The 69,120-nt window shown below is 37.7% G+C and overlaps 5 protein-coding genes and 2 pseudogenes across 7 annotated transcripts; 4 read left to right on the top strand and 3 right to left on the bottom strand.

Moving 5' to 3' along the window:
• The first annotated feature begins 4,863 nt into the window (after positions 1-4,863).
• Positions 4,864-6,565, top strand: LOC110737452 (40S ribosomal protein S23-2). The gene is made up of 2 exons (XM_021917812.1): positions 4,864-4,974; positions 5,859-6,565. The coding sequence occupies exons 1-2, from the start codon at positions 4,864-4,866 to the stop codon at positions 5,997-5,999; spliced, it is 252 nt and encodes an 83-aa protein (XP_021773504.1). The 3' UTR covers positions 6,000-6,565.
• A 2,589-nt stretch (positions 6,566-9,154) lies between these two features.
• LOC110737451 lies at positions 9,155-15,246 on the top strand (annotated as a pseudogene).
• Positions 15,247-16,237: 991 nt separating this feature from the next.
• LOC110737450 lies at positions 16,238-17,886 on the bottom strand (annotated as a pseudogene).
• A 4,698-nt stretch (positions 17,887-22,584) lies between these two features.
• Positions 22,585-23,775, top strand: LOC110737449. Its single transcript, XM_021917811.1, has one exon. The coding sequence runs from the start codon at positions 22,585-22,587 to the stop codon at positions 23,773-23,775; it is 1,191 nt and encodes a 396-aa protein (XP_021773503.1).
• A 929-nt stretch (positions 23,776-24,704) lies between these two features.
• Positions 24,705-25,634, top strand: LOC110737448 (putative nuclease HARBI1). The gene has a single exon (XM_021917810.1). The coding sequence runs from the start codon at positions 24,705-24,707 to the stop codon at positions 25,632-25,634; it is 930 nt and encodes a 309-aa protein (XP_021773502.1).
• A 1,918-nt stretch (positions 25,635-27,552) lies between these two features.
• Positions 27,553-31,660, bottom strand: LOC110737376 (mitochondrial inner membrane protease ATP23-like). Of its 2 annotated transcripts, XM_021917730.1 has the most exons (3): positions 31,263-31,660; positions 29,278-29,774; positions 27,553-28,417 (listed from the first exon to the last, which is right to left on the bottom strand). In XM_021917730.1, the coding sequence occupies exon 3, from the start codon at positions 28,377-28,379 to the stop codon at positions 27,786-27,788; it is 594 nt and encodes a 197-aa protein (XP_021773422.1). In that variant the 5' UTR covers positions 28,380-28,417; positions 29,278-29,774; positions 31,263-31,660; the 3' UTR covers positions 27,553-27,785. The 2 variants fall into 2 exon arrangements, with proteins under 2 accessions (XP_021773422.1, XP_021773423.1); XM_021917731.1 differs by lacking the exon at positions 29,278-29,774.
• A 33,258-nt stretch (positions 31,661-64,918) lies between these two features.
• Positions 64,919-67,943, bottom strand: LOC110737375 (protein transport protein yos1-like). 2 transcript variants are annotated; one of them, XM_021917728.1, is made up of 3 exons: positions 67,847-67,943; positions 67,679-67,718; positions 64,919-65,468 (listed from the first exon to the last, which is right to left on the bottom strand). In XM_021917728.1, the coding sequence occupies exon 3, from the start codon at positions 65,463-65,465 to the stop codon at positions 65,235-65,237; it is 231 nt and encodes a 76-aa protein (XP_021773420.1). In that variant the 5' UTR covers positions 65,466-65,468; positions 67,679-67,718; positions 67,847-67,943; the 3' UTR covers positions 64,919-65,234. The 2 variants fall into 2 exon arrangements, with proteins under 2 accessions (XP_021773420.1, XP_021773421.1); XM_021917729.1 differs by having other exon boundaries at positions 67,828-67,882.
• Between the last annotated feature and the right edge of the window lie 1,177 nt (positions 67,944-69,120).

Below are 69,120 nucleotides of genomic sequence, written 5' to 3'. Positions count from 1 at the left end.
GTAGCAGTAGCAGTAGCAGTAGCAGTAGCAGTAGCAGTAGCAGTAGCAGTAGTAGTAGTAGTAGTAGGAGAGTAGTAGTAGTAGGAGAGTAGCAGTAGCAGTAGCAGTAGTAGCAGCAGTAGCAGCAGTAGTAGTAGTAGCAGTAGTAGTAGTAGTAGTAGTAGTAGTAGTAGTAGTAGCAGTAGCAGTAGCAGTAGCAGTAGCAGTAGCAGTAGTAGTAGCAGGTTCAAATTCTGATATGCGAGAAGCTGTTCAAAAGAACAAGGCCTAAGCTAATTGTATTTTTAATTGTATTTTTAACTCGTAGCTAGAATTTTGAAAATTGCAATCAAGTCTCTATCTACAACCATTAGTGTTGCTCTAACAGTCAACTCTATGAGAAAATTCTCCTTGGGAAGGTTTTTTTTTTTGTTCCCTCTATATGGTTTCTTCCTCAGAGGATTTTCCTAAACTCCATTGCTAGGTTTTTTTCACCTTTTTTTGAAGGTTTCCTTCTTTCTTCTCCCTATTCTCTATATCTCTACCATTTCTTTCATCTTGGTTTCAATTGTGAATCTTTGTCGGGGCTTCCACTGGTGTTATTACCGGTGGTAAGCACCAAAAACCTTTTAGTTGCTTTCAGTAAATAGATCTCATCCTTGAGATGATGATTTTTCTCGTGATTTTATTTTCTTTTTATGTTTATACGGTGAGAATTGAAGACTTAGGGTTTCATAATCTCTACAGGAATCCGAAGAACCACATGAGTATTTTCACTTAAACGACTACGCATCAGTGGATTTCAAGCCAAATCAGTGTGAACTCATAGATTGTATTGCTTCAGATGAAGTTTTTTTATTATGGAGATTATTGATAAAATCTACGATGTATTTAATTTTAAGGTGTATGCTTGTGTTGAAATTATTGATTTCTTAGGAATTATATGTAAGTGTCGTTTGGCTATACTTTATTAATGAAATTCCTTTTCTTCTTGTCAAAAAAAAAAAAAAAAAAAAAAAAAAAAACCCCTAGATATTAACACTGTCAAATATGCTATTTAAAGAGATAATTAAATAATGTAAGAATTATATATGTTAAGAGCATACTCAACAAATACTAACTTCATTTTCCTAAGACTTTCCCACTTTCCCTTTTATCTGTTTTTTTTTAAATTATGCGAAGTACTTACATTTAATTTATTCCATTTATGACAATTTTTTTATTCATTTTATTGTCCACAATCCCACTTTATGGGGCCCAATTATATTTTATTAATATTTTTTTGGAAAAATTAGAAAAAATAATCCCAACTTTCATCAATTTTGGTACAATAATCCCAACTTTGGATTATTCTGGAATAATCCGAACTTTAGGGGGTCTTTATTTTCTTCAGTCCTAATGACCGGTTACCTGTTGAGAAGGTTACTTTTTTTTTTATGTTTTTTAAAAGCCACGTGTCAACACATGATTTGTCCAAAATTAAAAAAAATTAAAACAAACTTTGAAAATTAAAATAAAAAAAAAAAACATAAAACTCACCCCTTCCTCCTTAACCGCCACCCAAACCACCCCCTCCCACCAGCCCCTCCCCAGCCCCCACCCCGAAAACACCCCTTACCCCAGCCGGAAAACCTCCCCCACCTCGAAAACACCTCCCACCCCAGCCGAAACACCTCCCCCTTCCTTCCCCCACCCACGAAACCCTCCCCCACCCGGAAACCCCTCCCCCCTCCCTTCCCCTCCCCCTCCCTTCCCCCACCTACGAAACCCTCCCCCACCCGGAAACCCCTCCCCCCTCCCTTCCCCTCCCCCACCCCGTAAAAACTCCCCCTCCCCTTCCCCCACCCTTGAAAACGCCAGAAACGGCAAGGGGGCTTAATTTCCGGCCGTTTTCGAGGGTGGGGGAAGGGGAGGGGGGAGTTTTTACGGGGTGGGGGAAGGAGGGGAGGGTTTTACGCGGTTGGGGAAGGAGGGGTTACGCGGTTGGGGAAGGAGGGGTTTCGTGGGTGGGGGAAGGGAGTGGGAGGTGTTTCGGCGGGTGTGGAGTGGTGGTCGGGGGGTGGGGGGAGTTTTCCGGCTGGGTGGGGGTAATTTCGGGGTGGGGGCTGGGGGAGGGGCTGGTGGAGGGGTGGTTTAGGTGGGGGAACTGGTGGTTTGGGATGGGGGGATTTTTTTTTTTTTTTTTCTGATTTCTGATTTTTAATTTATTTAATTTATTTTTTTTTGGACCAATGACAAGCTGACACATGTCATGGTGACCTCTTATTAAAGGTTGTTGACTCTCGTTGACCGGTTTGGGAGTGAAGAAAATGAAGAACCCCTAAAGTTCGGATTATTCCAGAATAATCCAAAGTTGGGATTATTGTACCAAAATTGATGAAAGTTGGGATTATTCACTACAACAAAATAAAGCAAATAAAGGTAACTGTGAAAAACCATTGCCTAATATAAAAAAAAAAGTGTTGCCTTATAGCAAAGGCAACAAATATGAGGCGTAGTATATGCCCCCGTTGTCTATTCATAAGACAACACATTTTTATTCAAAGGCAACAATTTTGAAAACCAAGGTAAAATGATACATAAGGCAACACTTTTACAAAGACAACAAATGAAAAATATTGCCATCTAAGGAGACAATTCAAAAATGTTTCTAAATGTTGCCACTCCCAAGCATTTAATAGGTTGTAGGGCTCGAACTTGTGACCTCAAAGTCACAAGGTGACTTCATCATCAACTCCACCAAACTTATATATACACACACACACACACACACACACACACACACACACACACTCTCACCATAAAAGCAGCTAACATCTTAAATTATGTTGTCTTTTTAATATAAATGTTGCCGTAGATGGAAACATAGATATTAATGTTACATTTTCAAGCTATAGTTTTGTTATTGTTATCTTTTCATGCAACAATTATTATGTTTGTTGTTTTAGACTAGAAAAAGGTAAACTTTAAGCGACTGTAGCCTTATATAGTCTAGAGCAACACTTTTTTATCTGTTACTTTAGTTCAAGGTAACAAATAAATATTGTTGCTTTAGATTACTAAGAGTATCATTTCTATAAGTGTTGCAATCTTAAATGTTGCCTATTCTCATTTTTTTTGTAGTGATTTTTTCTAATTTTTCCTATTTTTTTTTCTCTGTCTCTCTCATTTATAATACAAAAAAGTACCTACATTATAGTTCTCATTTCAAATTTTCTTTGGTTTGTGTGGTTATAGACTTACGGTGATTAAGGAAGACTCGGCAAAATGGAGGTAGTATAATAATGTTGGCTTCTTCCTTTTTGTAATGTTTGAAATTATCATTTTATTTTAATACAATTTTTATTATTTAAAAGTTGATGTGTACTTTTGTAACGATTAAGATTAAAATTGTAGTAGACATAGAATGATTAAAAATAAAATTTGTGATAATATTAGATTATAATATAATTGAGAAATAAATAGCAAAAAAAGCTTAAAAAATAAGATATTTGTAAAAATTAGCCAATGATATATTAATTTAACAGGCGAGAATGTTCTAACCCCGTTGGGTTGACACAAACCCAACAATTTGAAAATGTAAGGAATTAAAAAGATCTGCATTGAGTTAAATAAAGTTTTCATTGCAGATTTCTCCTTATTTATCTGCTCATCACATTGCATCTCTCTATTTTTTCTCACCATTTAACACTCACAAACAATTTTGTCCAAAATTTGTGTTATCTCATTTATGCATATAGAAACAGTTGTAATTCTAAACTACAATAACAATTAATTCCCCAAATAAGATTTTTATCACACAATATATACTCCCTTGTACATAAAATATTAATAAATTAACATTGTCTCGATCTTTCTAACTAGTGAGTAGGGGTGTACAAAAACTGGACCGGACCTGAAACCGGACCTGAACCGACCTGATCCGGACCGGACCTGACCCGGACCTGTTGATTCAGGTCCGGTCCCGGTCCTTAAAAATCAAGGTTCCCGGTTCCGATCCGGACCCGGTCTAAACCCGGGGTTTTCAGGTCCGGACCTGAAACCCGGAAAAATTGTATTTTTTAAAAAAAAAAAAAAAAAAAAAAAATCAAAAATCAAAATAACGCTGCTGCTTGAGTGACGCTTGAATTCTCTTTCATTTCATTCTAACCCTAACAAACAGGCTGTCTCCCCCTCTCCCTCACGCAGTCACGCTCACTGTCTCCAGTCTCAGCCCAACGCGGCAACGCCCACCGCCGACACCTCCTGCCTTCCTCACTCTCTCAGGCGAAGCCCAGGCGCCCACCGACCACCGCAGGAGACAGCTACTGCGCGATTTTCCATTTCTCCGGTAAGTTATTTTTTTTTTTTTAATGTAAATCTAAATTATCTAATTATGTTTGGGTATTTTGTATTCGAAATAATGAATTAAGTGTTAGAATTTATATGTTTATTCATGTTTCAATTGCTTATAATGATTATTTGATGTTTGCATGTTGAATTTCTTTTTTTTACTTCAATGTTTTCGAATTTATGTTTTTTCTTTTTTGGTTTATTTTCGAATTTCTTTCGAATTTATGTTTTTTTTTTTGGTTTTTTTAGTTTAAAGTTTAGGGTTTTAGGGTTTAATGTTTAGAATTGATAACAAGTATGGTTTATCTTCGAATTTATGTTTTTTTTTTTGGTTTTTTTTAGTTTAAAGTTTAGGGTTTAATAAAATCAGAAGAGCAGAGAAAGTAGTGATTAGATTGTAAACATCTAGTAGTCTAGTGTTTATCTAGTACTTTGCATTGACCTTTGGCATGGCTTCAAATTGAATAGTTGATTTTATGCATTCGGATGCATAAATTCTATGTTATTAGTCATTATATAAGCGTTGTTGCATAAACTTATCATTGCAGAAAAATGCCCAACTCTGCTATCAGAAAGTGTGCTCGTGTGCAGTTGATTAAGAATGGAAAAAAGATTGCTGCTTTCGTGCCCAATGATGGTTGTTTGAACTTCATTGAGGAAAATGTAAGTCCGTTCTATTAATGTCTGCAAGCATATATGCACTTACTGTTTCATAAATTGCTTGGTTGTGAATTTGCTGGTATTTTGTGCCTTTCGACACAAACTTAGTGATACACTAGCAGTTTGTTAACTGTCATTTGTTAACCGTGTTAGAAATAATGTTGTTTGTTAAAGTTTAAACAACTCCAATTATTTGTTAACCTTTGTAGAAACTCTTAAAGTCTAAACAACTCCAGTTATTTGTTAACCATTGTAGAAATAATGTCAATTCTGTTGTGGATTTTTGGAGAAATACTGGCATCTGATTACTGAAGGTTTAACATTAGTAACAATGCTTTTCTTATACTCATATCATAAACTCTTGATAACAGTTTATCCAGAAACATATAAAACATGATAGTGCGCACTCTTTCTGTGCTGGTTTATCTGATTCTTCTGTCAGTACTCCTGCACCCACTCCTGTTCAGTACATGTGCAGCTTTATTTTTGTGGTTTAAGACTATCATAACAGTATTGCGGTGGAGAGTATATAGCTTGAGCAATTAAGATCAGTCATACACTGTTGGTTTTTTATCCTTTCATGAGCAAATCATCTGGAAAAAGCTGTTCTAAGATAATGCTAATTCATACTTCTTATCAAAGAACGATAAACTGTTCCCTTTTACTAAAGAAGTTACCTGATTGGTAAAAGAAGTCAAGGTCTTCTGTTATATGTATGTAGTTTAATGTTGTGTTTGGGTGTAGATTCATGCTGAAAATGTGGATCATGCAGAAGTTTGTGGAATTTTGTCTAATATTTGTTACCTGATTATATTGTATTTGACTTTGAAATTGATATTATCTAGCTTTGTTTTTCCTTCCATACTAAGAAAATGTGGTTTGTGCAGGATGAGGTGTTGATTGCTGGATTTGGTCGTAAAGGACATGCTGTGGGAGATATTCCTGGAGTCCGATTTAAGGTTGTCAAGGTTGCTGGTGTCTCTCTTCTAGCTCTGTTCAAGGAAAAGAAGGAAAAACCCAGGTCCTAGGTTAAGGTTGTTGGTTTTGTCTTAAATTTTGCCTACTGAAATGAAACTTGTACCGTCTTGAAATGAATACTGAGCATCCTTAAAAAGAGACACCCTCCCTACTTTGTTTTGTGCTCTATCCGTGTCTATTCAAGATGATTTTCTATACTCTTAGTTATTTGCTTATATTTCCAATTGGTTTATTTACTTCTCTTAACGATGTCATGAAAATTTCCGGAATTTATGTTAACAAGATCAGCTTTTTAATGATCTTGCATTTAAAAAAAAAGGTCTTTGGATCTCCTAAAAACTGCTTTAAAACACAACAATTAACCATTCATTCATTCTCAAAGATGATGCTTAACTAGGCATTTGTATTCAGGTATGCTTCATGGAGTGTTATGAAAGCAACTGCACTTATATTATTAATATATATTAGCTCACTTGATTGAATTTTTTGGTGAACATTTCTTGCAGAATATTCCTCAGAAGTTCATGGAGTGTTTCAAGGAGAAACTCTCCCCGTGGTGTACACTTATAGCGCCAAGTAAACACAAATGGAAAATCAGACTCTCGAGTACATATGATGAAAGGCCATTGGTGTTTACAGATGGATGGAAACAGTTTGTTCGTGACAATGGAGTGGAAACAAAAGTACTTCATATCGAATAGGCGGGATCTTAAACCTGGAGAAAAGAAAAGGGCTTCCAAGATGGCAGAGTGTTATAGGCGCAGCATGAAGGATAATAAGAGAGTGTTTCCTGTGTTTCAGAGAGCCAAAAGTACTTCATATCGAATTTATGTTTTTTTTTTTTGGTATTTTTGGTGTTTGAGAATTGGGACTTTATACTTTTATAGACTTTATGTAGTTTTGTACTTTTGTGATTAATAATTTTGGTTTGTATGTAATTATTTAATTATGCAACAGGTCTAAAAATCACAAAACAGGTCCATACGCAGGTCCATATGCAGGTCCAACAAGTTTTTTATAAAAAAAAATAAAAAAAACGAAAAAATCACAAAACAGGTCCATTCAGGTCCAAACCTGGACCGGACCTGATTTTTCAGGTCTAGCCCGGAACCGGACCTGTTAATTCAGGTCCGGTCCCCGGTCCTCATAATTACCCAATTCAGGTCCCCGGTCCAAACAGGTCCGGTCCAGGTCCGGTCCGGTTTTGGACCGGTGTACACCCCTACTAGTGAGTGACCCCTGGGCATTGCCCCGTGTTGCTACTGTTGTATACGTACAATCGATAATTTTTTTAAATGTTTTTCAAAACTGCAATTGTCATTGTCAAACCAAAATCGAGTTATTTTTTGAATATAGTTTTTTTATTTTTTAATTGAACCTTGTGGTTTACAGTTATATGAATTTTTTTCCATACAAATAACATAGTTGATATTGGCTTAGATGGTTATATAGTCATATGTGTTATAAGAGGTTGAGGGTTCAAACCTCCTAATCCTTATGTTTTTATATGGACTAATGTTAGTTGCTCGGGTGATGTGGGGTATTATTATGAGATGTTGGGAAGATGATGTGGTGAAACAAAATAGGAACTACGTGGCACATCGACGTTTTTAGGAACGCCTTTTAGTGTAGATTATTGTAAAAAATCATAAGCACATGAACCCACACATTTAACTCTCACTTGCTTCCTAATTTTTCCTTTTTTTCCATTTTTCTTTCTTCTGCTTCTCACATTATTCACTTTTTTTTTTTCTCTAACTCCTTTTTATCTCGAAAAATTATGGAGCACAGCCAACTCGCTATTAACCCGCAACTCGCATATAATCCAATCAACCCATCAATATGGGTAGAGGTGCCAATTCGAATAACCGAATGAAGTTCGGGCCGGGTCTGTTTGGGTCAAATTATTCTTTTTACTCGGATCGGGTCGGGTCATGGCCTATCGAGTCCAAGTCGAATATGGGTCGAGTCAACTTTAGATCGGTTCATGTTTGGTTTGGATAAATTCAGATCGGGTTCAAAACGGGTTTAATAGGGTTAAGTTCGGGTCGGATGAATTTGGGTCGGATGATTTCGGTTTGGTCAATTTCAATTAGATTAAGGTTAATCCTTTGATTTATTAATTGGTCAATTTCGATTCAATTCCTTTTTGTGTTTGGCTGGATTTTAATTGAGTTAACCCAATTCATATCCAAATTAGGTTATTTTTAAACTAGAGCTATTATTGAGTTTTTACTTTATTATTGGGTTATTATCAAGTCATTCATGTATCATTTTTTTTATCGAGTTAAAAGAAGAGGTTTTAATGTTCAAGTATTACAAATTAATTGTAGCAAATTTTTGATGAGACAAATATAAAGCTTAGAAAGTAATGTTATATAATTGGTATGTACATGAAGTAAACTTGTTACTCCGAATTATTTCTTTGTAATAATCAGTAAATATAGTAGTATAAAAACTTAAATAAAAAGGTCAATAATTAACTATGGTCGGGTTAAATTCGAATCGGGTAAAAATCAAATCGAGTTAAAATCGGGTCGGGTAAATATTAGTTTGGGTCAAAACAAATCGGATTTGATCGATTATTTGCCAGGTCAATTTCGGATTGGGTTAAGCTCATATTGGGTCAAATCGATTTGGTTTGAGTTTAGGTCAGGTCAAATTGGATTTGGGTTGAGTTCAGGCCGGATCACATTGGATTTGGGTTGACTTTAGATCGGATCAAATCGGTGCCGAATTAAGTTTGATATGGTCAAATTCGAATTCGGGTTGAGTTTAGTTCGGTTACATATCGGATTTGGGTCTTGAATTTCTTGAACGAAATCGGATCGATTACTATTTGAAACAAACTGTTTTTAGGTCGGTTCAGTTTTGACACCTCTCAATATGGGTGCCTAGTTGTGGACAAAGATGGCCATTACATTAAACAAAAAAAAAAAAAAAAAAAAGTTACCTATCGGCGATATCGCAATCAAAACAAACTCCAAATATATTCCATTAATAACCGTCACTCCCCACGTCTCCCATGCTTTCGTCACTTTTCTCCCCTCAGACACTTTTTCTCTTTCCACGTCAGCAACAAATCCTTTAATTCTATAACAAACGTTGACTTAAGTCACCCTTCTTCTTCCCAAATACAAAGCACACAAAATTAAAACCAAAAAAAAATAAAAATGGTGAATGAAATTATCAAAAGCTTAACCGCCAAGCAAAAAAGGACACCATTGTAAATTCACAATCAAAAATTTGAGCTTCCGACCCTTCTAGAATTCCTCTCTTATATATAAACTCAACAGTTGAATTTCCCATTTTCATCACTTACATTTTCAATTTTCTCAAAACCAAAAAAAAAAAAAAAAAAAAAAAAAAAAAAAAAGTTTGTCTAAGAAAAACAAAAATGGAAGGTGGTTATGGAAGAGGACGTGGTCGTGGTCGTGGTCGTGGTGGAAGAGGAGATGGCGGTGGTGCTCAGGGTGGTGGCTGTCGTGGTAGTGGTGGAAGAGGTGCTGGCTATGGTGGAACTGACGGAGGTGCTGGTAGTCATGGTGGAATAGGCAGAGGTGCTACTCATGGCGGAAGAGGCGGGTTTGGTCGTGGTGGTGGTGGTGGTAATCAACATTACCAGCAGCCTCAGCAACCGCGGCCACAGCTCCAGCACCACCAGCCTCAGCAACCGCGGCCACAGTTCCAGCAGCAGCAGCCTCAGCAACAGCGGCCACAGTTCCAGCAACCGCGGCCACAGCTTCAGCAGTGGCCGCAGCAGCCGCCGCATTACCAGCAGCAGCAGAGGCAGCAGTATTACCAGCAGCCACCGCCGCAGCAGCAGCGGGCGAGTGGTGGTAGTATGGGGCCTGGTAGGAGGTATTCTGGCGAGGGTTCTTCTTCTTCTAACAAGCAACTAGCGTATGATGGTAATGATTTTGCTGCTAAATTGCGAAAATGTGCTGAGTTTGCTCCTGATGCTGGTACTGGTTCTGGTTCTGGTATATTTTTTTAAACATTGTTATATTTCACAGAAGTTTTAATAATAATGTTATAATGTCGTCGTTATTTGCGTTATTTACCATATAATATTCATAAATTGTCTGGAATTTTTGTTTGATTGATTTTCTGCTTTTGTTATGGTGATGTTTGGGTTGAATTTTAGTTAGTTCCATTATTATCTTATACGAATTTGAATTTTGATCATCTGGATGATTTTTAACAATATTCATGTGTGATTTTGTGAATTTTATATGGATTATTTGTGAATAATATTCATCGTACATGTTCTGTTGATATTATATGATTTGCATTCAACATATAATAATAAAAAATTAATAATGTTATAATTTCATCGTTATTCATTATTTACCTTATAATGCTGATAAATTGTCTGGAAATTTCGTTGGATTGATTTTCTGCTTTTGTTTGGTGATGTTTGGGTTGAATTTTAGTTGTGCCATTATTACCTTATACGAATTTGAATGTTGATCATCTGGGTGATTTTTAACGGTATTGATATGTGATTTGTGAATAGTAGTATATTGTCAAACGCGGGTCTGGGCCGCACCCGCAAACCAAGAGAGAGAGTCCACTTCACAAGTCCAAGGAGGTTCCATCCCAAAACCATATGGCAATAGGAGGAGTAGCCTCTTAGCCTTATAGGTTTATTCTTCAACATATATGGATTATTTGTTTTGAAATTCATTGTATATGTTTTTCTGATTGCATTTAGCTTCTTAGATCCGATCCTCTGTTTCTCAAACTCTTACGTTGTGTTTTATGCATAATTATTGATACTAGGTGTAAAAATGTATGATTAGCCTAGCCTCATCGGCTTAATTTAGCTTTAAATGTTGGGGTTGTATGTGGCTAGACTCTCCTCTTTTTTGTGAGACGTTTAACAAGCCTGTTTCGTGAGGTAACATAGTTTAAGGGTTTTTGGAAATGGGATTTATATTATTTTAATAGTCAGTTATGGTTTTATGTATGATGATTAAATTGGCTGAAAAGTAGTAATTACACTAATCTACAGAGCTGTTGTTCTTGAAGGTATGACTTATTTGTTCTTCTTCGATTGCAATATATAAGTTGTGATGTAATTGTTGTGAGAATTCAAGAAATGAAGACAGTTGGTTTATGTAATGTAGCTGTTAATGTTCTGAATCAAAGAGCATGTGCCTTACAGTCCATTATTTTTTTTCTTGATTTGTTTTGCTTCATAATGAAGTGTGTTAATACGTTTTTCATTCTCAATCAATCATATTGCTTCAGGGAAGAAGTCGTCAGAGTCGAAAGGAGCTTCTGATCGTGGAGATAAAGTGCCTATCAAACAACCTGAAAATGGTAGCTCACAAAAGGAAAGCAATGTGAAACTTCTCGCCAATCATTTTGAAGTCAAATTTGATTCAAATATTGTGATTCAACACTATGATATTGATGTCAAGCCTGAAGTCACATCTAACAGTGCCTCCCCTGTGCAGATACCAAAGGCTATTCTGAGTTTGATTATCGAAAATTTCTTTAAAACAGAAAAACCAGATCTCATAGAAAAGTATGGTTTTGATGGCAAGAAGAACGTATACAGTACAGCTGCAGCTACATCGCTAGTTGGAAATTATACAGTGGAGCTTTCTCATGAGGATGGAGGGAGGGGCAGCAAATACAAGCTCAGTATCAAGCTTGTGAATGAGCTGCAGCTATTTAGATTGAATTTATCATGGTGGAAATCAACCGCAGCTTCCCCGTGAAGTATTGCAAGGGTTGGATGTTGTCATGAAGGAGAATTCCAGGAGGAAAATGATCAGCATTGGCAAAAGCTTTTACGAAAAAGAAACAAAGGACCCTCTGGCTCTTGGGCGTGGACTTGTACCATCAGATGGGTTTCAGCAGAGTCTGAAGCTAACAAAAAAAGGCTTAGCATTATGCTTCGATTACTCAGTTATGGCATTTCATGAATCAATTGACGTACTAGAATATCTTTCGAGGCACTTTCTTGACTTGAAGTTTGATAGTGTTAACGGCCCTAACACATTCCATATAAATAGGAAGGAAATTGAGGAGGCATTGAAAAGTCTTAAAGTTAGAGTGACCCATCGTTCTGATAAATCAATATATGTTGTAGATGGGTTGACAGACAAAAGTGCCCGTGAAACTACCTTCACTGTTGGAACTCCTGGCGGTCAGGAACCTACAAGATCTGTAAGTGTTCTTGAATATTTTCGGGAAAAGTATGATAAAGATTATAGGGTAAAGCATAAAGGTAAGGCAGTCATAGAGCATGAGAACTTACCCTGCCTAATATTTGGGAAAGGCAAAAGAGTAAATTATGTTCCCATAGAGCTCTGTGAATTGGTTGAAGGCCAGAGGTTTAAGGATAATTTGTCCAAACTTGACAAACAAGCTGATAATAACTTGAAGAAAATGTCAGTTTTATCTCCTGGGGAAAGGAAAAGTAAAATCGACACCATGGTAGAACAAAAGCATGTTCTTGAGTATGTTGCTATAATCCTTGTTTAATGCAGTTACTCATATATGGTTTTTGTTTCACATTTTTCATAGTCTGTTATGCACACATTAAAGCTTGAATATATTGAAATGCATGTTATATAAAATATTGATCACATTGAGAAATGAAACATGTACCTGGAGCTTTTTAGTTTCGCTATGACTTTTGGCACTATTTATTACTAACATGTAAAATGAAAATATAAACAACAAATGTTATCTAGATAAATGTTGTTTTATTAGTCTTAATGGGAAACTTTTCTATGACGGAGAGAATATTTATTTACACAATATTACCTTCCATTTGCAATGAACTTTAAAATGAGAGCGAGAGCAAGAACAACAAAAAGAAATGGTAGGAGTATTATACATGATTATTTACTTTGCTGATTCCTATTTGCTGTTGTCGTTTATTCTGTGTGCTTTTCTTGATTGGTTGACACACTTGTTTACAGGTTTTTTAGTGAAAAATTATTAGAATTATAGGTAACAACCATCTATAAGGTTTTATTCTTCTTATTTCTGTAATATTTTATCAACAGTTTTTTTTTTTTTCTTCTGAAATACTTTAATGGTTGAAGGTATCAAGCATGTGTCTAGGACACTGTGTCCTGTCTCCTGTGAGTGTCAAACACTAAATTTAGAAATGCAACTGGTGAGAAGTTTAGAACCTACATTCTAATACGAATATGGACATTATGTGATGAAATGCTTAATTTTAATCATGTTTGTTTGCAATGATAAGAGGTTATGCTAGTCATATGAGGCACCCACATACAGGTTATGTGCACTACTGTCTGAATTTTATATATTGCTCCCTCTATCTCAGAAAGTTGGCTCTGCTACGAAAAGGTATTCAAAAATCGAAAAGAGCATTTGTTGGGCTGTTTTTATATTGCATTATTTAATAACCGATGTACCTGTTGTCTTGCCATTGCTACTTTATTCCAATGCAGAAAAATTATTTTGTGTAGTCAAATTTATTGTATCATTTTTATGAATGCTATTTTTGTCTTTTTGACATGATTCTCTGCATTTTTATAGGGGTGAAATTAGAATAAATTTTGGAATTGATGTCACAAAAAGCATGACAACAGTCTGACTTTCGGGTGATGGAGCCACCAAGATTGAAGTTGAGAAATCCGGATGGCCATGTAAGTGCTATACATGTGGCCAAAAGGAAATGCCAGTGGAATCTTGTTAACAATTTAGTCGTTGAAGGCACATCCCTTAAGTACTGGGCTGTTGTGGTATTATTCAACCATCGGAATGTTCTGGAAGAAAAATCGGTAAAGGACTTTGTTGAGAAACTTATTGAACGTTGCAAGGCACTAGGGTTGCATATGAAAAATCCTCTGTGTACTATACGGGCTAGCATGAATGAATTGGAAAGCGCAGACTCAGTAACTCGTGTTCTGGAAATGGTTCAGCGTGAGGCACGCAAAATTGATCCAAGTAACCTGCAGCTTGTATTATGTGTGATGGCGCGTAAGCATGATGGTTATAGGATCATTAAGTGGGTTTCTGAGACAAAGATAGGAGTTCTTACCCAGTGTTGCCTTTTTGAGATGGCAAAAAGAGGGCAGGACCAGTACCTGGCTAATCTTGGCATAAAGATAAATGCTAAGCTGGGGGGTAGCACTGTTGAGCTTAATGATCAACCTTCTTTATTTGGTGAAGCTGCAGACCATGTGATGCTTATTGGTGCTGATGTCAATCACCCAGCTCCCTCGGATTTCTTGAGTAAATCAGTAGCTGCTGTTGCTTCAATGAATTGGCCAGCTGCAAACAAATATATTCCCAGAATAAGCTATCAGGAACATCGTCTGGAGGAAATTGAAAGGTTTGGATCTATATGTCTAGAGCTGATAAAATGTTATGAAAACATAAATACAGTCAAACCAACGAAGCTTGTGATATTTCGTGATGGTGTCAGTGAAGGGCAGTTTGATATGGTACTCAATAAAGAGCTTCAGGATCTGAAGGATGAATTGCAGAAAATAGATATAGATTACCACCCTACCATAACACTTATTGTTGCTCGGAAAAGGCACCTGACACGCTTATTTCCAGCAGAGACCCAAAGTGATGAAAAAAATAACATACGTCCTGGCACAGTGGTGGATACAGGTATTGTTCATCCATCACAGTTTGATTTCTATCTCTGCAGTCACTATGGGAGCATGGGTACCAGCAAACCAACTCACTACCATGTCCTGTGGGATGAGCACAAATTTTCTCCTGAGAAGTTGCAGCAGTTCATATATCACCTGTGCTTCACCTTTGCTAAGTGTTCTAAGCCTGTTTCACTGGTTCCTCCAATCTACTATGCTGATCTGTTAGCCTTCAGAGGACGAGAGTATTATGTAGCGCAGCGTAAGTCAGGAGAATCACCGTCTGTTGAAAATCCAGCGCACTCTCTCATAAAAAACTTCATGTATTTCATCTGACCAGGCTTTGCTTTTCCTATGTTGCACTTCCACTCCATGGATTGGTCAAGGAAGTCTCGCACAGCTCATGCTTCTAAGGGTGTTGGCCTCATGCACCTTTAGGTTTTGTGCGTGAATCTAATACTTTTTAGCTTTGGTGTGTTTGATAATAAGGATAGATGTCCAAGTATCTGTTAAAACTTTATAATGTGTGTTTGAACCAAAATTGATGTCTATTTTGGGTAGCCTATATTTGTGTTAAGGCTCTTGTAGCCAAGAACAAGGTGATGCTTTAATAGTATGTTATCTGGTATTTGTGTTTATAATGTGCGTTATTATGGATAATCGCAGGGTGTTTTTGTTACCGTGAAGGACTAGCTTGCTGCTATGTCTCTGCACTTATATTAAATAATGTCACAAAATTAGTTTTCGAGTTTGGTTATAATATAAATATAATGTCATTTAACTTCGGACATAATTGCAGAAATGCTTGAAGCATGATGAACAGCTAATAAGCTTTCTTTGTTTATTTATGGACTCGCAATATGTTTGGACAACAGGTAATGGATGGAGAGAAAGGGTGGGAAATTACTTTCTTTGTTTGGATAAACATCAGCATTTCCTTCAAAATTGGAGGGAAAATAAAGTTGGCCTTTCTCCTCTTTCTCTCCTGTTATTCTCCCTTCTACCTTGTTATCCAAACAAAGCAGGTACCAAAAGCAAATGTTTCATGGGTAGTAGTTTAATACTCACTTGGGTGGAAGCAAGAAGCACACATAGTTTATGTACAATGTGTTTGCTCGCTACGTCTTTTTTTAGGCCTAGACAAAATACTGGCTCGTTGAGTCATTGTGAATTAGTTTTGGATGACGGCAGTCTGAACTCTATAGCCAATTTGACAACCCAGGGGAAGAAACCATTTTGCTTAACCTCTCTCTCCTTGTTTCAACGTTAATAGTATTAACACCGCTCGATTTAAGGGCACTTGCAGGCTTGCAGCTATGTCTTCTTAGCAGATTATTAGTGATTTCTAGGGTATATTCGACTCATCCCAGCTTTTGCATTCAGTTTTGCCCACAACAAGAAATAGAAACCACCCTTATTATATTTTTTTGAAAGAATAGGAACCACCCTTATTGTTCTAAACAATTAACAATAAGCTGGACAAAAACAAGTAAAGCTTGACAAAATACGGATAATAAGTTCATTTAAGCAAAATTAAATCAGTTAAACCAAGTCCTTTCATTCTCATGTGTCTCCAATTGTTGAGAAAGAGGGTTTCCATTGTCTCAATAAGTTTGAAAAAAAGATTTTTATAATTTCAAGGGTATTTTCATCAACAGAACTAGCGTAATAGCAGCACAAAATCATTTTTTTTGTCAAATGGTGGACATAATTGTATTTCCAAAATCTGCTCTATGTTCAAATTCCATCTCCAACAAATAAACAGTTTTTACAGACATTAAAACATACATGAACATAGGTCATTTACCATTATATGCCAAAAACTTTTTAAAAAAAAAAAAATTAATCTACAATTCTACATAGATGCATCTACAGGTTTCTAATGCAGTCAAGCCTTAGCATCTTCAGCCACTGTTTCCACGGGTTCTTCCTTTGCTTTATCCATTGTGACAGCTTCCACAGATTCATCTTTCCCCGCTTCTTCACTTTCTTTTGGTTCTTCTATAAGTTACACAAAAATGTCAATTACCATATCAAAAGATCATTACTAACTTAACAAAAAAGCACCTTCTTACTCTATATATAAGCATATATACAAAGTTCAAATAAACAGAATGCAAAACAAAGTCATGCATACAATTCACCAGAATTCCACATATTGCAGAAAAACACCACAAATTGATCAATTAAAATTGATAAGATGAACGAGAAAATGTTCAAGTCATCTTTTAATGCTAACCTTCTTCGTCCATTGTATCATCCATATCAAAATCATCATCCCCACCCATGCCTAATTTCTGCACAATATCGATTTTTATTAGCAATCATAGACTTATAACTCCACAAGTTGGAATTACATGGACTAACTGATTCATGCAAAATATAACTTGTCTGACAGAATACAAGTCAATAGAGCATTCGAAAAGCTACTTGAAAAAAACAGTAAATTAGCACACAAGGAAAATTTTTTATACGAGTGAGTTCAAAGCAGTGGAAAATATCAACAGCAACAACAACAATTTCAAATACACCACATAAGAAAGGAAATGTAATAACATAAACAGGCATAAATTTTATTGTCAACTGTCACCTAGAAAGCAGCACTTAAAATTCATGATGCAGAAATTCTCTATATTACTAATCAAATGTAACAGCATTATAACATTCTGAGCCATGTTCAGATATTATCTAATATTTCACTCCATAAGACTTCAAATACAAATAACAGCAACAACTGAAACACTTTAAACACATGATAACTTACCGAGAAATCCATGTCACCGAAGTCAAAACTCTTCTTTGTTGCAAAGAAACAAAATGTTTCCATGAGTACAAGAATTAAAGATTTACCAAGTAATACAATTAGCTTAGAGTAAATAACAAAGCTTACCATTCTCCTCATCTTCATCAACCCATTTATCCCAGTCAACCTTGAGGAAAACTGGTGGCTTCCCTTCTTCTTTTAACAGCCTGCTCCACCATTTCTTCTCTACTTTTTGAATAACATACACAATTTGCCTCACCCCAATGTTATACTTACTCTCCTGAAATCGAAATTTACAAGCCGGAGTCAGCTACACCAGTATTCCACTGTTAGTATAGCACAAACCTCGCTAAAAAACATACTTATATACCTCTACATTGATTTTATCCAATAACTCAATGTCAACCTCATAGGGGTTGCCATCTATCATAGCTGAAAGAAGAATTTTCCATCAGGATCGAGCTTCAGCTTTACATCCTTGGCATCGGGTAACTCAACAGTTATATAGATCTTGTCAGACGTCTGAGCCCACTTAACAGTTGGGTGTCGACTACAAACATTATGAAACATATCAGTATCTTTAGAGCTTGTTAAAGATTGACATTATTAGTGCCAGTGATTAAGAACATCATTTTCATCAGATGCAGTAGAATGACCTATAACAGCTAGAATTCAGAGTAAAGAATACTACAAAGAAACATAGGCTACTATTGTGAAAATAACATAAATTTTGGCCCCCATTAAATTGCTAAAGGAACTGGCTATAAAGTATAAACTATCCTACTCCAACCTTTGGAGTTAGGAGTATGTCACTCACCAACAAAAATTAGAAAACGATTCGACTCAGGCCCTGCTTATTTCTTTCATTGCACCAGTGTACATCAAGAGAGTGATATGGTAGTCATTCAGGGGAAAACAGTGGTGACTTGAAGACACGGTAATTACTAGACTGGCTATAAATGGTACAGATACAATCTGCATTGATGAAGGCCACAGAGCCATACAATATCTTCAGGTGTTTTAATAGGAAAATAAATTAACAAAAAATACATTTTTTTCAGATTTGAATTACTAGCTGAAAGACATTTTTGTTAGAACACAACTTTACATATACTGTGTCAAAAGCTATAACATTCAATATTTTTCAGCCACTAACATAATCATATAAACAATAATCACCAACAGCAAAAAGGGTCACATAATGTACTATTTCAAGGAGAATGGGATTGGCAAAATTCATACTCCGTAATTCATATTCAACTTACATAATATATCAATGAACTATGAATCAATAAAACTACATGCATAGTGTGCAAATTATTGCACAGATGGTCTCTTTCATCCATAGAACATACTGTGTATATTGTTAACACCTACAAAACTAAAGTGTATAAGGAGCTTTAAGAAATTTATCCCATAATAATTTTACACTAATTTGTACCACCTAACATCTAGCCTTTTACTTTTAAGAAAAAGAAAAAGGCATGCCAACATATAAAAAAACTACCATAAGAGTAAGATGTGTATTACTAATACAATTAAGTGATAATAAACACAAAGAGTAGACCAAGATTTTACAAATGAGATGTATAGGAAAACTGATAGTTGGATCTTTTCCATATATACTTTTTTTAATTTAAAAATTCTTACTTTTGAAGATAACCCAAGGTGATTAGAATGAGCCTAATATACTCAACACTTCATTTTAAAATTGAGCATGAGTAGACCAACGGATATAAGATCTATACTAATTCAAGGTCTAGTATAAGGTATCCAATTTTTAATTCTTGTCACCTTATCTATTCAATCACACAACCAACACTCCAACACTATAGCAATCATATGAAAGTGTACCAACCTAACCAACCAAATAAAAGTTATATCTTTAATGGTTCGCTTGGTAAATAATTATAAATGATGGTAATGGATATAAATGTATACGTAATTTTGGAAACAAAATCTCATAAAAGATCAGAATAAACTTTAACATGGTAATGAACTTACAAAAGTACAAACAAACATTACCAATTGCATAAGTTTTTTTTTTTTTTTGAAAAAACCAATTACATCAGTTTGTTTATGTTTAGGGTTTGTTTGTGTGTTAGGTTTTATCAAAAAGGTAATAATCTTTTGCCCTATTGTCAATTCTTTGGTAAAGATTTATTCGGGATCGCAACGATTGGCAAGTTTTCAAACGCGTTCAAGCGAATTAGATGAAAACCATCCTTACGGCTACAACAAATCGTTAGACCGTCTCTTCGAGAAGGTTGTATATTCCAGCGATGTGTGCAAGTGATGTACCACAGTGTAAGATTTTTTCAACGATCGTAGCTTTGATGAAGGAAACCCTAATTTGATTCAATTTTATGTATTTGTTAATGTAGCTTTCATTTGTTGATGCCGAATGACTTTTTATTAATAAATTAGTTTTGTGTCCCGTGCGATACCCAGGTTGTTTATTGAAAATAAATTTTTAATCTTTATGTCAAATTTTTAAACATATCATTGATACAAAATTAGTTAGGAATTGATGTGCTTTTAATGACGATTTGCTATATTTTATAAAAAAAAAAAATTAACAAAATTATAATTCAATTTGTACCTCTAAATTATTGGTATTTTATTGAAAATAAAACTCTAAACTAACAATTTTATTCTAAAATTATATCTAAACTCTAAATTAAATTAACTTTTTAATTGTCTATTTAAATCCATCCAACGTGGCACGATACTTGGCGAAAAGTTGAAACGTTAAGTGTCGATGCCTCGTTAACCGGCTAAAAGTTTAGCTTTATATATTAGTTATATGATTGATTTGTTTTTAAAAAAAATACATAAATTTTAATCCCAATATAAAAAAATAAGCCTTATTTGGTGGGTGGGAATGGGAATAAAAAGGGGTTTGGGAATGGGATTATTTATGGGTGAATAGAAAATAAATGAATGAGAATGGAAATAGGGGGAAAATGACATTTTTGCCATTAATAATAATCTTTGTAAGGATATTTTTTGTAAAATTGTTATTTATTCCCTATATATTTCCACCCACTATCCAAACATGGTATTAGCATATTTTCATGTATTTCCCATCAATTAATTCTGAATCCCATTCCAACCTTTTAATCCCCAAACTCTCATTCCCACAATCCAAACGTCCCGTAAATTCCAATATTTAGAACAGGAAATTCAGTAAGTCGATTTTTTTTCAAAAATTTCTGAATAAATATAAATTCTTAAGTCACAAAGCTCACAATTGCTTTAACATAACCATTTTCACCATTATTACTTCACTAAGGTTACATTTGTTTTGAAAGAAAATAGTTTCGGTTTTTTAACAAAATTATACAAAAATTTCTATTCTCTAAAGAAGGAATGCCATTCCTCTGCCTCCTAATATGCTTTACACTCCTTAAGCTTTCCTCTATAATTTTTCTTGTAAACTAAACAAAGAAATTTTCATTAAAAACACTTGTTTAGAGTCTAACAGCATTTCTAATATGCAATAAATGGGGTTTTTTTGTTTACTTTTCTTCCTAGAAAATAATCATCAAAATAGAAAAATCAGCAAGTTTATATAAGTTCCATAAGAAATACTCAAATAATATACCAATCATAACCCAAATTTCATACTAATAATTAACAAAAAAAAAAAAAACAACAACAACAATAACAAGAAGAAATTCATGCATATTCACCATGAATAAAGATATATAATGAAAATTAGAAATAAGAAAGGCAATTAACTACCTCATTGTTGCAGAAACAGAGACTTGAAAAGACAGAAAACACAATGTCAAGAAAATTCAGAGGAGAAACAAAGTGAGAGAAATGATTCAACAACAAAGGAAGATGAGAAGTGAAAGGGGTTTAATTATGAAAAGTGGCGTGTTCTAGAAAATACTTGGTTTTCTGCTTAGTTGTAGAGAGAATGCTGGAATGTTCCGGAAAAACCTTTTCAAATACCATGCTTTTTTTTTTTTTTTTTTTGGTGGGGTGTTTCAAAAGTTGGTTGTAGACTAATAGTTGAGCTTGGGCCACTTGAAAGTCGTTTGAGTGAGGGGTCAAATGGTCAATCGTCTATAAATTTTTTTCCCTTTAAGACCATCAATCACTTAAAGTATAAAAATTTATATCACCCTTATCTCTCTACCACTTTCTCACTCCTCCACATCATCTATACCACAATACAATATACTTTCTCCAAAAATCACCCCACCCATGGTATAAAAAAAAGTTTACCAGCATAGTTTCTCTCTCCTATGTGTATGAATTATACACTTAATTAAATTATAATTATATTTTGTTTTATGTTGAAAATAACTAATTACTACTCCCTCCGTCCCCTTTTGATAGTCCCTTATGGACATTTTTCACGGGAATTAATAAACACAAAAAAGAATAGCTAAAATACATTGAAAAAGTAAATTGACATTGAGTATGAAAAAAAGTTGAGAGAGAAAGTAATAAAAGTGCATGGGAAAACAAAATTTACATGAGAAAATTAAATTTGCACAAATATTGTTGTAAATTAGAGGAAATTTTGATAAAAAAAAAATTAATATTAATAGTTATTAGAAAAGCAAACGGGGTAAACATTTTGGGACTAAAATTTGTCCATAAGGGACTATCAGAGCTATCCCAATGGTGATAAAATTCTTGCTTCAAAGTTTTTTTTTATCTTTTTTTTTAAAAAAAAAAGAGACGAAATTATATTACATAGGGGTGATTAAGGAGCATCCCTGAGAACCATAATTCAAAAGGGTGTACAGGGTGACCTGCACTAACCAGAGGAAACAAAAGGAAGAAAGCATAGCAAGAGACCAGGCTGCGTAAGGGAATCAATAGTGTATCCCAATGGTAAAAGTTCACCAAAAACATCACAAACTTCTGAGAAAATATTCTCAACATGAGGAAGTTTGTGAAAAACTTCATGTGGGCCCCACAAGGAAAAAGTTAGACTTTATTACTTTATTCCTTTTTTTTAAAAAGCTTTAAATATAGTCACCCAAGTAATGACATTTGGCAAGGTCTTTAAATCAACCAATCACATTTTTTGGGCAGAATTTCTTACCGTTATTTGTTTGTGACGGCTATTTTTTAAATTTTCAGTTAACAGAAAAATAAAATAATTACACCAACGGTCACAAAATATTTTGCTCTATAAAATGACACCCATTTTGATATATTTTAACTCACCTCAAAAAATCATATTTTTCTCTCTAAATCCATCTAAAATTAGCAAGAGTTTAGTGGTTTTGTTTGCTAAAAATGGATCCTAATAATCCCAATTTTTCACAATATTTAAATGATTTTGATCCTTATCTTGTCAATCATCCACAAATTTCTCAACTTCTTGAGAGATTTGGAGGAAATATATCTATTTTTCCTACACAACAACCACCTCCTTCCTCTCAAAATTATGAGCAATCTCCACAAGTTTATCAAGGAAGCAACAGTCAAGTGAGTGAAGATGAAGAGGACATTGTTCCGGATACACCTCAATCCCCTCCGGAACCCATATTGTCGCATCAACTCCATGTAAGGCCAAATCAGCCACTTCCAATTGCAACAAACAATCGTGATTGGTCTATAAGAGAAGATGAAGCTTTAATTGCGGCCTACTTTCAGCATTGCACAGATTCGACTATAGGTAAAGATATTAAATTTACCGATCTTTGGAGAAGTATTCATGAGTCGTATGCTGCGACCCAAAGGGCTCGACCATTCGAGTTACCGGAGAGAAATATGAACATGTTGGAGAGTCATTGGAAACGGATGGTTGGAGACCTACTCACTTGGGCTAGTGCATTAGATGAAGCTTCTGGATTATCCAAAAGTGGATATAACGATGAAGATATCATCAAAAACGCTCATGAATTTTTTCGAAGGTCATGCAAAAAAGGGCCTAGGAACTTCAAGTTTCAGAATGCTTGGGAAATGGTGAACAAATATCCAAAGTGGAGAAAGTTCACGAGGTGGGCTATGGATAAGGAAGAACGAAAGAAAGTTGATGCTGAGCACAAAGCGGAAACTGAGCTTCAAAATAGCATTGATAGTGGTAAGAGAAGCAGAGGAGATGAAAGTAGTAGCTACAAATCTGCAGGTATAGCACGCCCAGATGGTGTAAAGAAAGCAAAGGCAAAAAGAAAGGGCAAAGGGATCGCAACAGAAGAAACTGTTATTAGTATGGGGGAACAGATCAAGGCTCACACCGATCAACGAGGTTCAGAGTTAACTCTTAAACAACAAAAATTTGAGTTTGAAAAGCAAAAGGAAATGAGGAAACAACGACAATTAGAGTTAGAGGAGAAACATATTCAGCTACAAGAAGAGAAGATGCGGTCTGATAAGCTGAAGCATAAATTTGACATGTTACAAATGTTCTTATCTAAGACATCGCTCACCCCAAAGGAAGAGATGATTAAACAAAAACTACTAGATGAACTTTTTGAAGAGTAATTAAGTGTGATAACTCTACATTTAGTCTTTGTGTTTTAATTGTTTGTTGTCATTTTCAAATTAGGTCTTTAATTTAAGGGTTATGTAATGTTAAGTGTTTAGTCAAGTTTTAATTTTCAAATTGTTTAATGTGTAGTATTTATTTAATGTATACATTGGCCCAACGTACTAGTTTCTTGTATCAGTGAAATATTATAGTCACCTTATCACAGTCATATATGTGTCATTGAAATATCAAGTCACTGAATGACAATTAATTGACTGTCATGGCATGGGGTTGTCCATTCATTTATGACAATTAAGTGTTATTGAATTGTCAATCACAGTGATTACTGTAAAGGCATTGTCGAGTCATATATCTAGCACATGACTGTATGACCTTGAATGTGTTTGTTGCTTCTTTTGGTTCTATATAAAGACTATATGCTTCAGTTATTATCATGCATAACCCTAACCTCCACAAAAATTAATTTAAATAGAAAGAATGTTGTTTGGAAATAGCTCAACAAGCTCAAGTTCTTCTTTAGAAGACCAAAATGAAGAAATAAACTCACTTATTGACGACTTTTTCGTTAATCACTTACCAACTATATTGTCACCACCTCCACCACCTCAAACACAACTTGATACTGAAGAAGATAATGTTGTTGTTCGTATGGATAGGAAACGAGAAGAAGGGCATAACCAATTAGTCAATGACTACTTCGCAGACCCTCCAATTTACAATGGAAATAAGTTTCGGCGCAGGTTTAGAATGAAGAGACCTCTGTTTTGTAAGATTGTGAATACGATGATGGAAAATGATCAATTTTTCGTCAGAAGACGAGATGCTGCGGGGCGATTAGGGTTATGGACTCCAAAAGTGCACTGCAGCAATGAGAATGTTGGCGTATGGGGTTGCTCCAAATGCCATTGATGAATACCTAAGAATGGGTGAAACAACTGCACGGAAATGTCTTGCAAAGTTCTGTGAGGGTGTTATCAAACAATATGAAGCTGAGTATTTACGAAGCCTGACTGATGAAGACCTACGAAAGATCTTGTATAGAAATGAACACCGTGGATTTCCAGGCATGATTGGGAGTATTGATTGCATGCATTGGGAGTGGAAAAAGTGCCCTAATGCATGGAAAGGTCAATACTGCGGACGAAACAAAAACGCAACCCTCATTTTGGAAGCAGTTGCAGATGAAGATCTATGGATTTGGCATTCCTTTTTCGGTATTCCAGGTTCGTGTAATGATCTTAATGTTCTATATCGTTCCTCTGTTTTTAATGATGTTTTGCAAGGCCGGGCACCTCCTGTTAAGTTTACCGTGAATGGCCATGAGTACAACTTGGCGTACTACCTAACTGATGGTATTTATCCTAATTGGGCTACTTTCGTCCAAGGATTTACCCATCCTCAAACTCCTAAGAAAAAACTTTTTGCTGATCGGAAAGCTGGTGCGCGAAAGAATGTTGAACGTGCATTTGGAGTTCTGCAAGCAAGGTTTGCGATTATACGACAACCAGCACTCGCTTACGATGAAGATATATTAGCTGACATTATAAAGACTTGTATAATAATTCATAATATGATAGTCCAGGATGAGCGAGATACATATAAAAACGCAGATGTAATAAGAAGATACTACGAAAAAGATGTAGCTTCTAAAAATCCACGTCGTAGACACCAAGCTAGTACAAGTGCCACTGTCAATGATGATGAACCCTTCCAGTTCCAGACCGGACGTCCGATCAACATTAACAACTACTTAGAGAAAAGGGACGCTCTACGTGATAGACGAACTCATCAGTCTCTTAAAGATGATTTGATAGAGCACATTTGGCAAAAGTTTGGCGACAATAATCCTTGAAATCGTTTAGCATTTCTGTGATTGTACCAATGTTCTTCTCTAATGTACCGTTGTATTGGTTTAACATTATGTGTTTATTTTAATTTCATTATGTGTTCATTTCATAATTTATTTGCAAATTATTCGGTGTTAAAATATTTGAAAAAATTGTAAAACACCTATTAAAAGTAAAATATTAAATCTTGTCATTACAAATAAATAACTAACTCGTTATTGTATAATTATCACTTAATTACGTAATAATAAAAATAACCACAATTTAGTTATTGACATTTTCATGTACAAAAAAATTACTTTACTAAAAGTTAAAAATAAAATAAGAGAGAGAAATGTGGTGGGGTAGTAGGAAAAGTAAGAGAGAGATTGGTGGGGAAATTTTTGATTTATTCATTAGTGGGATTAAAAAAATTCCCTCACAAAAAATCTGATGTGGAGGAGAGGGAACGGTAGAGAGAGAGTGGTGAGGATTTTTTTTTCTTCACCATTGTGTGTGCTCTCAAAAGGGGACAGAGGGAGTATTTATAAAGTTAATTAAATAAAAACAAGCAATTTATGTAGAAAAAAGTGAATTTCAAAAATATATAAACTATATCAATATGGGTGTCTATGTGTATGTCTTGAAATATTACGAACAATGGTAATTTTTTCATAATTTTTAACTTAATAATTTTTTCTAAAAATGCAATTGAAAAAAAAATAAAATAAAAGATGTATGACAGTCAGGCCACATGGCATGACCTGGTTGGTTCATATTTCACGTGGAACGAAGCAAAAGGTTACCATGGGATGGTATATACCATTTGATGGTATAGTTTTATGCCACCGGGTAATAAAAATTTACAACTTTTGGATGAATATTATCGAGTGTTGATGCTCTAACCAAAGCAAAATACCAATAGTCCTAACAATATCGATTGATTTCATCATAATGGTAAAAAAAAAAAAAAAAAAAAAAGGTACTAACATTAGCGATTGATTTCATCATAATGGTCATTACAAATTAACATTTTATATATAAAACAAAAAAAGGAGGTAAAATACATTGTCCGTAGATAAGTACACAAATTTCTGCTTTTCCCCAAGTAGTCGAGTACTAAGCCATGAAGCATTTCAGGCAGTACTGAGACAGTGACACTACTGACAATAATCATTAAACTCTCACTTCTTTTAACCACAAGAGAATCAAGCACCTGAACACTGAATTTGTTGAGCAAGGGATGTGGAACTGCTACATGTAATGTCACACCACTTATTGTAAAACCAACTTAAATCAATACCAAATAACACAGATTACAGAATAGTGACAACCAGGTTTTCCCATTACAGGAGCTGCAGCTAGTACATTTCCTGATAGCCATCTGACCTGAGCACGGGTTGCAAGAATCATATCCGTCGTTACCAACTTGCCACCCTAGTCACATAATCACAAATAGCAAATTCTGTGTCTAAGGGGGTTTTTTCTATCAGCAACTCAACTCCGGTTGTAGACCAATCATGGAGTCACTTTAGAAATTCAGTATAGCTAACAAATAACAGATCTTTGTAAGGTTAGTTCTCAATAAGAAAAGAGGACAAAACACTTCACAAGAAGTATTGATACATATCACATCTTAGTTGATACATAGCATAGCTAAAAATAACATCTTACAACTATATCTGATTCCAAGACTTAGGTACCGAAGCAACATAAGAGCAATCTAAATCCCTCTATTTCAGATTATGCATGCATTGGGTAACTTCACCTAAATTTCTAAATTTCTGAGGAAAGACTAATCATGACTGACTCCTTGTTTCATCCTTCAGAGCTGCCAAAATCTTTGTTCCGAAAGTGGTGAGACCACAAGTGGCACCAGCTGCAGATTCTGTCTCATTGAAATTTGAAAGGAGGAGAGAAGCAATTAAGCAAAGGGATCAATGATTGAAATCATGCTAAAAAAAATTCTGATTTATTTGTTTGATTCATGCCCGTACAAATTCCAGTATAATTGTTTCGAATTGAACTGCCTATCAAATAGAGCCACTATAAAGTGGTGCAACAATTAAGATTGTTTCAGAGAAAAGTAAACAAATGTTATAAAGTTTGGAAACAAAATTTTGTGTAACCAGCTTCAAACATTACACATAAGCCACTTATAAGAAAACTAGTGTATCTCAAGGAGCTCTATCGAAGGGTCGTGTATCATTGTAACAAGTCTCCCATACAGCTTCCATTGCATCCTTGGCAGCTGTTTCAGAGCAGTGAGGATTGGCCATTACTGATTTCATTACTCTTCTCTTCACACAATCTTGTTCATGACCTCGGAGCTTCATATAGCCACGCAATAGCTCTCGTTTGAAGTGGCAATCACCACTCAAATGGCCAGCGCGAATCTCACTACAAGCATGATGAGCACAATTAGCCCAATTTAAGTTTTTTGCTGTACAATCATCATAAGCATGAATGAGCTCATGAATCAGAACTTGGTTGACCTCATCTTGCATGTTCATATAATTACTACATACCATTATCCCTCCACCACGAACATAACCACCACTAATTTTCCGCTTACAATCAACAGCTTTTATGAAGCCATCTCCAATGCTACACCCTGATTTTTCCAAATTCTCCATCAGAAATTTCACCATGGGAGTTCGCAAACTTCTCTGGATCATATTTTGACACTCTTGCACAGATACACCATCACCATACACCGTTGATGGAAAGCTTTCTGTCCCCCCTTTGGCATCAGCCGCATCACCTTCCATCAGTGGCGGATCCAGGATTTCCGAGCTTGTGAGTCACCCTGAACTCAAAGGTTTACATCGTGTCAAAAGGCTTCCAGGGAATCAAAGGCACTCGGTTGTGTAAATACCAACCATATGCTACTATTACCACCAAAAATACCATCATATGACTCCTAACATATAAGTTCCATAATCTGAAGCTCATAACATAGCAATAGTAAAGCTTGTTTAATTTTATAAAATTGATAAGTTAGCCAAACTAACATACCCCATTACTTTTAATCTAGTTGTAATATAAGCTCTTCTGTTCTTGTAAAAAAAAAAACAAAAACAAAAAAAAAAAAACAAATCCCATTACTTTGGTCATGCTATATACAAATATACTTTACAAATGCCAGTTGCAACAGATTCTATTACATTTTCCAAGTCTACAAACTAACACAAAAACAAGACCTTGCACAATAGGGATTACAAAAATACCCCAAACTTTCTCACAATTAACTAAAAAACAGTTCAAAATTGATAATTCTACTACAATGGGGACTTTTATAAAAAAGGTAAATATAAATCAGAACAGAGAAATTTGCTTTTAACATTGTACCTTGAAATATAAAACAGATAAATATAAATCAAGCAACTGCAATTGACAGAAGCATTTGAATAAAGCTGAACTATGAGCAATTTAAATTACAACTTAAAATTAAATTACCAAATAAAATCTTAAATTTCACAATTAGTAGCTCAAACGCATGATTAATCAACTAAAACAACAATTTCAGAAGGAAAAAAAAAAACCAGAATCAAGAACACAACATAAACCCATAATAATCAAAAAAACATTGAATATAAAACAAGAAAAAACAATTGAGAATTGAACTGCATAAAATGGAAGTATTGCAAACTTGGAGAAAGCTCGTACCTTTCTAATTGTATTAAGAATAATAATTTCGAAACAAAAAGGGTGATAAAATTTGGAAATTAAAAATAGAAAGTCACAGGCTCATAGCATTCGATGGTCGACTGGTCGCTTCGGTCAATTATTCGGTGGTCGCCGTAGATCCGAAGGCGGTGGCACCGTGGCCGCAGGCTTGAAGGCCTTGTTGTCTTGAAGGCTTGAAGGAGTGATTGAGTGAAGAGGTGACCTGATGCGTACGTGTGAACGACACAGTGGGCTGGTGGCTGGTCTGGCACTCCGGCGTCGGTGGTCGGCTGGTTGATGTGAGAGAAGGAGTTAGGGTTGTGAGTTGTTAGAGAGGGAGTTAGAGACTTTAGGGTTGTGAGAGAGGGAGTTGAATGACGCGTTTTTTTTTTTTTTTTTTTAATTAAACTTTTTTTTTTTTTTTGCACTGCTGAGTCACGTGACTCAGCGTGCACACATATAGCTCCGCCACTGCCTTCCATTAAGGCTTCCACCCACTGCAATTTTAAAACTTAAATAAATAAGTCATGAAATCTCTATATTTTCCCAGACAAATTGTGCTAGTACCCATCAAAAAGCCTGTACTTTTGGCACTACACTACTGCTGACTAGTCATGTAAGAAGCAAGTGAATTTGAAAAGTTATTAGCAATTGCCAGCAAAACATCCAAGAAGCAAACAAATAAGTAATAACCCATCAAGTCCTATAAAAATCTGGGGATGACAAAAATAATTAAATAAACAATCCCTAATTTAAGAATTTGGCCTTCAATTCAAGATTGTAAACATAGTTACATGTAGAGAGAAACATATTTTGAAGTATAGCAAGAGACAAGGAAAAGTATTGTTTACAGGTTACAGGCATTCCAGCTATATACGTACAGTAGTCTAGAGACATCAAATCAATTAAATGAATTAGCACATCATCAGAGCAATTATTATTTTTTCTTTTAACATGAAAGACAGAAATCTAGCTTTGGTATGACCTAGATTTTGCCCCTCCATAGCAAAGGACCAAAGACAAAATCATATCTTATGTCCAAGACATTATAGTATCAATCACCAAGCAAATGTAAAGTAGGAACTAAATGTGTTTCAATTTAGATGAAATCAAAGCAATCAGACTCAGCAGCTAAATCCAACATCTAACCTCCTAGAGTCCCAGCTTAGTTGAAGCCAAAGAGTTAAACCCTGGCCTCGTAAAGCTCCAAATCAAACTGAAACTGTCGTTGCACCATACGTCCACACCTAAGGCAACAAATTCACCTTGCCAAATTTAATTAACAAAGCTAAAGTCATTTATCCCACCCCAGAAATAATTAGCATCAGTAGCTTTAAAAGACTTGCCTCGCCCAAACCCCATCAACCAAGGGAATCCACACTTCATTATCAGGCCCATCCCTGAGCCAGGGCAGGAGGAATAAGAACGCAAGCAAAAGCATAATCATGGCTCACACTTAACATATTCATTCTCATGAACAAGTTCAATACATTATCATCATACCCAGTTTCAGAAAAACAAATAATTACAGCATTCTAAGGCTTTAACATTTCTCAGAGGCATTTCATCAAGCAGTTGGCAGTCAAAATCAACCTGACCCAACTTAGTAAATGCTGAAAACAAAGTGGTCAAAGAGTAAGAATGAGGAATACCAAATTCAGCAAAGACAATTTTAACTGAACCCAAATCCTAAATTTTGGCATAATAAAGTGAAAATCTGGAGTTGGGTATGTTGGCAGAGGCAGTGAGAAAAATTCCTAATTCATAATTCAGTCTTAACATTTAAGAGTTTTGCAGCATCATAGCAACCAAATCTGAATCAATTATCAAAATTAATTCTTCTTTGTGCAGTGATTAAATTATACTTGTAACTAAAACATGGTTTAACATTCTATCCACCTTAGAAGAACCCTAGATTGAATTAAATTAAGGGTTAATACTAGATTGTGAAACTGATGTTCATTGATTAAGAGAAAACATCTTACCTAAGCTTCAATGGAGGAGAGAAAGCTCACAATTCGCTTCAGAGTAGTCGCTTCAATGGAGGAAAGAGAACCGGGAGGCGGGAGGAGCCGAGAAGGTGAAAAATTGTACTCTGTAGTCCGTAGTAATTTTTGGAAATCACCTTTTTTTTTTTTTTTTTTTTTTTTTTTTTTTTTTTTTTTTGAGGAACGGGAATCACATTTTAAGTAACATTAGTGTGGTGCGAACAATGCCTTGCTTTAGTTAATTCAAAAGTACATATAAAAATTAAATGTAATAAGATGAAAAACAATTTTTGAAATTGAGCTCCTAAAGATTAATGGGTAGATAAATAAACAAAAAGATTGCATAGTTTGTGAGGTTTAAGATAATAATCTTGTCAATGCCTTAATGCAATGTCAAAGCTATTGGAGATTAAGTGACCTCCAAAGTCTATCTTATCCTAAGCAAGTATTTGTTACTTGATCTATATAACTTAAGGGGATAATATCCATATTTTAGGAAAGTAAATAAGATGATATTCATCCCATTGAGAGTTGGTTACACCCAAAATCTTAAGTGATAAGGACTCCTAATATTATAAATATGATATCCGTTGTAGCCAACGAACGTACAATTTTACGGAGAAATATTCCACAAAATTGAGAGTGCTTTCCATTAGAGTCATCGTCCTAGACTCTGGGTTTTGGAGTGTGACTATCATTGAGGACTCTAGTAGCCCTCCGATGCGGTTCGTAAGGCGAGTTCTAGATCTTGTTGTGCTTCTGCTAGAGAGGTAAGTATTGTTCCTTACCCTTTTAAATTCTATATTGGTATCAGAGCCCATGACTCGATTTCGCCGCTATTATAAATCATGATGTCATGATTCTGTCAACAAGTGTTAGTTGCATAATTATATGTTAAATATGCCTAATTAATCTGACATTATATCACCACGTTTGCTATCATGTGTTATCTAAAGAAGATGGTTGACTTCTTGATTTCATGTTTTTATGTTACGAGATCATGCACCTATATTTATCATGCCGGCTTGATATTTTATTCCTTTTAATGTCTCTGATATGCTTGTAGAATAATATAAAGTATGTGGTGCAATTTTATAATATGTAATTAGTTTACAATCGTATGTCGTATTTATACTAATCGACATATTTCATTATACTAATCGTATGCCTTGGACGGATCATTTTTTTCTCTTAGTAATTTGCATACAAAATTGTATATAGCTAGTCTGAATTTTATGCCGTATGATGATCCCAAAGTTTTACTTATTTTGTTAGTCAAAATCATGATTGCAAGATGAATAAGTTGTGTACTACTCTTCCAAATATAAATCGGTGTACTTTAATTCCTTGATGATTAGTTCCATAAATTACATAAATTCATATGGATTTTTCAATTAGTTTGATTAATCTTCTGTATATCAGTTCACACTTCCAAGCAAACTTTTTATTTTTTTTATGTATTCTTGTTTAGTACATAGTACATGATTACTTAACTCACCAAAACCTCTAAAAAAATATATTAATTCTTTAAAAGTGCTCGTTACACGCCCTTGTATCAATCAATTTTGGACTTTTAGGTCGTATCGGGGGTTCTTCTTACTGATATATGTATTGGTTACATCAATGTTTTGAAAAGGCGATACAAGAAATAAGTGGTGATTTAAGTGATCGTCGGGTGGGGTATTTTTATATGTGGTGAGAGTACTTTGTGTATTTTATAATAAAAGATAAGAAAGAAAACTAGAGAATGGGAGGGATGTGTTTCTTTTGTGGATGTATTTTCTCTGTTTTCATTCTATATACACTGACTATTTGTACTATAGAAGTTTAAATTAATAAAAAAAAATGCATAATGGAGTTGGTCTCTTTTACAGTTTGCATCTTGCAATATTATGTATGAATAGTTGTATTCCACTATCTATTTTAATCTCTAAAATTACTAGTTGTAATTGAAAACTCACATTCTAAGTTTCGTATGTCACTTGCATGTCTTTGTGACAAGTGGCAAAGTATACTCAAGCATGTTTGACTTTATATTATTAATTATTGCAAATATGTTTAGCATAATTTATAATTAAATCATGCATGCATGTTTTCTTGATCATATCTATGTGAATGATCCATTTAGCTAATCTGTTTGGCACTTTATTAAATATTGGGAACTGAATTGGTTTCATAAGTTTATATACGTATTGTTTCTGTATGAGCAATAATTAAATTGTTATTCATCTTTTCTTTTTATCATAAGTGATGATTACTAGCTTAGCGAAATTTTTGAATTGTGGTATAAATAAAAGATTTTAATAATTTAATTATTTAATGTGCCTAATGTCCATTGTTAAATATTTGTAGAAATGGGATCCAAAACCTTGATTGGAGATTTGTCCTCTATTGACAAACTTGATGGCACCAATTATGACATCTGGCATAGGAAAAATCAATATTTGCTAAATGAACGCGAGGTTCTAGAAACCCAAAGATCCTAAACATGAAAATTACGATGAAGAAATGCATAATGACCTCATTGGTGAGTTTGAGAGTTGTTCCAATGCTCAAGAGATGTGGAACAGACTTAAGATCACATATGGTCAAACATCAGCTACAAGGATTCTTGCTTTGAACCTGAAATGGATGCAATACTCAAAGGATCCAAAACACACCATGGCAGAACATCTTTGTGTGATGGGAGCCTTGATTCGTGATCTTAAGACTGCAGGGCGTGAAGTTTCTGATGAGGAACAAATCTTGGGTGTGATTCGTTCATTACCTGATGAACCTGAACATTGGAGGAACTTCAAAGCTCTCATGACTCACAGTGAGAATATCAAGACCTTTCAAGACATCTCTAGACACCTTGAAATGGAGGATGAACGCTTACAAGCAGTTGGTCCGTCTAAGACTGCTAGTGCCAATGTCGCCCATTTTGTGAAGCGTAAGGCTAAACATCCCAAGCAAAACAATAATGCTAAGGGTAAGCGTCCTTCCAAAGGACCTAAAAATGGTGAGATTCGTAAGCACCAATATGGTAAGTCCAAGAAAAAGAATGTAGCTCACATGACGTGCTACAACTGCAGAAAGAAGGGTCATTTGGCTCGGGAGTGTCCTGAACCAAAGAACGTATTGTCTTTCTCCAACTCTTCTAAGTGTTTTGTATGCTCTAATGCATTAGTTGCTAATACTCTTCCTGAATGGATTGTAGATACAGGAGAAAGCAAGCACATAGTTTGTGATAGAGTTGGCTTCTTGGAATACCATCGAGTTCCAGTGGGCACGCAAACTGTCATGCTTGGAAATGGTAGTGAGGAAGAAGTCCTTGGTTTTGGTACCTACCAACTTAAACTTCATGGAGAAAAGACCTTACGATTACATGATGCTCTTTATGCTCCTAGAGTTCGATGTAATTTGACTTCTTTCATATCATTGCTACGTTTAGGATTTTCATTAAATTTCCAATTTGATAGTTTAGATATTCATTATCATGACATTTTGTATGGACATGGTAGTTTGGTTGATGGTTTATTTAGACTAGATACTCATTAAAATGGCATGCTAGACTTGGTCATATTGGCCAAGAAAGAATGACAAGCTTAGCTAAAGAAGGTTTGCTTGAAAATATCACTAGGGTTAAGTTACCTAAATGTGAACCATGTTTAGCAGGTAAAGCATGCAAGAAGCCTTTTGGTAAGGCTCATAGGGCATCTCGTCCCTTAGAATTAATTCATTCTGATATTTGCGGACCTATGAATGTTAAAGCATGTAATGGTGCTACATATTTTCTCACATTAATTGATGATTATTCACGTTTTAGTCATGTATATTTGTTATCTCATCGTTATAAAGAACTTGATTGTTTCAAACGCTTTGTAGCGGAAGTTGAGAACCAAAGGGAGATCAGTGTCAAAAATCTTTGAACTGATCGAGGTCGTGAATATTTATCTAATATGTTCAAAGATTTTTGTGAGAAAAAGGGTATACTTAGACAGCTTACGATTCCCAGTACTCCACAACAAAATGGTGTTGCGGAACGGAGGAACCGTACCTTACTAGACATGGTAAGATCAATGATGGCCCATGCTAACCTCCCTATTAGTTTTTGGGGGGATGCACTTTTAACGGCCACCTATATTCTTAATCGTGTGCCTAGTAAAAGTGTACCCACCACTCCATATGAGTTATAGACTAGGAGAAAGCCTGTCTTGGACCATTTACGCCCTTGGGGTTCAGCTAGATATGTTCACAACCCTACACACAAGTATGGGAAACTTGGTCCGTGAGCAACCAAAATGGTGTTCATTAGATACCCATCCCAATCAAAAGGGTATGTTATGTATGGTGAACATCCTAATGGAGGCATGACTGAAATGGAGTCTCGCAATGTTGATTTTCTAGAGGATGAGTTCCCTAGTGTATGTGAGATGAAGAAGGACCTAAACTTGTATGAGTTACAAGAAGAGCCTTCACGTACTACCTGTTGGTGTGGGAGGGGAATTTGAAACTCCTAATGAAGTCACCGACAATAGTGAGGTGTTACCCACTAGTGATCATGATCCTACAATCTTAGGTGATATTGGGAGAGAGTCAACTAGTTTGAGTGACAATGGTGGTCCTACTTTAAGGAGGAGTGAGCGTGGAAATATACCACGTCGGTACTTTCAAATTGAAGGTGAAATGTACCTTTGCACTCCTTTAGCTATAGATGAACCTTCTTCTTATGGAGAAGCAATAAACTCACCTAATAGTTCGGAATGGATGGATGCAATAAGGGATGAGATGGAATCAATGGCAAGGAATGAGGTTTGGGAATTGGTCCAACCCCCAGCCAATCGTAAGTTTATTGGAAATAAGTGGGTCTTTAAAATTAAGCAAAGGGCAGATGGATCAATTGAAAAGTTTAAGGCCCGTTTAGTAGCGAAAGGCTATACCCAAATTGAGGGCATAGACTATGAAGATACCTTTTCTCCTATGGTGAGATTAGCTTATATTCGCTTACTTCTAGCCTTGGTTGCCCATTTGGATTTGGAATTATTTCAAATGGATGTTAAGATCGCGTTCCTCAATGGAAAGTTAGAAGAAGAAATTTATATGGATCAACCCATTGGGTTTGTCTCAAAAGGAAATGAGGATAAGGTGTGTCATCTCAAATGGTCCATATATGGTCTTAAGAAATCATCAAGGCAATGGTACTTCAGATTCCATGAAGCTATAACTACAATTAGCTTAAGCGTTGTGGATGAAGATCATTGTGTGTACGTCAAGGAAACAAACAAAGGAATTTTAATTTGTTTCTTACTTTGTATGTAGATGACATACTTATGGCTGGAAATGACATGGAGATGATCAATGCCACTAAGTCGTGGCTATCCTCCACTTTTGAGATGAAGGATATGGGTGAAGCTAAGTTTGTCTTTGGTGTTGAAATCATTAGAGATCGTTCAAAAAGGCTAATTGGTCTCAGCCAAAAAGCCTACATCAAGACATTGTTAGAACGATTCCGGATGCAACATTCTAAACCCGTTGATACTTCAGTCGAAAAGGGTCTAACCTTAAGCCTTGATCAGTGTCCCAAAACAGAAAATGAGAAAGCAAAAATGAGTACATTTCCTTATGCAAGTGCAGTAGGGAGCTTAATGTATGCTATGTTATGTACACGGCCTGACATATGCTTCGCGGTTAGTTTGGTAAGTCATTACCAAAGTAATATGGGGCCTGCTCATTGGCAAGCAGCGAAAAGAATCTTGAGTTACCTTCATGGTACAATTGATCTAATCCTATGCTATCAAGGTGGAGATTTGAATTAAAGTTAAAGGGATACACAGATGCAGATTGGGGGGGGGGGGGGGAGGGGGGTGATGTAGATGAGTCTAAGTCCACCTCTAGTTTCTGTTTCTTGGAGTAGTAAGAAACAAGATCGCATTGCACTGTCTACCATGGAGGCAGAGTATGTAGCAAGTTGCCTTGCAGTACAAGAAGCAATCTGGTTGAGAGCCTTTCTACAAGATCTTAACAAATCCTCCAAAGCAGATGATCCGATATTGATGTATTGTGATAACATTGCTGCAATCCAATACGCTGAACCTAATTTCCATCGAAAGACCAAGCATATTAAGAGGCGTTACCATTTTGTTTGTAATGCTATCAAAGAAAAGGAGATAGTCCTTAAACATATTCCCACTAATAGGATGGTTGCCGATCATATGACTAAACCTATCCCTAGAGATGCATTTCAAACTCATATGAAGAATTTGGGTTTACGTAGAGTTTGATTTAATGGGATATTTTTTATTTAATGTAATGGATATATGATCTTGAGCATTTATTAATAAAGAATATGTTTTTTTCCTTATAAATGTTGTATTATTAAGCACATTTTTTTTAATGTCACTAGGCTTTGATCAGCCTTCTCACATTGGTAATCTCCCTAGTACCTAGGTGGTAAGTAGGATGAGACTGAAATTATGTTTGAGCTAAGTACGAACAATATTCGTTGTTTGTGAATATACAATTGGGTGTATAAAAGAATGATTTCATAAGATCGCCTTATTTAGTCGGCTAAGATGAGACTTAATCTAATAAGTCGTGTATGAATTGTTCCCAAATTTCATACTAAAGCCTTATTAGCCGTATAAGAGCAATTATTTATGTGTTGAACCTAGGTGTAAGTTTTTGAGTAGAAACTTACTATATTCGTATGGCATAAAAGTGACATCTCCTAGTAAGTGGGAGTTATGCCATAACATACAAATCATACTGTATGTGCTTATATATCGACCTATAAGGAAATGACATCAATTATCCCTTGCTTGTCATTGTGTGAGTCCTATGGACAACTTAATTAGTCCAATTTTTATGCTCTTTGTACTTAAAGCCATGTTGTGAAGTCAAGCTTGGTGATGCTACTTTAGCGTGTTGACAAGCGCACTTTAGGGCGCGCTTTAGAGCATATTTTAGGATGATTTTGGATGTATTTGGGGCCGCTTTGGCCGATTATTACCTTGTTATGCTTACGTTCCCCATATTACGTGCTTCACGGGTTTTCGGTTTGTTTTTGATGTGTTTTCAGGTAATATCAACCGAGTTTAATCGGATCCCGAGCCCTTGATGCGTAACCGAGCTAGCCTTGACCGAAGTCCGAGGAGTTAAGGAAGTTCAAGTGCCGTGCATTGATTACATAGCACAGGCAGCACGGCCGTGTTACCATAGGCACACCCGTGCTGGCCTATAAGCAAGCAACCCCAGGCAAGGCAACACGGCCGTGCAAGCCAATAGCACGGCCGTGTCAGTATCCACGCACCCGCACGGCCGTGCAGGCCATTAGCACGGTCGTGCCAGATGTTGCCCGTGCCCGTGTCAGCTTCAGTATGAGCCCCGTGCTAGAGCATATTCAGCACGGCCGTGTCATTTTTAGCACGGCCGTGCCAGGAAGCTGCACGGCCGTGCCATATATAGCACGGCCGTGCCAATTTGAAGAAGAAATCCGGTTTACTTACTGACAAGCTAGCACGGCCGTGCCAAATACAGCACGGCCGTGCTGATCCAGGGTTAACTGCGCGCTTGACTTCTCCGCATTAGAAGACGTATATAAGGCCCAACTTTAAGAGGATTCCATATACAGTTTTTTAGAGATAGTTTTGAGAGCCTTTGTAGAGAGTTATTGGAGAACGTTCTTAGTATTAGAGATTCATTAGTTTTCTTAGAGATATTTCTAGAGATTTTAGTTTTCTTGGATTGATTTGAAGCAAGATTTGCGAAGATTCTTTGTATTATTCATTGACGACGGATATCAAAGTTCTGAACTTTTCCATTGATTCGCATCAATACAATTGGTATTATTCATTCTTGTTTATTAATCAAGCTTTATTATTCCTTAATCAGAATTCATGTTTATATTTATTATGCTTTTGGAATTCATTATTGCTTTGATTATGAATATGTGTGAGTAGTCTCCTAGCTAGGGTTTCGGGATGAAACCCGGCCTAGGTAACCTATGTAATTGAGGATTGATTTTGATAAACGGATTGTGATTAAATTGATTATATGCGATTGCATGTTAATTCATTATAATAGGAGTAGCTAACCTAGAATCTTGAATTTGATTGCATGATTTCCTTGATTTGAACAAGAGATTGTGAATTGAGTATTTCATTGTTTAATGTGGTTTGATTATGTATCGAGTAATGTTAAGTGCATGAGAAATCCAAGCTTAATATTGCCCGTTGTCTTCCTACCTCATGATATTGATCAGACATATAGTCTTTGCATATCCCGTTTGTCTCTGTGATTCCTTGTTGCGTAGTTACCGATGGTTTGGTGAATTCCCGTCTTCCCTAGTGTCTTAGTTTATCTGGTTTATCCCATCTTATTAGTAGTATTTTAGAACACCATTTTCCATTGATTTCGAACTAGCTTAGGTTTAAGATTGATTTGCAATTACTCTCGTTCCTCGTGGACCGAACCTTTATTTGCCATTGTACTTGGTTATAGGGTGTTCGTATAAGTATTGTTTGATTGAGAGTTAGATTGTAGCGACCGATTTAACCCTTGTCAAAATGGTGCCGTTGCCGGGGAGCGGTGTTTGTTAATTGCGTAAGAGATATGTGTATGCCAAAATTTAGTGATGATCAAACAGTTTGGGGTATAATGATGTGTTCTTTGATTTGGTAATATGTTAGTTAGACGATGGCTTAACATATTATTGGTTTTCGCTTTAATCTTGGTCGCACGCTCCACTACTCGTATGAAATGGATCCTCAAGTTTGTTTGTGGATAGCTTATAAGCTAAGTGGAAGGTATAATATAGCCTTTGTGGCCAAGTGGGAGATGTTGGAGATTAAGTGGCCTCCAAAGTCTATCTTATCCTAAGCAAGTATTTGTTACTTGATCTATATCACTTAAGGGGATAATATCCATATTTTAGGAAAGTAAATAAGATGATATTTATCCCATTGAGAGTTGGTTACACCCAAAATCTTAAGTGATAAGGACTCCTAATATTATACTACCTCCGTTTATTATTATGTGCAACTTTGAGGCACTTTGCGGTTACCTAGGCAAAATTTGAGGGGCAAAGATTAAGACATTAAGTGTGTAAGTAATTAAAGGGGTGGAGAGAGAAAGTAGGTCCCCCCCACTAGCATTTTGGTGGGGAAATCAGTAAAAGTAAGAGGAAAGTTTTTTCCCTCCTACTTTTTCACCCCAATTTTTGTTTGAATGAAAATTTGGAGGATTTTGTATTTCCCTCCAACTGAAATTTTTTTAAACAAACCAAAGCATTCAAATTCTGCTCATTAAATACCATCAGCCATCTGTAGGGAATATTTCAAGCGTTAATCCCCTATCTTGAACCCCACTGTGATCATACACTAAAGTACGGTGGCGTCCAAAGGGAAAGAAGATAGAGCAAAAGAGTCGTCAACAAGTTTTAGGAACTTGTAAACCGTTCACGAGGTGAAGGTTACACCCCTTAACGATCCAAGAGATCGTCAACTCCATAAGGTCTTGAACCAAATAGGGTTCGGGGATGAAGGTACAAATCCAACCTAAAAGAGATTGAACCTGCCCTAATAATAGGCCTCTACTTTATTCTGATTGTATTCATGTGCGCTTTCTGACTAACATACAATCATTAGGATTAACCCTAAACCTGTTTAATCTATGTTGGTTGAATATTAATGCATAAATAAATCTATTATTGGTGATCACTTGAATTATAATCAAATTAACCCTAAACAAGATTATTAATTATCTTATTAAGCGTGATTACAAGTACAAATTCCCTTTAAACATGCATAAAGGCATGATCAAGTAATAACAATAAATAAAATCAAGCAACATAATAATAATCATCATAATAATAATTATAATTATAAAAATAATCATGATAATTAATCATAAAAATCATAATCATGTTAAAGCATAATAATAGCAAGATTCTAGGCATGATACTAACAAGATTGATAGCAAACCCTAGCATGTCACTAACAATAAAAAGCAAATCTTTAATCCTAACATGATACTAACATGAATAAATATTAGAAAGAACATAAAAGGCATCGTACTTTTAATCATACTTACTTTAAAGTTACCCTAGACATGATACTAGGAATATCATAATAACATCATAATATCAATAAAAACCATCAAAATACTTACTTTGATGCCTCGTACCTCTTTCTAATAACAAAATACACGCGTTAGTAACTTCAAGGAAAATAATAATTAAAACAATTAAATTAAATAATTGAAATAGAGATTTGGGACCAAACCCTCATAAATTAAATCTTTCCCGTCTAGGGCGAAGGCAACTTCGAATATGGCTAGGTGTATCTAGATCTGATAAATGCGGAATTTTGTATTTGAAAAGGCTAGTTTAGAAAAGAGAGAGAAAGAGAGAGAGAGTAATCAAGAAAATCTTGATGAGAGTTGGTAGAAAATAGAGAGAATCGATGATCGTAGGTGATTGTGGATGAATGTTGATGATAATTGGTTATCGAAAACGGAGTTTTTAGCACGTTATTTATAGAGAAAATCAGCCAAAAAGATAAAATATCAAAACAGAGTTCTGGCGCACATAAAACGATGTTGGCGCCATCGCTGGCTATTGGCTCTTGACGCTAACATTAGCGCCAGGCGCCAAGCGTAGCGCCAGGCGCTACAGCTGGCGTTTGGCGCTGATGTGGAAATTCACGCGTTTTCTTAAAATTAGATAAAAAAATGCCGTACAGGAGGATAAAATCGTATTTCCCTCAAAAAATGTTCTTTGATTCTAATTAAAACTCTGAAAAGTCAACAAAAGTCAATTTATCCATGCTAATTGAATTAGGAATGAAAGAACCTTCTAGAAGAATCTAGAAGACTAAAACCATTCCTAATTGCATTAGGAATAATAAATCTATTAGGCCCTCCCCTAGATCATTGGGCCGCTTATAAAGCTCAAAACGGGCCCAGTTTAGTAAATTGGCCATAACCAATTAGTCTAAGGTGCACCCTTGTGCTCCTTAAATAGGTGTAACAACGTAGCCCAAAAGCATAATTACACACAATCCAATTAAAAAAGCCCTAAAACTAAAAAACACGAAAACTGCAATACACCCACCCACACGCAATAAACCCACACACACCTAATAAATGTAAGTCATTTCCAAACTCAAAAATCTTCTTCTTTTATATGATTTTCTCTCTCCTCTTTTTCATTCTTTCACTAAAAACTGCAAAAACTTCAATGGACATTAGGAAAGAGATGCAAAATCAAAAGGATCCTCCCCAAAAAAGGCAATTTTATGTAAATTTCACTTAATTTTGTTTGAATTTATATGATTATCACTTAATTTTGTTTGAATATTGTTCGAAATTTATTACTGGAATTGTCAAAAAAATTAGTGAAATCAAACGGATATTTTATGTTCACATTTCGAAATGCGTATGTTTATATTTTGAATTCTTATGTTCATATTTTGAATCCGTTTGTAAACTTTTTGAAATGCTTATATTCACTTTCTAAATTCATATGTTCATATTTTTTTTATGTATATGTTCACCTTCTGAAATGCTTAATTATGTTCATACGCATTCAAAAATGAACCAATGCATATGTTCATATTTTGAATTCATATGTTCATATTTTTAATACTTATGAATTATGATGCATATGTTTCATAATCATATTATTTTTATTTCTTCAATTTTTTATGTTCATAATTAAATGCCTTATATTCATAATAATATTTTATATGTTCATAATGTAAATATTCATAGTAAATATTTGTTGTTCTCATTAAGTCTGTTTATGCATATCTTCTCTCTCTTAAATGCATATTATCATATTTTTTACGCATATGTTCACCTTTTAAATGGTTATATTCACTTTAAGGAAACCAATGCTTACGTTCATATTTTGAATTGTTATGTTTACTTTCTTAAATGCATATGTTCATATGTTTTATTCTTATGTTCACTTTCTGAAAAGCAAATGTTCACATTTAAGGGAACCTATGCATATATTCATATTTTGCATGATTATGTTCATTGATAAAAAAATGCAGAAAATCAAATGAAATTCATACACAAATGAAATTGATCGAAGCTAAAAAAAAAACAATTCATATGAATTCAAAAAATCAAATAAACAACCAATTCCATATTGTAAGTAACATATTCAATCGTTAAATCGAAAAAACGAGAAAAATAGGGGAAAAAAAGGAGGAAAAAGGAATTAAAGAAGGAAGGAGAAAAAATAGAGTATAATTTGTAAATTCAAAGATTCATATATACCTTAATCAATCGAAATTAAGGCACAAAATCGAAATTCACACAAAAATCCATACTTAATAACTACTTTCATGTTGTAAGAAACAAATTCAATCAATAAAGTGTAAAAAAGGGGGAAAATTAAAAAAAAAACAAAGGAGAGAGAAAATAAAAAATGAAGGAGAAAAATAAAGGGAAGAAACCTAATGTTCATTTTCTGAAAAGTTAATGTTCATATTGTGTTGTTGTTACACCTATTTTTAGGTGCATGAATGTGCACCTAAGAATATGTGTATAACCTCGTCAATATTCATCGGAATTGGGCTTATAATATATCGTTGGAAAGCTCTCGTCAAGCCCCATCCACACTATTATTGGACCCATATCATGAACCAACCAAACTGGATTGGCTGTTTTTCTTAAAATAAGTTTTCAAAAACAGAGAGAAGAGAAAAGAAATTAAAACCATCCGCAACACTAAAATTTCCACACTTTCACTTCATTCGATTATGATTCGACGTGAAAGGTACTCATCACTGGGTTTGGTTTTGGGGAGACACAAATGGGTGTCTACACCATCATTTATGAAGGCTATAAATACCAGCCCTCATTTACACCATTACAATAAATGTTCCCAAAAGTTTTCAAAGTTCAAACATTCAACATGAACACATTCAAACCATAACAAATGTTTTTCTAAATCCCAAAAGTTAGCATTAAGTACACCAATTAGCCCATAATTAATCCAAAAAAACCCCTAACTACAATTCGTGCTAATAATCTACCATCTTCATCATCCTTCATCTTCATTGCTTGGCGTCTATGTACACAAAAACAGCATAGGGCAGCTTTATCTCCTCTAAAACCATCATCAGCCTACCCTGTTATCTGTCAACACCAATCTGAAAAAAAAAACAGAACCCATGGCAGATTTTAATGCAAATCAGTTTTATGGAATAGAGCAATTACTGACAGAGGATGAACTTGTTGAACTGTATTTTGAAGAGGAAGAAGCAAGACAAGATGAAGATGAAGAGGAGTATGAATCAGAGAATGAAAATAGGCAAGAAGAGGATGGAGAAGATAATGACACACATGCAGAAAATCAGAATGAAGACACTCCTCACAATACACAACAGGGCAACGCAATCATCAATAGAAAACAGCTCACACTTCATCAAAAAAGGGAGATTGTAGATGCTATGCTACTGAAAATGCAAGATGACAACTTACCAAGAGGTTTTAGGATCCAATTATCATATCAATTCCATGTTCACAAGTCTACAATTACAAGGGTATTCAATGACATAAAAAAACAGATGTCAAGTGGTAATTTGATTGATGTCAGGACCAAGAAGATAGCAGAGTTGGTCCAAAGCCTAGGGTATTCACAGATGAGTTCCTACAGTCAGTCCCCTTACATCTAAGGCAAATAGAGAGAAGCTATGCTGCTGAATTGAACATTTCACATGTTGCACTTCATAATTTGAAGAAAAAGGGCAGAATTAGGATACATACAGCAAGCAACAAGCCTGCTCTCAGTTCAGATCATAAAGTGGCAAGGTTGAAATGGGTTCTGTCCCATATTAACCCAGTTACACACAATGAAGACCCTACTTTTGCTGACATGCACCAACACATACACATAGATGAGAAGTGGTTCTATTTGAACCCTGACAAGAGAAGGTTTTATCTCCTCCCAAGTGAAGAAGACCCATACATGGCACAACAGTCTAGAAGGTTCAAACTAAAGGCAATGTTCATGGCAGTAATTGGATATATGACAGTAATGGGGGACTCATACATGATGGAAAGTATGGAGCATTTCCTTTCACATACAAGGAAAGAGCTAAGAAGAGCAGCAAGAACAGAGCAGCAGGCACATTGGAGACAAAGGCACATCAGAATGTGAACAGAGAAGTAATCAAAGATATGCTACTGCATAAGGTGATACCAGCAATCATAGCAAAGTGGCCAGAAAGTATGCCAAAGAATGTGGTAATATAGTGGGACAATGCAAGGCCTCATCAGATCCCAAGAGATGAGGGGTTTATTGCTGCCACAACAGCAAATGGGTTCAACATTCAATTTGTTTTCCAACCACCACAGCCACCTGATTTGAATGTGTTAGATTTAGGCTTGTTTAGGTCAGTTCAGTCTTTATAATACCAGTCATTTCCTAAAAACCTAGATGAGCTTTTGCCAAAGTCATTGAACCATATGACACATTCAAACCACAAGTGAACAAATACATTTGGGTTACTTTGCAAAGATGCATGATTAAGATTTTGAGGGACCAAGGAGGGAACAAGTACAAAATACCACACATGAACAAGAAAAAGTTGGAAAATCTAGGCATTCTGCCAGATCAGGTCAAGGTTCATAGTGCAGTTGTTTTAGGGGCTATGGATTACCTAAACACTATGTTTAGGCCAGCAACTCAGGGCAATCATGAAGCAGCAGAGGAAGGCATGGAAGTAGATGCAGACTAAAACAAGAGCAGGGGTAAACAGAACAACAACATTGAGTGCCACACATAACCACTAGGTCATCATGTAAAAGTTGAAGGTGGTTAGGCGTATTTTGAGTATTAGCATAGGTTATACCTTAATGGTAGTCAAATGTATTTTGAGTATCATGTTGTTCTTTTTGCATGTTTTGAAATGAAATGGAAACAAATTCTATGATTACTATACTGTGTAAATCCATCATAATAGAACAAGCGTGTTGAATACAACACCTCATCACAAGGTTACCTCAACAACTACTCCTATGTAGGAGTAGTTGGAGCAAAACACTTGTGTGTAGTGTAATTCAATGGAGTCCCTTCATCATATGGATTGGGCAACATTATTCATGTATGGGACTCAATTCAAAGGAGGGAAACATTATTCATATAGGGGACTCAGTAAAAAGATGTACAGGGGCTGACTTTGTTCTCTACCAAAATGATCATTGAGAACAATAAAGGGACAAACACAAATATTGTGCTTTATGCATAAAACAGATTAGGTCTCATCATTCATCAATCAAATTCCAACAATTTGCCATCAACTAACCATAATAGACAAAGCCAACCAACACACTAAACAACATTAACCAACAAGTCATCAACAATTACCAACAAGGCAGAGGCATCCAACATACACACACACCAACAAGCCAACAACAATTACCAACAAGCAATCAACAACAACCCACAAGGCATCAACAATAACCAACAAGCTAGAATCAATTACCAACACACCCAAAAACATGAACCATCTAGGCTACAACAGGTCACCAGCAAGCCATCAAAATTTAACCAACATGCCAACAACAATTAACCAGCAGGCCATCAACAATAAACCAACATGCCAACAATAATTAATCCAACAACAATTAAGCCAACAACAGAGCCAACAAGAACAACAGAGTCAACAAGAACAACAGATCCAACAACAATTAAGCCAACAACAGAGCCAACAAGAACAACAGATCCAACAACAAGTAAGCCAACAAGAACAACAGATCCAATAAGAACATCAGAGCCAACAACAATTAAGCCAACAACAATAATCAACAAGGGACTGTAAGCAATTAAAAAAAGAGTAGGGTTAGGAAGTGTTACGCAAGCAGTCACTCAGAGGGTGGAACCACAGGGTTCCTCCGCCTCACATAGTGCTTCACAGTAGAGGCTGGAGCCACCGCAGCAGAAGGAGGTGGTGAACCCACCCTCTCACCCTCGTCATCAGGGGAAAGGATGATGAGTTCCTCGTCAGGAAAACCCCTCATTCGACGCAGCGCAACCCTAGCTGCCTTCCTTGTGGCCCGGATCTTAGGTGGTGGCCTTGCCCTCTTAGATCTGGGCTTCTTGGTTGGCACCGAGCTGCCTTCACCAGCTTCAGGGACCCCTTCAACATCCAAACCCTTGAAATCCAACGATTTCTTTCCTCGGGACTCCCCAACCCCCTCAGCCCTGGCAGCGCGTTCCTCCTCCGCCAGGTTTTCAAGGACCTGACCCAAAGCCTTGTATGTGGTGGAAGTACAACATGGTCCAGCCTCACCTGACTCATAGAATTGGTGTGGAAAAGGTGAGTTGGTATCAATCGATTGAATGAGAGAGAGGATCAAGTTTTGCTCGCCTTCATTCTCAGTCACCATGAAAGCATCTTTTAGTGGTTTTAGACAAACCATGGTGAACATAGGGGAGTAGATCTGTGAAATGAAGAAGATTGGAACGAAGATCTAGAGAGAGAGAAGATGAACAGAACTGGGTTTGAAGAGGAGAAAGAATGAGGAACTCGAAGAACTAGGGTTCTTCTGGAGGTTTCTTCCAAAGAAATACAGAAACCCAACAATCTCAATTAATGTTGGGTGGTTGGGATTTTTGGTAAATGGGAGTAGTTGGGGGGAAATGGGATGATAAATGGAGGGAGTAATTAGGTTAGTGTAATCAGATTAGTTTAGGTTAATGTTAGTACTTAACATAATAAGGTTAAGATTAAAAAAAAAAAAACTAATTTTCTAAGTAAGGGTAAAATCTTAAATTCATTGGGTTTTTGGTACTAAAAATAGAAATAAAATACAAAGTTGCACATAATAGCAAACAAACAAAAATAGTAAAAGTTGCACATAATAATAAACGGAGGTAGTAAATATGATTCCGTTATAGCCAACGAACGTACAATTTTACATAGAAATATTCCACAAAATTGAGAGCGTTTTCCATTAGAGTCATCGTCCTAGACTCTGGGTTTTGGAGTGTGACTATTGATTAGGGGATTTTTATCCACCAATCACCGTCTGACAAGTGGACCAACCAGGTTCCGCCACGTGTCCTTCACGAAGGCCAACAGGAGCCTGCCACGTGTCAGTCACAGATACGTCCTCTACGGACCACTATAGACACGCCACGTGTCCACCCATGCCAAATGGGAAAACCGGCCACCAAGGCCCAATCCAGTCTAGAGGCCCGATCAGCCCTAGGTTTACCTTAAACCTAGAGAGTTGCACGCTTCTCAAGGCTATAAATACTTAATTAATCCTCATTAATCACAGAATCGAATAATCAAGAGATCAAGCAGAGAAGAACAGAGTTATTAACAACCGGCTAATCTCGCTAACAACGCAGATTACCAACGCTAAGCACTCTCACCTAGAGAGATCTCATTACTTTAATTTCTGTATTAATTACTCCTTAATCAGGTACTAACTTGACCGTTGGAGGCGGAGCTCTCAGGAGTCTCCGTTATTTTGCAGGTACAGGCGTCCGGTTCCAGTCTCGGAATTGTAACTCTCCCGCAGGACATCAGAAAACCCCGAAACATTTGGCGCCGTCTGTGGGGAGAGTACTTCAGAGATGGCATCCAAGTCTGTACCGACTCCAGAAGAGAGGCGTCCCCTAGACGACCCTCAAGTTCAGTCGGACCATGATACCGAAAGTGAATTTGAAGTTGAAACTCATACAGCTCCAGACGGGACCCTAAGGGCCCGACGTACCCGCCATACCGAAAGGAGGGAACGGGAGCATCTTCAAACAGGAAGCGAGCCAGCAGGCGCACCGCTTGCTCGGCAACAGCCGACTGATGGGTCTGCTCCCATCACAAGGAACGAACTCATGACCTTCATGAGGGACTTCAAGGGAGAGATTCAAGAATTGATCAACAAAAGACCGCCTGCTACAGTCAAAGAGCAGTCGGCCAAGAAACCTTCCACTTCACTGAAGAGGAAGCCAGTTCAAGGGCGAGAGGCGACTCCCCATCCTAAATCCAAGAAGCGGGAGCCACCTGCTCTTGATTTTACAAAACTCCGTTATCCTACGGGAAATAGGAAACCGGTTCGTCATATTCAGGCGGACGGGTCAAAGCAAACGTTCACAGATGCTCGGCACCTGCTAGAGCAGAAGAAGAGTGATCGATTATCAGAGTCGGCTTCTACTTCAAATTTTCAGGACAGTTTGCGAAATGCCTCGATGAGGCATACTCAGTCGTACCATGAGAGTCAGTCAGGCGGCACCTCCCGTCAGTCCGGCTTTCATAGTGCCCAGGCGGTACCAAACTTACCATTTGTGCCGCAACAACAGTATTTTATGCAGCCACCTCCATTTGGTGGACCTGCAGCAAAAAACGTCCAACCTATGGACTGGCAGCTACGGCTGCTTAGACTTGGTGAACAGCCGTCGGCCTTCTCCAAGGAAATTACTGAAGCCGCTCAGCCGGCCAAAGTAAAAAATGTTCTAGTAGGCGCCTATGACGGCACTACTAACCCAGAAGACCATCTGATGGCATTCACCAACCTGATGTACCTTCAAGGGTTGGATGATCCCACTTGGTGCAAGTGTTTCCCAGCGACTCTCAAGGGAATTGCACAGCAATGGTTCGGCAACCTGCCGACTGGTTGTGTAAACAACTTCAGGACGCTTGCTTACTTATTTGCCTCCAACTTTGCTATGAACATCCCTGCGAAGAAAACGACCCTTGATTTGGGAACAATACAGCAGGGCGAGAAGGAGGGGCTTCGTTCTTACATCAGGCGGTTCAACCTGATGAGGATACAGATTCAAGGGTTACCGGATGAGGTAGCTTATACTGACTTTTTTAGAGGTCTCAAAGACGGGTCTACCTTTAAATTTGATTTAGTTCGAAAAAGGGTGGCGACTCTTCAAGAGGCCTTGATTGAAGCAGAAGCCTATATACAGGCGACTGATCTGTGTACGATAAAACAGTCGGACGGGAAGAGGTTCGACAAAAGAGAGGGACGACAGAAACAGTCGTCCAACAAAGATGAGAAAAGAAAAGAGGTCTGGGCGGCTGATTCCTCTAAACAGCCGGCCCAGAAAAAGAAAAAAGAATTCAAACCATACTCCCCAAAGTATGTGTTTAACAAGGATAACCAGTTTATCCTAAAAGAAATAAAGGGACGGCTCTCAATTGAGAAGCCGCTCCCCATGAAGGGTTCTGCGAGCAACCGGAACCAAGACAAAATCTGTGCTTATCATGATGACGTTGGTCATCACACCAATGACTGCATCAGTCTCATGCGGTACCTAGACCGCTTGGCTGATCAAGGTGATCTTGACACTTATGTCAAGAAATCTACGGGGAACACTTCCTCAAAAAAGCAGTCGACCAAAAAGAATCAACAGGCCGACAGTTCCGATACAGATGATGCAGTCGTCTACACCATTGCAGGCGGCTTCTCAGGAGGCGGCCCCACTATTAGGGGCAACAAAGATAATATAAGGCGGTTAGATGTAAATTCCGTTCACCAAGAACAGTCGTCCAAATATACATTTCCTGAGATTGTCATCACTGAAGAGGATTTAGGAGGAATAAGGGGGCCGCATGACGACCCTCTCGTTATTGAATGTAAAGTGGCCAACCAGAGAGTTGGCGGAATCCTCATAGATACCGGGAGCTCCTCAGATTTCATCAGCAGCAAATGTCTGTCAAAACTGAAATATCAGACGGACTGCATACATCCGGCCTCCCACCCTTTAATAGGGTTTGGAGGAGGAGTCGTCCACCCACTGGGACGAGTAGATCTACCCATTCGCCTGGGCGAAAAAGGGGAAGGACGACACATGGTAGTCCGGTTCCTAGTAGTAGAGGAACTCTCGGCCTACAACATGATTCTGGGTCGACCAACCCTGAATAATTCCAAGGCTGTTATAATCCCGTCACTTATGCTGCTTAAGTTTGAAAGGGATAATGGAACAGTCGGCTCCCTAAGGGGAGATCAGAGGATGGCCCGAGAGTGCTATCTCTCGGATGTCAAGCCCACTGTTATGGCCACCGGGTCAAATGGAGAAAAAACAGACCTTGACAACGTCAAGAAGAGTACGCCTGTTCAAGAAACAGGCGACAAAAAGAGAAAGGCGCCCCAGACAGAGTCCGCAAGAAAAGCAAGAAAATAGCAATCATTGGCAGAGGACCGGCCGGATGAGTTCCGCCCTCAGCCGGCTGGTGAGCATGCGGACCTGATATTAGACGACTCCCGTCCTGACCGAACAGTCAAAGTTGGGACGACTGCTCTGAGAAACCTTGGTGATGACTTTCATAACCTGTTGAAAGAATACAAGGACATCTTTGCATTTGAAGTCCATGAAATGCCAGGCATTAGTCCTGATCTGGCAGTACATAAACTCGCTGTGGATCCGAAAAAGAAGCCGGTACGGCAAAAGAAGCGGAACCATGGTGAAGAAAGAGGTCAGGCGGCAGCCGCCGAAGTAAAAAAATTACTTGATGCAGGGTTCATTCGGCAATGTTACTTCCCAGATTGGGTTGCAAATGTGGTGCTTGTTAAAAAGCCGAATGGCACCTGGCGAATGTGTGTAGACTACACAGACTTGAACAAGGCGTGCCCCAAAGACAGTTACCCTCTGCCTAAAATTGATAATCTGGTCGACTCAACAGCCGGCCATGCCTTGATGAGTTTTATGGACGCTTATTCTGGTTTCCATCAAATTCCTTTATGGAAGAAAGATCAGGAGAAGACGGCCTTCGTCACTGATCAAGGATTATACTGTTACACGGTCATGCCGTTTGGTCTTAAGAATGCCCCGGCTACCTTCCAACGAATGATAAACACTGTGTTCTTTGATCAGATTGGGAGAAACGTCGAGGCATACATTGATGATATGATTGTCAAGACTAAACTTCAGAAAGATCATCTGACGGACCTCCGAGAAACTTTCGCCACACTCAGGCGGCACCATGTCATGCTCAATCCCAAGAAATGTGTATTTGGAGTTGAGTCTGGGAAATTTCTCGGATTCCTTATCAATCAGAGAGGAATAGAGGCGAACCCTGAGAAGGTACAGGCGGTCATTGACATGCAGTCGCCTCGTACCGTCCGAGAGGTTCAGAAGTTAACAGGTTGTCTGGCGGCCTTGGGAAGATTTCTAAGCCGATCAGGCGACAAATGCCTATACTTTTTCCAGGCAATTAAGAAAAAGGCAAGGTTTGAATGGGGGCCGGATGCTGAGGCCGCCTTCCAGAAATTAAAGGTTCACTTGCATTCCTTGCCGAGGCTGGTCAGCCCTTTGCCCAAAGAAGATCTCTACATGTACCTGGCCGTCTCTGATCATGCGTTAAGCGCTGTGCTCCTTGCTGAAAGGGACGGCTGTCAGCTCCCGGTCTACTTTGTCAGTCACGTACTGAAAAATGCCGAGTTGAGGTATCCCCTAGTGGAGAAATTTGGTCTTGCACTCTTCATGGCTGTTAAAAAATTGAAGCCCTACTTTTTGGCACATGCAGTCGTCGTGTATACCGACCAACCAATCAAGCGGCCCCTTACCATCATGGAGTCGTCAGGACGAATGATCAAATGGGCCATAGAAATACAGAGCCTCGAAGTTACTTTCGAGCCTAGAAAAGCAGTGAAGGGGCAAGCCTTTGCTGACTTTATTGTAGAAATGACTCGTCCTCCTGACTCTCAAGTTCCAGACCAAGTCTGGAAGGTATATGTGGACGGAAGCTCTACTTCAAATGGTTGTGGAGCAGGCGTCGTATGTCAATCTCCAGAGGGCGACAGGTTCGAGTATGCTCTACGCTTCAGTTTTCAGGCTTCAAACAATGAGGCAGAATATGAAGCTTTACTAGCCGGGATCCGCATGTGTAAGGCGGCAGGGGCAAGAAAAATAGACACCTGTTCTGATTCACAATTGATAGTGAGTCAGTACAATGGCGAATACGAAGCAACACATCCGGCCATGATCAAGTATTTACAGGCGGTCCGACAAGCAGTCGGCTCCCTTGAGGATTTCCATCTGATCCAAGTGCCGAGATCAGAAAACAACCAGGCAGATGCACTTTCGAAATTAGCATCATCCGCCTCCTCCGATACTCCTCGAACTGTTTTTTGGGAAGTAATGGAGAAGAGAAGCATCGAGGAAAACCCTATTGGAATCCTAGACAGAAGCTCAACCTGGATGGATTCAATCAGGGCATATCTGACAAACGGTACACTGCCGGATGATCCTCAACAGGCGGCAGCACTGAAAAAACGAGCCTCCTGTTTTGAAATGATACAGGGAGAACTTCACAAGAGGGGGCACCTTCAACCCTTCTTAAAGTGTGTTACTCCTGAAAAGGGACGAGAGATACTAGATGATCTTCACTCTGGTTTCTGTGCTTCCCATATAGGTGGTAGGATGCTTGCTCAAAGGGCAAGGCGGCAGGGCTACTTTTGGCCTACTTTGGAAGCAGATGCAATGGAGATGGTGAAAAAATGTGACAAGTGCCAAAGGTTTGGCAAATTAATTCACCGTCCGGCTACTGACCTCACTATCATTCACAGCCCACTACCGTTTGCTAAGTGGGGCATGGACATTCTGGGTCCATATACGCCTGCTACAGGCGGCAGAAGGTATATACTTGTTGCCGTTGACTACTTCACTAAATGGGTAGAGGCGGAGGCTGTAAAGGGAATCAAGACGAAAGATGTAATTTCATTCATTTGGAAAAACGTCATCACTCGGTTCGGGGTTCCCATGTCTATGGTTTTTGATAATGGTCCCCAATTTGAGACGCCTGTTCTCAAAAGCTGGTTGGGAGACCAAGGAATTGCACATTACTTCGCATCTGTCGGCCGTCCACAAGCAAACGGCCAGGTAGAAGCCTTTAATAAAATCATCTCAGACGGTCTCAAGAAAAAGATCGAACGAGCAGGCGGCCTATGGGCAGATGAACTACCACATGTTCTCTGGGCCATTAGGACGACTGAAAAAGGGGCGACTGGAGAAACTCCATTCCTCCTAACTTATGGTGCAGAAGCTGTTCTTCCAATAGAACACTACGAGCCGACTCTTCGAGTAATGCTATATGACGAAGAGGCAAACTGGGAAGCTATGCGCCTGGCATTAGACTCACTTCCTGAAAAGAGGGGCAATGCTGTTTTGCGCCATGAGATCTATCGTCTGAGAATGACTAGATCATACAACAAAAAAGTACACAGGCGTCCACTCAAAGTAGGGGACTTTGTACTTAGAAAAATGGAAGCAGTTGGTAGGGCTAATGAGTCTGGCAAACTAACTCCCAACTGGGAAGGACCCTACCGAATCTATGCGGAAGTCAGGGACGGTACCTACCGTCTGGAAACACCAGACGGACAACCGTTGCCTCGAACTTGGAATGTAGATAACCTTAAAAAATATTTCTTCTGAAAGATGTAAAGTAAAGAGCTACTTAATAAAGTTTGCACTTACTATTCAATTTTTGTATTACGAGGGGCATGCCGTCTGTACCTTTACAGTCGGCTACTCTCCATTGAGGCTTTTAACTCAATCATCAGAGGGGCATGCCGTCTGTTCCTTTACAGTCGGCTACTCTCCATTGAGTTTTTCACTCTATCTTCAGAGGGGCATGCCGTCTGTACCTTTACAGTCGGCTACTCTCCATTGAGGATTTTACTCACAATATTTAGCTAAAAAGATTAGGGCCTGGCCGACCCTGTGCCTAACAGGCGGCTACCCTTCTTTTACTTAGCACCTACGTTCACCAAGAACTTACCAAGGCCACCGGCCGAATGATCAGACCAGGCGCCAGGCCAACTGATCAAATCTACAAAACTAATTCGACCTGTCCCAACATCATAGCAGGCGTCCGACGGCATCCCTCCGGATGAAATTCGTCGCAGAGAGCAGCTCCCTTTTGGGTGGAACATTGTTCTATAAACTAATTACACGGCACCTATACGACTGTCCCCAAGGACAACCACGTAGCCGTTTTTGAGACAAGGATAACTCTATCACTAACCAAATCAGTGGTAGCAGTTGACATCTGAGTCAGATAACCGCCTGTATTACTTGGGATAGATGCAGGGGGTACCTATTGAGTTAATAGCCAACAAACATTGGCGAATCAAGGGGTCTAGCCGGCCTACGCCGCCTGGTATCTCTACTTCTCAAACAAAAGTGACGGCGACTGAGTAACTCCAACGTTAACTCATAGTCACTCCTTCAAATTTGGTATGGAATCTAAAAGTTTGAGTCGTCCGCCTGTTTTAAACAAACAAGGGCACTCGAACCCCTATTCCTACTGGATAACCTATTGAGTTAATAGCCAACAAACATTGGCGAATCAAGGGGTCTAGCCGGCCTACGCCGTCTGGTACCTCTACTACTCAATCTAAATTGCGAAAAAGACTAAGTAACTCCTAAGTTAATAGTCACTCAAACTTAGTATGGAGCCTAAAAGGTGTGAGTCGTCCACTTGTTTTTAATAAACAAAGGCTCTCAACCAATACTCTTGCTAGGTTAACAAATTACGAGTTAAAAGCCAACATTGGCTATAAAGGGAAACAACCGGTACCCGCCGCTTGTTTTCCTACTTAATTCCTTGGCGACTAGGTAATTCTATTTACTTGGTCAGACAAATTGAATAGAGTTCGAATACCGGTTGAATAAATGGCCGACTGATCATCTATCCTGGAAACAGACAACCAGTCGTCCAGGGGCATAGGCGGCATACTTACTATTTGTACCTGTCTTAACGTTCGGCCATACACAACAGTCGGACTAGTGAACAAATTAAAAATACTTAGACAAATTTGAACCAAAACAAAAATTTGATTAAAAATGAGCCGGCCATAAAAGACCAGCAGAATATTCAAAACCCCGGCCCCCTGGCCGGGTAATTACAAAGCAAACGGCACGCAGGCCGTGAAAAGAAAAAATACTTAAAGCTTAAGAAGGGGGCAGTTCAGTATCAGCAGCTGCCGCCTGGTCAGCACTCTTCTTGCTGGACTCGGCCTTAGCTGCACCCTCTTTAGATGCCTTACCCCCAAGTGGCACAAGCGCCACAACCGGCTCTTCCTCCTCCAACGCACCGTCCAATGCCTCTTCTTCAGCAGCCGCCAGGATCTGTTGATTATATATTTCCGAACACTGGCGGTACGTTCTTTCCCATGAGGCAAAGTCGGCACTGGGGAACAGTCGTTCCCAGGTCATGCGTTGGATTTGAGCGGAGTCTTCCACCATCTCCCGGACGAGCTCTTGTTTCTCTTGCTCGGCCTTATCCGAGAGCTCTTGGGTAAGACTCTTCTCTTGGTTCACCAGGCGTTCTTTTACGTTGGCCAAAGATTTCTCCATGGCTTCGTAAGAGTGCATTTTTTGGCGAAGAGGTTTCAGCTCGGCCTTAAGGTTGGTGACGGTCCCCTCCAGCTCGTCAACCTTCTTTTGGGCCGCCTCTAACTGAGCCCGAACAGCGGCGGTAGCCTGCGCCTGATAATAAAGAAGATCAATGGTCAGTACTTCATTTTGGGCAATTTGAAACATTGCCTTATCACAGCTGGAGGCGGCCATAGCCTTTGCGGCCTTTACCTCTTTGTTTTTCCGATCAATCGGCTTGCGAAGGCTGTTGACTCGGAGCAGGGCCTAAGTACAAAGAAAAACAGGCGTCAGTTTCCAAACAAAAAGGATAACAGGCGTCCCGGAACTCAAAAGCTCAAAAAAAATGCTAAGTATACCTCAGCAAGGACCCCTGAAATTCCATCAAGGTCAAGGGTGCCGGCACCCCTGACCGCCTCCCTGTCAGATGGAGGAACTACTTTAACCATTGACTTGGCTACCTCAACCAAGTCAAGTCCCTGGGGGCCGGCTGCATTAAGTGAAAGGATAAAACAAGTTAGACCTAATCAAGAAGGAAGCAAGGGTAAGTTTTTACAAGTGAGTGTCCATACATCTAGGCGGCCCCGCCTGGGTTTTTGAAGAAGTGGCCGGCTGCTTCTCAGCCGCCACTGTTTTCCTGGAAGACCCAGGAGAGCTTGCAACAGTCGTCCTCCGGGCCTTGGGGTCCGGCTGTTGCGAGGAAGAAGCCCTTGGAGTACCAGACTGAAAACAAAAAGAGTTAGTATATGCATAAGACAACTAAAAGAGGAAGAATTTTTGAAGCTAACCAAGGGTGCCTCCTTGGTAGGAGAGTCGGCATACGACTGCTTCATTAGCGAGACCCGCAACATGGCCGCCGCAGTCTTAGATGCTGATATTTTACTCATGGCGTCAGCTGCAAGAAATAAGCAACAAAGTTAGTACAAATCCCAAGTAAACAAGGCGTGAAAAAACAGAGTATTCGTCAGGCCGGCTACCTCTAGAGCACCGACTGCTGAGGCCACAGGCGGCCAAAAAGTACTCGTCATAGAGCCACTTGAAGCTCGGGACGCAGTTTAGGGGTACTTGCTCTCGTACCCCTGAAGTAGAGTTCACCCTAGTCTCTACTTTGAAGAGTCCTTTGTCTAGGATCTCTCTTTTAGCCTTTGGGGGAACAGGCGGCATGCTGCGGCCGCCTGCGAGAAGAGGCGGATCCCTATTCCACTTGTTAAAGCGTTTGTTCAGCTCCGTGTCTGAACCCTCGATAATAAGGAAGGTGTTCCGCCAATCCTTCCATTTGTTTGCCTTACCTCTCGTCATGAGGTAACCCCTATGGCTTGTTAATTGATACCAGCCGGTACCTCCCGACTTAGGGGTCCGGCTGAGATAGTTCATGTGGGCGAAAGCCTCAAAGCTTGGCTCCACCCCGTTCAATTCGCACCCGGCCACATAGCCGAGTACATTTACCCAAGAGTTGGGGGCTAACTGCCATAACCCCAGATCATACCCATCTAAAATCCGCTGAACAGCCGGATGTAATGGGAAGCGCAGTCCAGCTTTGATGGCCGCCACATAGCAGCCAAAGCAGCCGTCACCATAGCTGGTACCAGCCGGCCAGACGACAGTGTCTTCTGGATCCGGCACGAACAGTAAAAATTCCGGGCCCATTTTGTGGTTAGCAATAAAGCTCGCCACGTTGTCTTGCATGGTTGCGATCCGGCCCCGGGGTACCCTGCAGTAGTAGGGGGCGTTTTCCTCTCTGTAAGAGGCGGACGGCTCCGCCCAATTGTCCCCCTTCTCAACTGCATGAGAAAGTCTCGCCTCTTGTAGGCGGCTATGTTTTTCTTCTGAGCCAGGAGAACTGTGGCCAGAAGAGCTGGATTCGGACTCGTCCCCTGACGAGTCCGAAGAGGACGACTCCTCCCCTCTCCTAGAGGGGCCCGCCTCCTCTCCCTTAGAAGGAGCAGAAGGAAAATTAGACATGTCAACGGTAAGATGGGAAGGGAACACCTTGGCCCCTCTCTCAGAACTGTCGGCTTGACAGTCGCCTCGTTCTACATCTGGCGCCTGGTCAGATGTTTCACTAAGGAGCACCCTTTGGGAGGAGCCGTCTGAGTTTGATATCATAGCAGTCTTTTTTGTTCTGGCCATCACGTTCTGCATAGACACAGATACAGTCGGACTTTGTATAAAGGGCAAAGATGGGTCCAGAAAAGGGCAGGCGGCACTCCTAGTCCTAGATTCAGCCGTCCCCGGTGACCGGCTGATCACTAACTTAGGGCGTGTCGTGTGCTTCCATGGTGCCATTTCAAAAAATAAAAATAAAATTAAGGGTAAGAGAACTGAGTTACCTGAACGAGTGACGGTTGATGAAGTCCTGGAAGTTCGGGTCAGTCGGCTTGTCAGAACAGGCGGTAGGCAGAAAAAGTCCGAAATGTCAGAGCAAGTTCAGGGGTCCGAATGTTCTCGCAAAGTTCTCAAATGTGAAAATGACCGAAGTCAGCACTTCCTTTTATAGGCAAAGTGAGAAGGCGAAGGGTCGCTTCCACATTCAAAATTTGGGCGGGAAAATCTCTCGGCCGTTTGCAAGGTGACACCTGTAACAGGCCGTCGCCTGTCACCGTGCGACACCTGTCACAGGCGACACGTGACCAGTCACGTGCCACCTGTGAGGGGCAAATGATTAGGGGATTTTTATCCACCAATCACCGTCTGACAAGTGGACCAACCAGGTTCCGCCACGTGTCCTTCACGAAGGCCAACAGGAGCCTGCCACGTGTCAGTCACAGATACGTCCTCTACGGACCACTATAGACACGCCACGTGTCCACCCATGCCAAATGGGAAAACCGGCCACCAAGGCCCAATCCAGTCTAGAGGCCCGATCAGCCCTAGGTTTACCTTAAACCTAGAGAGTTGCACGCTTCTCAAGGCTATAAATACTTAATTAATCCTCATTAATCACAGAATCGAATAATCAAGAGATCAAGCAGAGAAGAACAGAGTTATTAACAACCGGCTAATCTCGCTAACAACGCAGATTACCAACGCTTAGCACTCTCACCTAGAGAGATCTCATTACTTTAATTTCTGTATTAATTACTCCTTAATCAGGTACTAACTTGACCGTTGGAGGCGGAGCTCTCAGGAGTCTCCGTTATTTTGCAGGTACAGGCGTCCGGTTCCAGTCTCGGAATTGTAACTCTCCCGCAGGACATCAGAAAACCCCGAAACAACTATCATTGAGGACTCTAGTAGCCCTCCAATGCAGTTCGTAAGGCGAGTTCTAGATCTTGTTGTGCTTCCGCTAGAGAGGTAAGTATTGTTCCTTACCCTTTTAAATCCTATAAAAGCATATTTGCCTCTTACCCAAAATTGCTCATGAACCCTATGACAAATTGTGTTTTTCACCTTTTTCGCATGGATTAAAACATTTATGGATTCTTAGATACTAACAAGATAAAATATATAATAGAAGGCTCAATCGAGTTTCAAATACTCCCATTGATGAATTTCGTAAGGTTGTCCACAATTAGGGTTTGTTCTAATAGACTGAAATCAGCTGAACTGAACTGAAATGAAATGAATAATTTATAAGAGAAGGAAATTAGAAGTTGAACTAAACTAAACGTATGAGAACAAGACCTTACTTTGTAATTATTGTGGATATATTATTTATGGTTGGAGATATACCTAACTATATTTAATAAAGATAACTTTCATCTACAACTCTCATCCTCAAACTTAAGGTTTAGCTTAACACTAGTTTTGTACCCCGTGCTATGCCCATGTTGTTATATATCATTCATAGACTAATAATAATGTTGGTTGGAACTGGGAATGTTCGATTTAATACATTATTTCGGAAAAATTGCCCACAATAATCCGACCTTTGGGCCGTCCGCCCAAAATAATTCCACCTTTGGATTATTTTTAAATAATCCGACCTTTTTACTCGATCCGCTCTAAATGGTCCCGAGTGACTAGTAACCTGTTGAAGAGGTAATTTTTTTTATTAAATTTAATTTACACGTGTCACAACTTGATTTGTCCAAAATTAAAAAAAAAATAACAAAAAAAAATTCAAAGTTTCAGCCACCACGCCATCCCCGCCGCCACCCAAACCCAGAACCACCAGTCCACCACTGCCACGAAAACAGACCCAGCCAACCCACGAACCACCGCCACGGCGCCACCAAACCAGACCCTGGATCCACCGCAACCGAACAAGACCCCCAGCCAAGCAAACCCCAAACCCCCTTCGAAAATTTAAAAACCCACCAAACCAAAACTAATGAAACTGGTTGAAGATAGAGGTTGGTGTGGCCAGATTCGACGTCAAGGGAGGAGTTCGGGATGGGGGACAGGGAAGGTCAGCTTGACCTGTTTAGGGACGGGTAGGGGTTGGGATCGGGATGGGAAAGGGGTTTTCGAGGGTAGGGGGATACCGCGTGAGGGAGGGAGGGGGAGGGTGATGACGTCGTGACACCGGCGTTGGCATCGGTGCTCAGCTATGGAGTGGGTGGCCGGAGCTGCGGGAGGGAATTGGCTCAGCTGTGGGTTGGGTGGCTGGAGCTGCAGGAGGGAAGTTAAAAGGTTGGTGATGGGTTGTTTCTAATTTTTTTTTTCTTTTAAAAAATCTATTTTTTTTATAATTTTATTTTATTTTTATGTTTTTGACCAATCACAGGCCGCCATGTGTTAGGTAACCTGTTATAACAAGTTACATTACCGGTTGGGACAATTTAGAGCGGATCGGGTATAAAGGTCGGATTATTTAAAAATAATCCAAAGGTGGGATTATTTTGGGCGGACGACCCAAAGGTGGGATTATTCCGGGCAATTTTTCCTAAAAAAAATAGCAAAAAATAAATTAAATAAAATAAATGTTCAAAGCCCATTGGGCTGACCCAAACCCAAAACTTAAGGTAAGAGTTGAACATTTCTTGACTCGTAACTTGAAGTGACCCAATCCGAAATGACTCATGAACCGAACCTAATTGACAGGGCTACATAGTAATAAAATTCTATTAGATTGTGAAGTATATTATTTTAACCGATTAATATATACTATAAATGGATATTTTAAGCTTTGAACTACTTCCTTCGCTCCAAAAAATATTTTGATATAAAAAATAAATTTATATGATAATTTTTGAAAATTATAATCTAATAATTTTTTTTGAATAAAATTTTAATTTAACTAGATGAAGCCCGTGCGATGCACGATTTGTTTGAATTTTTTAAAATAATTTTTTAAAATAATTTTTTTTACATATATATTTATGTGCTAAAAATTGTTAAATATTTAGATAAAATTCCTGATATTAAAAGATAATATTTTATATTTAATTAATTTAAAATGGATAATCTCATTCGCTAATTTTGCTTACGTGTCAGTTAAATTATTTAATTCTAAAAGAAATTAATAATCTCGTATTTAATTGGGTACCACTAAAATTTATTATCCTACGTGGTGCGCTGAAAAAATTAAATACTACGTGGCTCTCTAAAAACTCGTGAAAAAACTCCCCTTTATATATATATATATATTAGATTTGTACATCTGATATTTTATCGAAAATAAAACTCTAAACTAACAATTTTATTTTAAAATTATATCCAAATAGAATTCTAAACTAATTTTTTTTATAAGTCTATTTAAATCTATCTAATGTGACGCGACACTTGAAAAAAGTTAGAATGTCAGGTGTCCTTTACTAACAAGAGAGTAAAAAAAGTGAAGGAGAAATAATGTAACAAAATTTTAATTTGTCTACCAAATTTACAAACTTGGTACTTGCCACTTTTGCTTTGTTCATTTCACCTTGTTTCATATAACATCCTCCATATTAGTTAGTATTTTTTTTTTTTTTTTTTTTTTTATCATATCATCTTATTCCCGTACATTTATTGCCAAGTATAGATGAGCACCCAGGCAATCAGCCTGATTTACAAACTTTTGTAAATCAGCACTTTTCGTGGGCCCCATTAGTACTTCATATTATTTTTATATTCGTCTGTGGTTTTTTGCCGTTAAGGACGTTTTGAAGCCGTTAGTGGGGTCCTTTAACGGAGCGGGTAACATCGTTACCAGCAAAATCATATAGGAAAGAAGTAATTTTTAAAGTTCGAAGCTCGACCCTCTAATCGCCATTGTCATCCATGTTGATATCTTTCAGATCCGTCGGAAGATCCGTTCGTGGGTTCGGAGTATGACAGTGGAAAGGTCGTCGATCTTCTCAATTACAGTGCTTACCCCGTGAATCCAGGTTTTTTCAATTCGATTTTTTGATTCCGGTTTGAATGTACTGATTAGATCTGTTTTTGGGTGTGGTGTGTTTCGAGCAGATTGATTTTCTTAATTCAACGCCCAGTAGCTGTGTTGAATAAAATTCGCCAGCGATTCGCAAGGTATGAGTTCTTCGCGCATATGGTGGCTGGTATGAATTATAACACGCCTGAAATTACAAAATTGTTGTCTATTTTGGCTCGGACAAGGTCTCAACAGCTTGAAAGGACATCAATTCTTGGTATCGGGGAAGATTTTTCTCCAGGAAAGAAAAATAAGGGTTCTTCAAAATTGGGAAAGTGATGTTAACGATGTTAACGCATTGACTATGGAAGACGTTAGACATTAGTCAACAGTTTTTTCAGCTAAACTCAACGTCGCTCTGTTTTTACGTGTTTAACCTTACTCATAATAGCAAAAAGACATTACTACCCCCTGATTGACAATATTTGCCAATCAGGCTGATATACTTGTATTTCCCCGATTTCAATGTAGGAAAAAGAGAGGAAGCCCCTTATATCCTACCTTCGAGTGGTCTCTTCAAAATTATCCCGAATAATCAAACCTTTAGAATTCAAAGTAACAGCTTGTACAAAAGATTTCACATCAAGGAGCACTTTCTCAATCAAAACCTTCTCTTCAGTCTTCACCAAAATTAACACCAACCTTTTCCTGATTATAAACAGCCTTAACAACAAAAGAAAGGACAATGTTGTAGCTTTCTCACAGGATTCAGAGATTCTTTGCCTATGTATTACGAGTATATTCTGAAATCTGAAGAAAGCTGAGTTATACTATAAACCTGAAGTAGCTTAGAAATATACCATTAGGTGGTTAGAGGGAAGTGTATTTCTCTTTAGGAGACTTTCAGTCAAGTAATATATTTTGATCTCTCTGACAGCTCAATTGATAGGGGATGATTGCAGGAGATCATTTTGGATTTGATTGATTTAGTTTTCCGGACAAATCGAGATATATACTTGTGTTGTGATGATACATCACCGTGTGTGATGATGAAAAGAGATGGAGCGACGTCAACTTCTATAAGAAATTCAAGCTACTCACACAGGCTAGTAGTGTTTCTGCATGTCACTGGGGCTTATTTCTAATCTGATATTAATTCTTGTACCTGAGTTTAAGAACACTGCAGCAAGAATTATGATCGACTACCAATTTAACATGAATGAAGTGTAACAGTTATGGCACGCATTGTCAAATACGCTAGCAGATAATACAACGAGGGCACTTGCAAATTGCAATGGACAGAGGAGTGAGCATGGTTTCAATAAAGAGCAATAGTCACTACAAAAGTAACACTATGATTAGTGAAAACTGTAATGACCACATTACATACTTCGTATTTGGTTACACTAGGCAGTACTTTAGATTCATCTGTAGTCCTGCCCGCAATATATTAAAAAACCTATTCATGGCTAGCTTCCAAAACCCATAAGGGCCATAACAGATCAAAATCGGTCCACTATATATGCCACCAATAAACAATGTTCACATGTTTGAAATAATTGCAAACAAAGAGAATAGCTTCAGCAAAATAAAGCAGAAAAACAAAACAGTGCAGGAGCAGAGTATATGTTTATGTTGATCGTCTCAACAACTCAACCTTTTTCCTTGATCAAGTACGTAGGGGGACACATCTGGCTGTAACCTAAACCGGAAAGAGCTATTGAATGCCTATTGAGTTCAAACATTCAATAGTTAAAACCTACAATCATAAGGGTCATTGCCTTATTGGCATAGGATAACATGAAAAGTTCGCAAGTCCTCTGAGAGCAGTGTAGTGTAGTAGTGTACTTTCCTGAGGGCTGAGGCAATCTTACTTCAGATCAGTGCCAGAAAAGTACTAGCGGACAACTTGAACTTCTGGACTTTCATGGAATTCAGCCATTCAGGGGCTGGAATACAACCTCGGTACTTAAACAGTCACCTACTTACACCCCTACTAGAAGATGCAGAGGAATAAGCTATAAAAACATTTTGTGAAAGCAATGGTTAAATGTTGCTGCAATGTTGGAAATTAGATGCCTGCTATGAAAAGAACTAGTACATGATATAGATTATAAACCATCTAGTTATAAGCTAGAAGTGTATCATCGTCAATTACAAAATCGAGTTTTTGTTATTCATTAAACTTTTAAAAAAGATACACGCATCCTTTACATAAGTTCTGCCATTAAAATAATCACATAAACAGATTCAAAAGCAAACTACAACACCCACACATCTCTTGTTCTCTATGTCATATCAAAAAATAAGATATTTGGATGCCATATGAGCAAAAAACATCTGGATGTGACGATATCCTATGTTAAATGAATAATTTCGATATAATCAGTTCCCCATTACCTCATCCAGAAACCAGCTTTGATACGATCATGATAACATTCAAAATTATCAAGGGCAACCTGAAGTATTGAGCTACATAGATAAGACCTACAGCTTGTTGTTTAAGAGACTTTTTTCTGCCTGTTGTAGCTTCAAAACTCAGCCCCCTCGGAGTGAGAAATCTATCCTCATTTAGTATTGCCAAAGCATTTGCAAAAAGCAGGAACCCTTCGATCAACGTCCAAAAACCCATTCACTGCAAACCAAAAAACATCATCTAAATTTGTAAAAGATCTCTTACCTAAACCTTCCCAACAAACACATTAGGGTATTACTCAACAAAAAGATTATCCCACATTCAATTGTAATGAAATTCGAAAACAATTGCTGAACATAAAACAGAATCTAAAAGCATTGGTCTATACAAACAAACAGTTTTATATACCTACACATTCAAGGGGCTGTGTAGTGATTAGTGAGGATAATTTGCTTACTTGTATAGATTATCTGGTGCTTATTATAAACATTCTTAAGCTAATATCGAGAACAGAAAGTAGTCCAACAGCTATTCAGCCTATCCTAACAGTCACACACTCAGATTATGAAAATTGATTTGGATTTACATAAAAGGTAATGCATGCAAAATTAAACCTGGCTATCAGTTCATCCTGTCTTCCAGAACAAAGACAACCCATTACCTCAATGACTCTACACACATTATTTCTCTAAGGGAATGCAAGCTTTAGCATACACAACTTCATAACCTTCCCTGACTATGACAAACTAACATGGGAAACAAAATTTTCACCGTTGACACATAACAAATTTGTATGAAAGAAAATTACACGTCTTGTTTTCCAAACCCTTTTTTTTATTTTCCGTTTTGCAAACAACTCAGCTAAACTGATTGGATGACAGATTTTTATAGAATAACACTGCTGGCCTAATCCCTCACAAATTATCCCCATCAATTTGACAATCAAAGGTGAAATTAATAAAATGCTATGGCCGTTTAATGAAGTAGAAAAATTCCGCCATACTTGTTTACTTTCCACCCATTTGCTCATTTGAGAGAGAGAGAGAGAGGGAGGGAGGGGGGGGGGGGGGGCTCCAAATTAGTGTGGGTGTACACTAGACTCTTCACTTTAACACAAGTATTCATATTGAATCCTCAACACTAAAACTACCAAACACATAGAAAATTTATAAAATAGGCATGTTTGACATTTGGACATGTTGAAGTCCAAGCAAGCCCATCCCTAAACTAGGGAAAGAGGGGCATCCACCCTCCCAAGGAAAAAAAAGGCCTATTTTCATGGTTTCGTCCTGGGCTTCTCGCACAAAAGAGTTACATAAACCAAAGCATGCAACACATTAGCAACCAAAGTTGACTGAATAACCAAGTAGGCTCTAAAAATTACGGTATGTGTTTGGATGCAAGAAATCCATTTATAACTTTTGAAGTGGGTGAAATGAGGTGTTTGGGAACCTAGAAATTTGACATCATGGAATCGGTCCAAATCCTTAAACTATGTTAGAGGCCCATGAATTTATGTAGATCAAAATGACATCCTTTTTTGTTTTCATTTGAAATTCTTCGGCCAACCCAATACCTTATGCTCTCCTAGTCTCGTAGGTACAGTTTCTTGTACATTTAACCACAACTCAATTTCTTTCTCCTCTCCTAAAACCCCTCTCTTACTCATCACTCCATGTACTCAAATTGCAATAAATCGAATTGATTCATTTGAAATGCATTGCTTCATTAAATTGATGCATTGAAGTTTTCGGCCAAACATAGAAGAACCTTTCTTCTATACTTCAAGTTCTATGGAAAGATTGATATTTCTGATTTTTTTTTTTCCCCATTATATTTTTTAAAAGTATTTTTCATGTAGTTTAAATTGATTCTTCTTTGTGAATCCAAATAACAAAATATCCAATGTTCTAAAAAAAATCATTTCAAATTTGTTTTTTAATAACGTTGTTGATAAATTCTTTTTCACCAGTACAATTTTCATTGCTTAGTTGAAGGATCCCATCTTAATTGCGTTACTTCTCCGGTTGAAAATGTACAATTCTAGAATTGAAATCCCACCCACTTTCCAACAATCAAAGTTCAATTGAAATTCTAGATTTCAAATTTTCAGTATTTCCCTAATCAATATTGAAATTGAATTTCAACATTTCATTTCCAACATTTGAAATGAACAATTCCAAAATGAAATCAGATTTCTAAACACTACCTTAAACTCCTCTCGTTTTAGAATATGAAGAGCAAACTTCTAGGCGTTCAGCCAACAAGATCGCTTGTTATAATCATTCATAACTTCAGAATTTATGACAAATAGTTCAATAATCAAATTTAGAATAACCCTAAATTGAAAATACTGGCAATTAAATCAACGATTAACACTAGATTGTGAAATTGATATTCGATTATTAAAATGATGAAAAACATCTTACCTCGGAAGCTGCTTCAATGGAAAAGCGAAAGCTGACGACCCTGTTCAATGAAGAAATCAGAGTAAGCTTCAATGGAGGAGAGAGATAAAGAGAGTACAAACAGGGGAAATGTGAAACAGATCTAAAGAAGAAAAACGGAAAGCAGAGACATTGGAGATTTGGACATACTTCCACCGTTTTAAATTGACAAGCCAGACATATTAAAGAGACAAGTGATGAGAGACAATAAAAGCGAATGATAAAGTAAGTGGGTTACATTAAAAAAGTAAGGTATAAAAATACTACCTCTGTTTTTTTTTTTTTTAGTTGCAACTTTAGGGTATTATTTGAGATATAGAAAATATTTTAAAGTTCTAACTATAAAAAATTGGAGGTAGTATTCAAAATAAAATTGTCAACTAAAACTAAGGGTCTGTTCTTATACGTTTATTTTCAGTTCAGCTCAACTCAGCTTAGTTCAGTTTAGTTCAGTTCAGCTCCTAATTTTTTTCTCTTATAAAATATTCATTTTATTTTAGTTCAGTTCAGCTCAGCTCAGTTCAGTTCAGTTGAGTTCAGTCTTTGAGAACAAGCCCTAAATTGCCTAACAAAGAATACGTGTCAACTTAAAAATCGGATACAAGTATATATTATTAGCACGCCTATTACATCAACCTTAAAACAAAATGTATGGAGAGCCTTTTAGGTGTTGGAAAAATAAATGATGAAAACATGTAATACATATTTTCAAGGGCAAAAATATCCATATATTATTTTTATAAGTCGAAAATACAACTATTTTTTGACGAATAAAATACATTTAACATTAACAAGAATAAAAAAGTAATTTAACATTTTAGAGGGCATAATGTTCCTACAAACCTACACTATTCATAAGAGTTGATCATTAAATCATACCTCCAGTATCTTATGCCTAAGATCCATACTGGAATTAGTCAATCTCATTTTATCCCCCCTCTAGATGATCATGTTAGTAGTCCCCCTATTCCTTGGATGTTGTCTGTTTTTACTAACTCAGCGAAGAGGTCTAAGTCTGTTTGTAGTTTTAATTCTTGCGTCGAGTTTGTTGGGAGCTAGTCTCCTTTTACCTGTTGTTATATTAAAAAAAAAAAAAAAAAAAAAAAAAAAAAAAAAAAAAAAAAAACATTAAATCATACAAGGAAAAGCTTGGAGGTAATTAACATTATAATAATAGGTTAACCTTTAGCGCATAGCTATTATTTATTAGCAAACATATAGGATGGAAAATGTACCACTACATGCATAATAGGTGATAGGTGGTAAGTATTTTAGGAAAAATTTTCCAACCTATAAGATGATAAAAAGTACCACTACATGCATAATAGTACACAAAAAATACTTTTAAGACAACTTATACTTTAATGGTACATTATACATGCATAATGGTACACATGGTACATTATAATGTACCATTGTAAAGT

The sequence above is a fragment of the Chenopodium quinoa genome, unplaced genomic scaffold (genome assembly GCF_001683475.1).
Source record: "Chenopodium quinoa cultivar QQ74 unplaced genomic scaffold, ASM168347v1, whole genome shotgun sequence".
Lineage (NCBI taxonomy): Eukaryota > Viridiplantae > Streptophyta > Magnoliopsida > Caryophyllales > Amaranthaceae > Chenopodium > Chenopodium quinoa.
This window is presented reverse-complemented; position numbering and strand designations above follow the sequence as displayed.

What these genes read in the sequence shown, in the direction of transcription:
- LOC110737452 (XM_021917812.1), top strand. Translation starts at nt 4,864, where the DNA reads ATGCCCAACTCTGCTATCAGAAAGTGTGCTCGTGTGCAGTTGATTAAG. An exon ending in TGAACTTCATTGAGGAAAAT is followed by an intron (nt 4,975 to 5,858) that starts GTAAGTCCGTTC and finishes TGGTTTGTGCAG; the next exon opens with GATGAGGTGTTGATTGCTGG.
- LOC110737449 (XM_021917811.1), top strand. Translation starts at nt 22,585, where the DNA reads ATGGATCCTAATAATCCCAATTTTTCACAATATTTAAATGATTTTGAT.
- LOC110737448 (XM_021917810.1), top strand. Translation starts at nt 24,705, where the DNA reads ATGGGTGAAACAACTGCACGGAAATGTCTTGCAAAGTTCTGTGAGGGT.
- LOC110737376 (XM_021917730.1), bottom strand. Translation starts at nt 28,379, where the DNA reads ATGGAAGGTGATGCGGCTGATGCCAAAGGGGGGACAGAAAGCTTTCCA.
- LOC110737375 (XM_021917728.1), bottom strand. Translation starts at nt 65,465, where the DNA reads ATGGGTTTTTGGACGTTGATCGAAGGGTTCCTGCTTTTTGCAAATGCT.